Raw genomic sequence first — 72,089 nt, forward strand, 5'->3', positions numbered from 1 at the left:
TCAAACTTTAAAAATTGCTTTTCATTCAGGTCATAAAGGGCAAACAAAGAGCTTGTGAGACTGCCCAAGGAAGCAGAAAGACGCTGGCTGCTAATAGTGCAAGTCTTTTGTAAACAGCTCATTGCAGCCCTGTTTTATAAAGTCCACAGCACACTGCTCTACATTTGTGAGTTTCAAGCCTTGACTGGTGAGCTAGCCAGGGTTAAATTTGCTTCATTCACTTTCATTCCAACACTGCAAAATTTCTATTAATTCTCTGTAGGCAGTTCAAAGTCTGTCATATTTTGGAGTCAAAAAGCAACAGCTCTTTCCCGTGCATCTTCAATGTAGGTATGGTTTACCCTAGGGGTAAAAGTCAATAAATGGATCTATGTGTAAAATCAAAAAAATAAAGCAAGGTAGACTGTTATTTGACATGGTTTGGAGTTAGGTACTTTCATCAGAAGCAAACAAAATAAGCACCTGTGTTTAAGCGACATTTATATATTAGGTTAAACTGTTTGCAAAGGAAATTTATGTGCCAAGGTTATAAAGATTCTAAAAGACACTGTTTAATTATCCCTCAGTTGATCAAAGAAGACCAGAAAGAGCATGATATGGGACTAATGGACTAGGAAAAATGCAAAGTACCATCCAGTAGTAAAGTAATTGGGCAGAACACAGAAAGAGACCAGGATAAATGATTACTTCATTAATTTTAAAATTAAAGGGCAAGATAAGGCGGTCACTGTCTTAGAAAGTTATTAAGGTAAAACCAGCTAATCAGCACAATTTAAATGTAAAGAAGTCATCCAATGCCTACCAATTTCAGAAGAGCATGAAATAAAGCAATTTGATGTAGCTCTATCAATCAAACAGTACAGATAAATGTTTTAGTCTAAGAGTTTTCTAATTTATTGTAGCCTTTGTTAATACACTTTGTTAATACACTGACTACTCTAAATTGAAGATCGATATGTTTGAAAAGGTTTAGGCTTTAGGACAGGTCTACTCAACACTTTGGAAATTACAATGCTTTTCAGGAAATTATTATTCCTTGCCTCCATAATGCTGCTATAAAAACATTTTAAATACAAGACATTTCATTTTTGTCCCACATAGGTTTCTCTGTGAATTCCATTTAGAAACTTCTTTAATATTAAATTAAAAAAAATATATAAAAAAAAAAGAAAACACAAAGGTTCAAATAGCCTTGAGCCTTCTTCAAAAATATAGTCTTACTACTGGATGTTTGAGTAAGTAGCTTAAATGGTAACAAGTCCTAGAATACCTCCTGTATCTCTTTCAGTCCATTGACAATATTCATTTACTTACTCCAGAAGTATTTAATGTACCTTAAATCCAATCCAGCATGCCTGACTAACAGACTGTAACTCTTCATTTATTTATATTATATCCTGGTACTGCCATGGAAATTTAATGTCTCCTGAGACTTAAAACCTTAGGGCTTGTGCATTATATGCTTAATCTGTTATCAACACATAATTTTGTTTCCCCTTATAGCTGTAAGTGAATTCTGGGATGATAAAATGTTAATACTTTCTGCTGACAGACAAGATAGTATATAATGAAAACAGAGGTTTTCAATTTATTAAAAAAGATACAATTTGAAAATAATGTTTAAATGGAAAAATGTATAACAAAATTTTAGATGTCTAAACCTGAAAACATTCTGTTTCCAGGCTATCAGCCAAATGAAATTTTACAGGGGAAATTAGATAGGTATAGACATAAAGACAAATAGATGAAATAGGTGTTATGTCAGTATCTCTCTGCTTTTAAAACATTGAATTTTGACAAAAATTTTGTTATGTAGATTGAAGACTGAAAGGCAAAATTAGAAATTCTGGTTCATATTCTCTTGCTCATGTCTCAGAATATTTTTTTTTTTTTAAATCTGTGTTTCACCTATGCCATGTATGCATTGATGTAAAAACAGCTGTTAAAACCTCAAGAATTTTCATAATAGGTTTGAGTAACATTTTGGTTGCAGCTTTCTAATTTTACACCATTACAGAGATCAAGACAAGATGTTTCCAACATTAGAGATGCCATTCAAAAAGAATTCCCTCAAAAGACCTCTGGAGGACTGGCAAACTCTGGGAGTCTCACCTTGGACTATGTTGCCAATCAAAAAGGGAATGTGTATTGTTATCTTCAAATTTTAGAAACACTTTTATGGTTTTAAACTATTTCTGTAAGTACAGAAAACAAGTGGAAAGAAAGTACAACATTCTAAAAGACATTTTACCATTTTCTGTATTCAAAAATAAGTCAAATAAAGATCCCTGAAAAACTCCACGGTTTACTTCACACTGCAATAGGTAAGAAATGTTCTTTTCAGATAGCTCTACCTTGTTTTGGTCTAAGACACAGAGAATACCATCCTGTTCCTTTGATACAACACTCATGGATACTACTGGAGTATGTTAGTTAGTGCTACTCATTAACTTATAATTAGGAAAGGCACTGAAGTGGAAAATCAAATCTGAACATCCTTTTGTTCTGAAAAAGGCTTGGATTCAGACCAAACTCTTAGTCAGAACTCTGCAGTTATCTTTAGATGATTTGAAGTTGACCAGAAGAAATATTTCAGTATTCTGTATTTGAAAAACACTACAGTTTATAACACTGTGCTTTAAGATACTTTTGGCTAGTACAGTTGCATTTTAATGCTATGGTTAACAAAGAAAAATGCAATTGTCATGTACACAGACATTTAAAAGTGGTGTAATCTTGTTATTTTGACCATTTGTCTCACCTGCACTTGTTTTAATGCAGACTTGCACAAAGGTATGTGACCTGCATCTTCACTGTCTTCTGCCATTCTGTCTTCTCAGCTTGCAATGAAGGATAATATTTTCTATGCCTGTAAGATAGTCTTAGAAAGTAAACCTTGTGGCTAATTATATTACTTCCCATATTTTGTGTGGGTGACAGCCAGAAGATAGAAAGTAGATAGTGATGCAATGTTTCCATTGATGTGTATTTTTATAATTTTTTCACTAACATTTTAAATGTTCCAGAATTATAATGGTTCTTTGTTCATGTTCATTTCTTTAGTTTTAAAAGAACTAAGAGTATAGTCCTCATTTCTGTAAGTAATATGGACTTGTTAAAAGGGCTGTAAAGTAAGTCATGATTTAAATAATACATAAGATGACAAATTGGATCTACAAAATTATATACAGTAGAATCTATATCAGGCATGTAGATACATTTTAACGAGCAAAAATAAGTCTGGGAACATGGTTTAAAGGCAGCAATGTCAAATAAGTCTGGAAGTAATGAAAAGAGAACAGTCCATTATTAACAGAAGAACAGCACCATATGAATGTAGCTATCTGGCTTACACACCCAGAATGAATTCTCTCCTTGATTCTGCACTGCACTGTACGGATTTACTAACTTCTGTCCATAGTAGATTGGGGATGGTTTGTGGTAGAGTTCACCACAAAACATAGAAACATCTTTATGTACTTCAGTAACAAGTACCTTTGTTCAGAAGTTACATTACCAGAAAGCTTTTTCTCCTTTCCAGATCGGACAGCACCTACACACCCTCAAGTAAACAGAGGTGTAGTTTCTGCTGCCAGTTCAAGGTTATCTAACTGGAAGTGTAACTGCCAGGAGCTACATACATTTGCTGAGTAACTTACTTGAAAAACTAAGTGTCAATGGCATTTTGAAACCAAGTACTGCCCTAAGTATCATTACAGCAGGGCCTGAGCTAGGAGGTATTTTCAGAACATCCTTTCAGGAGGACAATATGGTGTGTAAGTAACTGATAACCCAACATGTAGGGAAGCTTACAGAGAGTTAGAAGCTCCCCATTCAAATAATTGAATTTCTCCAAATCTATATATCCATTCTGCAGCAGACACAGAAGAGTCCAGCCCTGTTTCTCCCATTGTATGTGACAACAATGTTCATTGAATTAGCTGGCACGTGAGGATGCGCTCCAGATTCTGGAGCTCACCTAACATACCCATCTAATTGAAGACAAGTTATATGACAGGAGAGGTTTTCATTTGCCATTCTAACAAGCCTGTTTTAAGTAGCTCCCTTATCATATTGGGAGTGAATCTGATTCCTATAATTTTCACATTCCCGTGTCTTCGAACAGTCAGTGTCACTACACGATGTAATTCCTAAACAATAAGCATAAGTCTCTCTTCTTTCAGAACAAGTCCCCTGACCTGAGCAGAAACTGAGGAAGAATTTTAGTGTTTAACCCTGTGAGACCTGTAAGAACACCTTCCGGAGCCACCTTGTAGTATTTCTTTAGGGTTTTTTGCATTCTTCTAAACTAATTCCACAGTAGCAGCTGGTTACATCGCTAATTACCCACAAAGCATCACTGTCAAACAGCAATGTGTGTATCAAATAGACATTAGAAAAATAATGATTTTATTGCTGACCTTTTCTATCCATGCCAGGAATGTGTATTAATAAACACTGATGGACTTGACATGAAACACAACATTTTATCTTATACTTAACAGCCTACTCTTAAAGCCCGTATTAGTGCTGGTTTAAATCTAAATAGAATCTACTCACATCTATGCAAAACCGCTTTTTGTTTTTTTAAGTCCCAGCTCTCACTGGGGTAGTCCTTCCAGTAATTATGTTCCATGATCCTGGTCCTGGACTCCCCAGCTTTGAGCCTGGGCCTGAAAGTGTCAACACCTCAACTTGTTACCTGTGGCCCTTTTATAGAGACCCAAATCATTTCTGAAAGAGTCATTTTAACTCTTTACAGAAGATAGGCAGCAAAAAAACAGTTATAGTTAAACAAGACAGATTTTATAAAGAGAACTTGAGTCTGTTGCTCACCTACATATTAATATTAAATTCTCAAGTCCGGCTGTCAATTTAGCAAATCTCTGTCAGATAACGGAGCACATGACTATCTTTCATTCTGAAACCAAAAAAGCCTCTCCCCTTGTGCCTCTTATTCGAAACATTTCTCTCTCCTGCTTACTTTTCAAATTGTATTTGTTCTAATCTTTTCTTTGATGCCCTTGACAAGGAAAGTTAATTTCTACAAGTTAATGTCTGATGGATGCAGTACTGGTGTTATATTTAGGTAGAAATGGTACATTTCAAAATTGAAAACCATTCAAGTCTAGGTTAGATGCATATCTGCACATATCCGTTAATCCCCTTACATTCCAGCCCAAGTAAGGATCTAATTCATTGTCCCCTATTATAAATGGTTAAAGAAAAATGTGAGAAACTGCAATGATATGAGTGAACATAAAAGTATTTCAGAACATTTTCAGATGTTCCACAAGCTGTTGTGAGGTGAGCTGAGCATGGGGTGGGGGTTCTCTTCTAATTATTGGGTTTGGACACTTAAAATGCGTCAGTGTTACGTATGTGGTTTTGTGGCTTTGGTTCTGTGTTATTTTACTGAGATCCCAAATGAAACTGTAATGCCAGAAAGGGATTCCAATATATTCCTTCCATTCTATCTGTGACCCTCTTAATGAATTTCCCCTTTTCTCTGGTTATATTTTGACATTATAAACTCCAGTGAGGCTATATACAGATTACAGATTAAAAGAGAAATATTGAAATAATTATTTCTGTGAACATGAAAAATATCTAAATAATAGAGAGCAAGTAAATCCAAAGCAGAACATTCATATCGTTTTGTGACACTTCTGAAAAATATTCTAAATATTGAATTTTTCAAACTCATATTAACGGCTATTTTCCATCTTTCAATTAAATTTGAAACACATAAAGGCAGTGCTATCAGAGAACTCTGTGAAAGATTACGGCTTAGGCTTCAAAATGATACTTCACATCCTGTGAGGTGCCATCATAAGATTATGTAGTAGAGTTATGCTGAGATTAATGGGATATTAGAATATGAGAACAGACTGCAGTGCAAAGAAAATATTCAAGTAAAGGTCTTTTTCAGTAAATAAGAACTAGTTCAGATATCAGTTGAGGAGATTATTGGGGTACAACAACATAATAATAATCAGGATCCACAAAGTTCATGCACACACCCACAAGAAACAAAACTAGAGGCCACTCACTCCACCTTACCCACAAGAAATAATCACTCATCTGGGTGAGGCGAGGGCTTACACTTGTCTGGATAGGCAAGGACTCTCATTTGCCTGGGTTAAGCAAGGGCTCATTCAAGGATATATCCAGTAAATAACCACTCACCCAAACAAGGAGGTGAGGCGCTTTCAATCCCAGGAAGTCTCCTTAGATGGTGTCCCAGTCTAAGGGGAGGGCTCCAGTTCACAGAACCACTGCTCTGAGAATACCACTCCAAGGGGGCCTTCGGTGGGGACCCTGTTTTATAGCCTGGCCAGATTTGGCTGTGGGCATTACAACATAGTCCAGAAGCTTTGAAGCCAATCTGGGCATCTCCTCTGTTAATGACCCTGTAAATTGACTGAGGGTCCCGTTAAGGACCCTGTCAATTGACCAAGGGTCCCACCCCTGCTGGCCCACCAACTGGTGGAGATGAAGTCACCCTACCCCGGGGTAGGGAAGGATGTGACTATCAACACCTTGGTACCACCCTATGTATGTATGTGGAGACACGCATAGTGGGGCGCAAAAGGTGCTAAAGAGTCATCAACTGCCCCATTGAAGGCTCCAGATCTCAGGAGGATGTGCAACTGCCACAACCTCCCTCTCATACCCCCATGCCCCCATTGCTTTCCTCATGGAGGTGACCCCTCACAAAAAGGTGATAAAGAGCCATCAACTGCCCCATTGATGCCATACATCCCAACTCCACAGAAAGCCTAGCTAACGGTAAGAAAAAATTAACTCTGCCCCAGGTAAAGGCATGGGAAGTTCAGTGTGTTATGACTTCATTCTCATATTAAATCCAAAACAAAATACTATGCTAGTAAAATAAGAGACTACTAGGAAGTAAATTAACTTGACTGCAGCAAAACCAGCACAACTATCCAAACCAAGTTCTTTAGAGCACAGACATATTAATGCAATCCCCAGTAGAGGCTGGTAGTCCTCCAGGCTCTTCTCTCCTCAAACCTGAACTGCTTGAGAGTTACAGGCATAGCAACAAAAAAAAGTTTTAAACAGATATTAGGGACAAAAGTATTCCTATCATGTAATAGTAAAGTGTGAAATCCTGGCGCTCTAAATTGCCTTCTAGACTTCCTCTCCCTCCAACTGTAAAGGAAATTTTGTAGGAAATTAAGAGGGAAATTTGTAGCCCAAACTCTAGATCCTCAGACATATATCTAGTTTAAGTGCTTAGATGATACCAAGTGAAGGATATAAGTGTTTTCTTACACATCTTACAAAGTCCAGGCTAAAATCTACAAGTATTTTAAAAGTAATGACAAAATTTCATTGATTTTTTCCCTCTTTATATCTGTAGGAGTAATCCACTGTATCATTAATTTCTCTAACTCTGCCACATTTTCATCAGTGTTCATCTTCTCAGCACTGTGATTTGCATGTGGAAGTGAAGGTCAGAGTTGAAATGCAATTTCCTTAATCTCTATTTTGTTCTCACACACCTTATTTCCTACATTTTTTTAATTAATTATAATGGTCATGTGCATGTTAGGGGAAAATCTGGGATCCATTTATCAAAACTAGGCCAAAGTTACATATTTGTTTAAATTTTACTGTTCATTTGACAGCATTCTGTGAATTTTTCCAAATCATTATTTTCATTTTGTTATTGTTGCTGCTGTGGAAACAAATGAAGGTGGAGAAGTGTTTCACAGAGAAGGGGTAGAAGTGTTGACAGATTATTTTCAAAATGGAGAAAGTAGCAAATGGAGAGAGATCTAGACAAGACATAAAAAAAGGGGGGGAGAGGGGATTCTGAGCTAAAGCGTGCTGACAGCCAGGGGAAGATCGAGATGTGAGGGCAGGAATGAAAGAAACAGAGAAGCCTACTGAGTCTTTTAAATAAAGACATTTGGCTGCAGGTAAAATTGTTAAGTAATACTACTAAATTCCCTCCTGAAAGGATGTAGACCTAAAGAGACACCCCAGTGAGAGGTGTCATAGACACATCCAAATTATTGTCCTGATTGAAACAAGGGTGTTGTTAATCAAGTAACTTCTCCTCAGCAGGACCCAGCTGTTCAGGGAAGATCTGAAAGACTGAAGGTTTTGGAATATCAGCCCCCAGAGTAACCTCCTACTAAATCCCTGTTAGTGAGGAATTGGCTACTGCTTGTATTTTGGGTTGCTTTTTTAGGTTTAGCTGATGGAACTGAGAATTCTGGCAATTCACATGAATGGACAAATCTTTCCTAATTCCTTGAAGTTCTTTGGTTGTGAATCTGTCTTGAGGTCAATTAAAGTTCTTTGTTCACAGCAATATGCTGGCATAACCAACTTTAGAAGAGTAAAAGTGTGTAGTGTAAGTGGCCTTTTGCCGTATCCAGACTGGGAGTTGTATGTCTTTGGTTTGTTTGTTCTTGCTGGGAGGGTTGTATAGAATTATTCTACATCTTTTATGCAAATGTGAGCAAATTATGATTATACTCTTTGTATACTATTCTCATTATCCTCAATGTGGGATCTCATTTGGATTTTTTTTACTAGGAATTTCAAAGCACTATCAGGTAAAGGGACAAACTTTACACCTTGTATTACATGGCATATTCTATATGCTTTTAACATTTTTTTAAAAAAAATACATTTACATTTATAGGAGAGGATTTAGTTTTAACTCCTCACTTTAGTAATTTTATCTTCTCTTTGGTGACTAAAGTAATCCTTTTCCCCTTAAAATGTTTGGTTTAGAATTTTCCATTTCCATTTAGATGTGAATTACGGTGTTAGAAAAACAGTCAATCCTGCTTTTATCTTGTCCAATTTCTATCCTCTTCTCTTTCCTCCATACACTTTTGGAGATATCTATGTCCCTTTTTCCTCCACTAAGACAGCTTTGTCTCATGAAAGAAAGTACACAGGTGTAAATGTGCATGCACAAGATTACCAAGTACTGAAGTTCTTGTTCATGCATGCACAAATGCACATGGACTCCTTTCCAGGTGCCATGGTTCGTATTCAAGAGTGAATATCTTCACACTTGTGTAATCATCTTTTTCATTTCCCTGTTTTCTCCCCCAGCACATAACTCAGTGCACAGGGCATGCTGGGTTTGGTTTTTTTTCTTTGCCTCTCAGTTTCCAAGCTTTTTTTTTTTTTCATGATCTGTTTCATAGAAGTCTATGTCCTGTTTGCTCACTCTAGCCTCTATCCAATCCATTTAATTTGAGGCATCTAACTGAGCAGTCTAATTCAGATGCATCACTGCCCTGGGCCACCTATACCTCCAGAATGTGATTCAGTTCTTAAGAGGGTTGAATTACATTTTGGAAGTTTCTGCACCTTCCTCTGACAGAAAAGGTGCCTTGGGTAACACTGTCCCTAATTTAAGTAGTGTCTGAAATTAGGTGGAACTGAAACAAGTCCCACAGCTTACAAATAGGATGCTGGAAGACAGACATCTTTCCAGCAGAACAGGCAGTTTCAATTGCAATTCAAATAGATGGGAAAGGGAGAAAAATTCCATTTACATGCAGCTCTGTTCATAACATATGGCACAGTACAGGCTGATGTTCTTGTTCTGATGATTGTGCTGTGAGCGTATAATGCATCATAGTTTAAAAGAAATACCTCTTTTGTACCAGCGAACTGAAATAATTATTTGTCAGTGAAAAGCACAATACTCAGAATGAAAGGACCCTGATCATTTATCTGTACTAAGAGGCAGATATGTCACAAGAAATGTCTGTGATTAATACTCAAAGTGTAAAAGAATAAACCATTCAAGCAACTGAGATTAGAATAAGAAAGATCATCTTAGATTACCAATGTAGAAAGTCAAGGCTGTGTTATCATGTATCCTGATTAGAAATTCAACTATATTATTCCTTTCTTCTTTGATGCTTCTAATAATATTCCTTGCACTGATTACTGAGCTGTCTTCAATATTTCCAGTTCTTCAGAAGCGTGTAGCTTGGATTTTTCCCATCTAAGTAACTGAGTGCATTAAACCTCATCAGATGTCATATTGACTTTGAGTCCAAATTAGTAGCAATAAACTGGTGCTGTATCACAGCTGATTTTTCATACCCAACCCAACCAAACAGAGAAATAACGAGAAATAAGTATAAAGACTTTGTTATACACCCATTGCAAAGGCACTGCATATTAGAACTTGCACAGTCAACAACATGACAACATGCTTCATGTCAATGTTTATAATGCCTTTGGTTTGCACATAATATAGAAAGCAATAAAAATATGTTGGGTTTTTTAATGATTAGTTGTTTTTTTCACACTCACAAAGAAGTACAGTTTCTGGTTTTCATGGAAGTTCCAATCAATATGCATATCCTGGCATTCTAGCTTTTTTACTTTTTTGTTAGTGTCATATTTTACACAGCATCCACAACTTTTTCCTGCTGCATGTTTGCATGCATCAGCTGGTTCATGTTGTTTTCTACTATGGCTGTCCTCAGGCTTTGTATCCTCATCCTTTAACACTATCCTTAAGTACAGCGGCTGATGCAAGTGCTCAGAGACCTGATTCCAAATGTACTTATGCAGGTAATATGGATAACCCTTTCCTTTGCCCTGATTTCTGTAATACTGGGGTGATAAGGCTTATAAAATATAGCAACTCTTTGCTTTTCTGATGAAGAATGAGTGAATCAGCCAAGTAAGTTAAACGGAAAATCCTAGCGACTAACTGAATATCACACAACTGAGTCTCATACAACACAAGCTAGAGCTACACATGCTGCTGAGTTGAACAGTTAGATGTCATGTGGCTCACTGTGTGCAAAATGCCTGTCATGATATTCATTTCAACCTTAGCAATGTATAGCCTTTATGCTTCTGTCATGACTTCCATATGGAAGCAGAGTATATGAGACTTCCATTTGTTATTGGATGCCCACATTGAAAGATAGGCTGGCAAAGGTATGCCTGGGCTATAAAAAGCAAGGCATTAGGAGCAGACACAGGGAAGCTGTATAGTTGGTGAGGACCTGGCTGGAGGACAGTGGGCACTTCTAATCATGTAAAAAATAATTTGAATGAGAATAGATACAGAAAAAGCTACTATGGAAATGGAGACCCTATCTTTTGAGAGGAAATTAGAGAGCTTGACTTATTTAGTTTAACAAAATGAAAAGTAAACATGGATGTGGTAGTGAAACAACTACAGAATGGGTGCTGGGATGACATCCAAACTATTTAAAGCAAATTTGTTGCCCCATCATATGCAATTGCTTCCCCTGATTGACGTGGGACACTTCCACATTGCCTTGCTCAGAGTGCTCTAGCTCCCTTAGCTAGGACCTTCAGAAGTTAACCATTTCCATTACCACCTACTTGAACCTTACTTTTTAAAGCCACTGACTTACACTCAAAGATGTTCAAGGACTCAAAAAAGCCTGTATTATTTCAGCAGTCTTAATTTTTGCAGGGCTGAAGACCATTTCTTATGGGAATTGTAGTAAAACCTGGTTTGGATTTGGTAAGAGAAACCCAGCTTACCTCTGTATCTTCTGGTTTGTTTCTTGCACAACAGAACTGATGCCAACCCTCCTAATCCTGTATCTTCTCTCCCTTGTATGCAATTTTAATTAAGAAGTTTTTACTTTAAGAAGCTGTCCTGACTTGCTCTTCTGTCTGTCCAAGTCTCCTCTCTCATGCAAAGCTTTTGTCTTCAGCTCTTACAGAATCAGAAATCAGTCCCAGCTGTTCCCTTTGTTATAATTTAGCATCTGGAAAAGGATTTGGTTTATATATACATATATGACAAGGATGTATCAGACAAAATTACCCTTAACGTACACTAAATTCCCTTGAAAGATTTCTCAGTGCTTTAAAGTATTACAGAATATGTAACAAACTGGATTCCAGGTTCCTAAGCAAATTATAGGGTGGAGGAAATGTCTAACAATAGATTTTTTAAAAGACCACTTGCATAAATAATTAAAAACACTGCTTGCCCTTAAGCACATAGAAGGATTTTGAATCCCCAGTGAATTCAGTGGCAGAACTTTGTTGTTTCAGCATCAAATATATTAGGATCAAAGCTTCCTTTTTTTTTTTTTTTGGTATGAGATGATGATTTGAAAATACATTTGGTAAAAAATTTGTTAGACATGTCAGATATGTCTTCCCCAGTACACATGATATTTAATTAAACTAAAAAACATTTACACTTTTGCTGACTCTGCAGAACTAACTTCTCTGGTAAATGTTACCGTGTTTGATACCCAAAGGCTCTTGATTCCCATAAGAGCATTAAAAGACATCTCAAAGAATTTATAGGTACATCAGTAGGTGTTTGCTACATGTCAGATGATCAAAATTGTATTCCATTTCAAACCCAAGTGTCATGTTCCTCATTTTGTTCTCTTTTTTGTCATTATTTATTTTGTTCTGCAGGGAGGAGTTGTATCTCTTGTTGGTAGAAACCAGAAAAATCTCTTTGTGATCACAAATCTCTCACAAGCTTAGGTTGAAGTGTTGGGACTGCAACATATAAAGAAACATAGAATCATAGAATGGTTTGAGTTAGAAAGCACCTTCAAGGTCATCTCGTCCAACCCCTTATGCATGTACAAGACTGTTGGTGAATTTATTAAGAAGGAATTTAAATAACAGAAAATATATTATAAGCCCTTTCTTGCTTTTTCTTTTTTTTTTTTTTTTCCTTTTGGACAATGATGGAAACCAACACACGATTTTTCTCAAGTTTTGTTGTTCGAAGTAAGTCTACCATATAGAAAACATTTGCTTCAGTGGATGTCTTCTAGGTTAGAGGTTGAAAAGATATATTATGTAGCAATTTCTGGGAGTGCTTTCAAAATTTCTGGAAGACTCTATGAGTCAGCATTGCTACTGGAACCTGAAAAGTGTGTACTGTGAAAGAACAACCTATCAGCTTTTCCAGTGTGAAGTATCTGACTCACATTAGCTCTGTATATGAACCAGCGGAAGTCTAATGGCTAGCAGGTCCCTATCACAAGCTAACCAACCCATAAATCCCTGCTCATAATTTTCCATTAATAATCCCCTTTCCTCTCAGGTTAGCTGGCACTTGAGGACATTAATACAAGGAGTTTACTCCCTTGTTTTTTACTGAGCTTGGGTTCTTTGAATTTTCTTTTGGCCTTTAAAAAGATTTTTCATGCCTCGTACCTGTGGCTGGCAGCTCATGTGACTTGACAAGAATGTTACACAGCAGAGAGGAGTCTAAACCTTTGGAAAGAAATGGATGTACTCAGGAAGTCTCCTTGGTCACTGTCATGGTATACATATCGAAGAAGACAGTTCAAAGGCAGTTTTCCAAGCTTTATTTTTTCTTTTCCCAGACATAAGTTTGACCATATCTGTATGACAATTAAGTTCCCAGGCCTCGTGGAGATCTGAAATCAGTGTTTCTTGCTTGGTATGACACAGTGGTTTCTAACACATCTGAAGATCAGTGGAGTCAGGATCAAGATGCTGTGACTTCTGGTACATTTCCCTGTGAGAGTTTTCCTGTATAGTACATTTAGTATCTGTCCCTTAAGTTGTAGATCTTTTTCAAGAGCAGACAATTATTTCCTAAAGCAGGAAGGACTCATAATTCCTGTGTAAATGAAGCAAATTTTCTGCTCAGTAACAGTCACAAGCTCTTCCCAACTCCACTCCTGTACAGCTGCCTAAAACAGGTTGTTGAGGTTACATTTACCTGACCTGTGGCATCAGATATATTAACCTAAAATCACCATCTGTATGTGTGTTTATGGACCAGGACTCCTCCCTGCTTCCTTCAAAGCTTGCTTGTCCTCTAGCATGGACACTACTTGGATTCTGTCTAGTTACCGGTGCTGACCCTAATCTGTCTCACTCCAGCTTCCATCATCCTTGGCCCTCTCTGACCACTCTGCCAGCATCTCAGAATAATGCCAGCTCTTCCACAAGGTCCCAGAGCTTCACTGAAACTTTCAGTTAAAAAAAAAAATCCACTTTTTTCAGTGAAAATGGTCTGTCTTTTCCCTGAGGCTGCTTTCAGTGCCATGGCCCGTGCACTCAGTGCTCACTTCCAGGAACTAGCATACCCTAATTGGAGATTAAAAAAGCACTTTCAAGGTCAAGAAAATTGTTGTAATCATAATGTATTCATATGCTAGGTACAAAGGTATACAGGACCTGAAAACACACTTATTTTCATATACATAATAGCATGGAAATTGTACATATGTAAGAAAAAAGCAACCTGAGAACTACAGTTCACTGAGGATCTCACAAGAAATATTTAATACAGGAAACTTTTCAAAGTGATAGTAATAATAGTAGTAGTGGAATAATAATAAAAACAATAAACAAATTACTAAATAACCAAATAATTAATTAAATAAAGCAATTAGACCCTCCCTCCCCAAGTATTTAAAGGCCCATTTCGCAGTGTCCACACTTTCCACCAGAGTTATGACAGATATTATAGTGGCTGTGTAAGAAAAAGGTTGAGATTGAAAAAAAAAAATAAAAAATAAAGAAATATAAAAGTAAAATAGCAAAAATGTATAAGGGGGTTACTTGTTATTTTGTTGTATAAGCCATAATCACAGCATTTGGCAAGCAATCATCGTTCATATTTTGCAGAGAAAGCAGATGCCCATGAGTAAGTTCCATTACTCCACAGCTGATGCAGCAGAATCCTGAAGCACAACCATAGCAGAAAACACATACTAACATTTTATTGATTATATGATTAAAATATGTGTTTGTTTTGATGAATCCAGACCATAAACTGGAGATTGGAACTGGGTCCAGGTAAACTCTGAAGGCTGTGATGAGGTTACTTGTCCTACAGGAAAACAAAGCAGGTTGTCATGACTGCCTGAATGATTAATTAGTAGATAGGCAGTAGTGGTAATTTAATATTTTAGACAAAGTACTCTTGCCAATGGATTCTTTTTTTTATGCAATGTCAGAATCAAGGAAATATCAATTAGAATCATAGACACATTTAGGTTAGAAAAGAACCTTTAAGATAATCAAATCCAACCATTAACTATCAAGTCTACCACAAAACCATCTCCCAAAACATCACATCTACGTCTCTTTTAAACACTTTCAGGGATGATGAATCAATCACTTCCCTGGGCAGCCTGTTCCAATGCCTGACAATCCTTTCCGTGAAGAATTTTTTCCTAATATCCAATCTAAACCTCCCCTGGTGCAACTGGAGGCCATTTCCTCTCATCTTATTGCTTGTCATTTGGGAGAAGAGACTGACACCCTTCTAGCTACAACCTCCTTTCAGGTAGTTGTAGTGAGTGATAAGGTCTCCCCTCAATGTCATTTTTCTCCAGGCTAAACAACCTAGTTCCCTCAGCCGCTCCTCATCAGACTTAATGGGATCAAGCTGGAACACAAGAGGTTCCGCTTAAATTTGAGAAAAAACTTCTTCTCAGTGAGGGTGACAGGGCACTGGAACAGGCTGCCCAGGGAGGTTGTGGAGTCTCCTTCTCTGGAGACATTCAAAACCTGCCTGGACATGTTCCTGTGCGACCTCACCTAGGCGTTCCTGCTCCAGCAGGGGGATTGGACTAGATGATCTTTTGAGGTCCCTTCCAATCCCAAACGTACTGTGATACTGTGATACTGTGACTTGTGCTTCAGACCCTTCAACAGCTTCATTGCCTTTCTCTGAACTTGCTCTAGTACCTCAATGTATTTGAGGTGTGGCCTCACCAGTGCTGAATTCAGGGGGAAAATTCCTCCCCTAGTCCTGATGGCCACACTATTTCTGATACAAACCAGGATGCTGTTGGCCTTTTTGGCCACCTGGACAAATTGGCAGCTCATGTTCAGCTGGCTGTCAACCAACAACTGGAGATCCTTTTCCACCAGGCAGCTTTCCAGCCACTCTTCCCCGAGCCTGTAGCACTGCATGGGGTTGTTGTGACCCAAGTGCAGGACCCGGCACTTGGCCTTATTGAACCTCATAAAACTGGCCTGAGCCAATCAATCCAGTCAGTCCACATCCCACTGTAGAGCCTTCCTACCCTCAAGCAGATCAATGCTCCTGACGAACTTGGTGTCATCTGCAAATTTACTGAGGGTGCACTGGAAACCCTCATCCAGATCATTGATAAAGATATTGAACGGATCTGGCCCCAATACTGAGCCTTGAGGAATGCTACTTTTGCCCAAGCACATTTAACTCCATTCACCACCACACTTTGGCCTGGTCATCCAGCAAAGTTTTTACACAACAAAGAGTACACCGATCCAAGCTATGAGCAGCCAGTGTCTCCAGGAGAATGCTGGGAAAACCAAGTCAAAATTTTGCTAAAGTCCAGGTCAATAATATCCTCAGCCTTTCCCTCATCCACTGAGCAGATCACCTTGTCATAGAAGGAGATCAGGTTGGTAAAGCAGGACCTGTCTCTCATTAACCCTTGCCAATTGGGCCAAATCACCTGGTTGTCCTCTACATACCATGTTATAACATTCAAGATGACCTGCTCCATAAACTTCCCCAGCACCAAGGTCAAACTGACAGGCCTGTAATTCCCTGGATCTGCCTTCTGGCCTTTCTTGTAGATTGGTGTCACATTTACTAACCTCCAGTCAACTGGGACCTCCCAGGTTAGCCAGGATTGCTGATAAATGATAGAAAGTGGTTTGGTGAGCACTTCCACCAACTCCCTCAGAACCCTTGGGTGGATCCCATCTGGCCCCATAGATTTGAGTGTGTCCAAGTGGTGTAACAGGTCACTAACTATTTCCCCTTGAATTATGGGGGCTTCATTTTGTTCCCCATCCCTGTCTTCTGGCTCAGGGGGCTGCATACCTGGAGCACAACTGGTCTTACTATTAAAGATTGAGGAAAAGAAGACACAAAGTACCCCAGCCTTTTCCTTATCCTATTTAATTAATAAGCAAAGGGATGGAGATATATTTTTCCTACCTCATATTAAATTAATTATATAACCCTAGGAAGACAATTTCCTTTAAAATTCCTTGGGGTGAAAAGGGCAGATTCACTGAAAATTACTTCCAATATAACTTTCAGTGATTAGTCTTTTTTTGAGCCATTTAACAGTATTGAATGTGGTTTGACACATATTTTGCAGAAATGTACCTCAATAAAAATTTCAGTAGAGTAAAAAAAATAATGTGAACAAAATATTTTTATAATAATAAATCAGCTTTCAAATGCTTGCACTCTATTCCTTAATGTCTTATGGGACTAATAACTTTCTGTAGAAACAGAAACATATAACAAAACCGACATAACTGAAAATACTTGTATTTAATCATAATCTTATCTTGAAACAGAAAAAAAAAATAACATCTATATTTTGAACAAGCTTGTTTTTTACCTGAAATGGGCTAGCTTTGGTAAAAATAGCAAGTTCAAACCAAAACCAGAGTAAACAGAATATTTTTTCTAGTCTTTGCTTCACACATAAACAGAAACACATAAACCACAGATGTTTTCTTGGTTGGCTTCACAGTGATTGTGGTATCTAAAGTTATTTGACTCACATTCATTAAAGATGTGAAACCAAATTGCATTTTTCAATCATTGCCTAGGATAGTAATGAAGGAATTACAGAGGTGCTGAGAAACAATGGTAGTTTTCTGAGTCTTTCAGATTCTTACTTGTTAAAAAAAAATTAAAAAAAAAAAAGAGAGGAAAAAGCTCTTTATTTTAATATTTTTAACAATACACTAAGGCCTCCCACCGTGCAATTTTTGGTCTGCTTGAGACATGAAGAGAGTGGAAAAATCCTGAAACTGAACCCACATGGATACAGCTATTTTTCAGAATTGTGAATGGGGGATAAACTTTGTTAAAGTGGCAAATGCGAGTATGTCTAGGTGGAAAAGAAAAAAAATACACAACTCCATATTTTACTTTTTAAAGAAGTGTATACATCTTGATTAAGGCAAGCAATAGCTTGGTGCTTATAGTCTGTATTCAGTTCTCAGAATTACAGAAACTAACAGTCCTACATGAATTCCCTACATCCACAGAAGTGCCTTACTTACTAGCTGGTGTTAACTGAAATTGATTACATTTGAACTAGATTCTGCATTCCATTTCATTGTCATTCAATCATCCATACATATTAAGGCACTGCAATTAGGGTCTGAGATATTTCCACATAAAAACAAAAGAGCTTATTTAAGCAAGGAATTTGTTGGACATTGTTGTTACAGGAATGTGGTATTTTACTCTATGGATTGGGTCTTCAAATAAAGGAAATACAGCACCTTACGTAGCACATCTTTAACTGAATGAACCTCTCCTACGGAACAGAAAAAGTAAAGCAAAAGGAAGTGAATCTAGGCAGGAAGATTCTCTTTCCTCTTTATTCTGCATCTTCAGACAGCCATTACAGCTTGTTTCTGCAGCGACAATGAATGATGTTTTCTATCTCTCACCCAAGTTGTATGCATAATTGTTTTTACCAAGGATGCAAAATCTGAGGGGATCTTTTCTTGCCTGAGCTCCCACCTACTTTGGCTAACACTACTTGTATTTGTTTCTAGAATGTCCAGAAGAATCTTTTGTTTGTCCTAATTTATCTGAAAATGTTGCTGATATTTTCATTGGTCATTTCAACTGTCTACTCTCCCAGTTGAAAGTCTCCTTTTCAAGTACCCTGCCACTTTTAGACCAGAGTTGCAAAGAAAAAAATGTATCCGATCCACTGAGACGAGATTACTAAGGCTTGTATCCCAGGAGAGAAAGCTAAAAAAAAAAAAAAAAAAAAAGCTATTGATTTTTTGGTCCTCAGAGTAAAAGTTAATGGTAGCCATCTTCAATTGATTTCCTCAAGAAAGAAGGAAGGAAGGAAGGAATGAAGGAGCCAACAAAGTAAAAAGAATATTCACTTATTTGTTTATTCCAGAGGAAACAAGCTATGTTTATAATAACACTGGAAATTTTGATGCTGTTTCAATATCGAATTTAAGTCGTAAACAATGATGACTTCTCTCAGTGAACTGTTACTCTTTTTTGCCATGGATGATCATATTTCTCAGGCTTTTATTTACTATGTGGTTTTTAGAAATCTGGGTACTTTTGACTGGAACAATTAAAAATGTAAGACCAGGTACCAACTGTTCTCACACCTTAGAAGAAATGAATGAAAAATGTTGAACGTTTGTTAAAACAGTGTAGTGTGGATGGGAACTTTAACCTTTTTCCCATCTAATCAATGAGGAGGGTTTATGACTCACTAGCAGAAGCAGCCCAACCAGTGTATCTTCATGCAAGCACACTTTCTCAGACCTGCCAGCAAGGTATTCCTCAGTTGCAACAGTTTATCAACAAGTCTCAATTCATTTCCACTCTGAAAGAGACATTCCTGTGTGATTCTAGCTTGTATTATGTTCAAATTTGCCAGTTAGATGAGGCTGACATAACAGAGAGATTACAAAAGAGACTGTACTTTACCATTTTTAATTTAAAATATTTTGGCTTGAAATTCTGTCTTAATATCAATATCTCCAGTATTTTTATTACAGAAAATGTTAAAAGGATAGAATTAGCTTAAACATTTCAATGTTCTAGTAAAATGTTTTAGTCAAATTGTTCTTTTTATTTTGTTTTTCTATTGATTTCTATACAACTAATGCAGAGGGAGACAGATATTTCTACATGGTGATTCTTCCTCCAGTTAGCATGGCTAATCTAGGATTCACTACTCTAATCTAGGACTTATTTTAGGTTTAGTGGGACACAGAAGTTGCACAATTCCCCTGACACTATGAACTGTTCTATCTTTAACACATAAATTTTAGTGTCAACAGGCCATGGAACTGAAAGCCAAGCTGAAAGCCCAGTACAACTTTGCACTTCCTAATCTATGCTTTGACAGTAATTGCAGCAGTTGCTGGATTGCATTTAAGATTTTCTAGACATTCATTATCCTCCTAGCTCCTGTGATGGAGTAATGGAAAAATAATCTTTAACAGAGCTAGAAGAGATATGTTTCAACAAAACATTCTTGGTAATGAAGAATTAGAAAATGTGAATTCAGCTGAACTAACACTTAAGAAAAAGGGCTGGGACATCAGAGTTGTTTCTACTACTCTGCATATTATTTTTTTTTTTTTTTAAAATCATGAAGGCAATGTACAGTTTGGTTCACTTTGCATTCAAAAAGCTTTTGAATTTCAAATTCTAAAGTATAGACTGTAAAAACATTAAACATTAACATCTTTTTAAAAGGCTAAAAAGTTTCAGTGGACTCAGAATGCTTTTTTCCATTCCTTTACACTGGAAAGCGCCCAGTGTGAGGGACTATCACTAAAGATTACTAACAGGGACGTTTCCTCTACTCTCAAAAAAGACAGAGATTTCTCCACTGAGAAGGGCATAGCCGTGCTGAACTCAGCACATATGAAGACAGTTTGAAATTTACTCTTAAACTTTGATCCTACCCTGGTCCTACATCTCTATTTTCTTCTTCCTAGAGCTAATCCATGGGCCCAGAGAAGAGTTTACTTTTCTTTCCTTGTTTTTGTTTTTGGTCTTTTGGTTGGTTGGTTGGTTTTTTGCTTGTGGTTTTCTAGCTTTTACTGGACAAGGACTTGAGAAAATGTCTACTGTCAAACTTTATCATGGAGCAACTATAAACCATGGGAGATGCTCTCAGTTAACCCCTCACCCTCCCCACTAAGGAAAGGTAAATAGGAGGAAAAGGGAGAGAGACAAGTTGGAAAGTTAAAAATTCTTTACTAATAATACCAATAATGGGAGAAAAATAATGCCAAATATACAAAATAAATATTGAATTTCCCAGTGCAGCACAGCAGTAGCCAGCAGAGGAGCTGGCAGGTCTCCAGCAGCTGCAGGGCAGGCACCCGGAAGTCCTGGGCTGGAGTTGGCAGTAACTTGGAACTGGATTCAGGGATGCACAGCCTGGAACCAAGCCTAGGATTGCAGGCAGAACTTGTATGGTCCTCTTCAGATGCCAGCCATAGTCAAAGAGCCCAAGACCCTCATGATCTCCTACTTTTATAGGGTGTTTGACCTGTATGGAATGGAATACTTAGTTGGTCAATTTTTGTCACCTGTTCTGTCTTTCCCTTCTTGGAAGTATGTGCCTCTCATGTGCCATACAAGATTTATCAGTGACCTTGGCTGCCGTAGCAATAAGTATAAACCTGGGCCTCTTCTGCATACCAGCTCTACCATTATCAGCTCCAGAATTAACACTGTCTGAAAAACATGCAGCCAGCTTCAGAAAACTGCAGTTACTTAGAAGAATTTAGCTGAAAGGAAAAATCAATAAAAAAAGAACAGGTCTTGTTTTAAACAAAATCAGGACATTTATTCATGGTGCTCTAGAGACTATAGCGAACCAAAGAAAGTTCTGGAAACATTACCCTTATGTTGACTGCATCTCTTCAAAGGAAAAATAGTGCTTTGGTTTTATAGATAAAATATCAGTAACAAAGCAAATCCAGGTTCAGTGGTTTTAAATACCAAACCCTGAGGAAAGGCCAAAGACTTTACTGTGAAAAAACTCCACCTGTAAATTCTACAACTTGCAAGACTCAAAAGCAGGACAGCAGGACTGCTTTACATGTCTTTTTTTTTTATTATTATTTTTTTTTATTATTATTATTTTTATTTCTGAGCAACCAAAGTTCAGATTTTTTATTTTAATTTGTTCCTTTCTCATATCTTGCCAGTATCTCTGAGTGTCATATTTTGGGCTTATTGTGCCTACTTTCATGAAGAAGCAGCAGTTTTCTGGCCTGAAACAGTTTGCTATGCAAACAGACAGATTTTGTGACAAGAACAGCTCATGTCCTAAAGGCACTTTCTGCCAACAGGAGGTACCTCACAATAACATATTTAGTCTTTTTAGCTTGAGCACAAAAAGATTCTTTGCTGTCAAAACATTAATGTTTTCTGCAAATACCAGTACTTTAAAAAAAAACATTGAGCACCTAATTTCATAACATTCTGGGGTCACTTGGGTCAACATAACTGCTTAGATCAAAGTCAGTCTGGACAGTTGCAACAGTTCATTAATGAAGGTAGTAGGAATTAATTTTATTGAAACTCCAAAATGTGCTGTTTGAGATTGCTCTTGTATGCAGCTAGTCATCTCTTTAAAAACTAAAAGTCTTGATGGCTTTTAAAATTTTTAATAGAAACTTGAGAAATTAGATGAGCCAATCATAGTTGAAGTCTGATATTCAATAGTCTTAGTTTCCTTTTGAAAAACACTAGTGATGTCATAAATTAAATTATTTAGAATTATTTGTTATTATCAATATTTTAATAATTTCCTTTCATAACTTATTATTAGCTTTGTGAAATATACATGCATATGCAAAAGAATACTGAATAATATGCTAATGATATCATGAACTTTTAAACTAAAGATATCAAATGTGAATGCTAACTCCATCCAAGTAAATGTTGTTTGGCTTTTAAAAGTATAGATATTTTTAAAATCCTATTCAGCTGTACAAGAAGAAAAACAAAACAAAATAAATTTTATGTTGCTTAGTAACAATAGACATAAAAACTACATTTTAGATGTTTTAGATGTTTGCCTGTACAAGCAGGCATTTCTGCACTTTTACCATGACTCTGTTCTCAGATGAAGTCAAGAAATGTTCAATCCACCAGACCAGTAAGAGGTGAACAAAAACTTCACCAAAATAACAGTGACTGAAATATAGCTTAGCCTGGAAAATGAAGCTCCATAGGTCATGCTAGGTTTGTTGTGTTACACTTTTAGAAACAGTCTCGAAAAAGATATAATTTGGATTCATATCAAACCATGAAATGGGAAAGTTCTTTAGCAATAGTTAAATTAGTTGTGTAAAATTGTCAGACCTTGATCAATAGATGCATCTTGATTACCTAAGTTACTTAGTTCATGAAAAACATATGCCAATTTTGATTCCTCAAAAGGTCCTTCATACTTTCTTTTCTCTTCTCTTTCCTTCCTTGATTACTTTCTTTCAGTAAAGAGAAAGCAACCTATTTTTGTTGTTTTGCAGTGGGCTGGGCAAATTGAAAAAAAATAGAAAAAGCTGATAATACTCAGACTATGTCTGTATCATCTTTATTTGAATTAAGATTATTACTCATATAGATGCTACTCAGGAAGAGCCTGGTCTAAAGTACTGTTCTCTTCTTGTTGCCCAAACTCTTTCCAATCTATCTTGGTTATTTCTCGGTTATATTGATTAACATCAATAGTACCAGACATTTAGAAACAACATACGAAGAGTTTAGATGCCAAAATGCAAGAACATCAACAGTATTTATCAAACAAGGAGAGAAAGAAATCTCACATCATATATTTTATATAAATATTTCATAAAACCGATTAAAGTAACCACCCCATGTAATGTGTTCAGAAAATGTACATCAGTGTAGACTTCAAAGGGTCAAAATTCTTTTGAATGAACAATTTGGAAAACTTGTGTTCTGTCTGAATAGTTGGCAAAATTCAGGTAAAGAAAAGCTCTGGATTTTTCAAAGTTCTTCAAAACTTCTAAAAACCTTATCTCTCTGTGTGTGCCCTTACATACAAGCACACATAAAGAAAATGCACTAGATTTTAAAACAGAATGAATCCCAGACTATTTTGGTATAGCTTTCATTACATTATAGGATTTAAAAAAAAAAAAAAAAAAGGGGGCAAAATTTTCAGAGAAATAAAGTATTTTGAGTACTGTTAATGGACATAAAAAATTGAGACATGTAGGTTCATAAGTTTTCAGCTTATTTTAGATCATTCTTGCTTCAGTTTGTACCTTTAATTTAATATCCCAACAGACTTTTTTTGAAAATATCTGGGAATATATGCTACAAACCACTTTTTCCAAAAGAGGAAATAAATAAAGCCTTCCTTAGACAGCTGGAATAATGCTCATGGTCACAGGCTCTAGAATTCATAGGAGGCTTCCACCAATTTAATATCTGCTGGAAAGGCAATAGGACTGGGTACAAGCAATCCAGGATATTATTGGAGTATACTGAAATAATTTTTTTTGATGCAGATAACAGTTAGGGTAACCAGGGCATTTACTTACTATGCTCAAACAAGGACGAGCTGGTTGAGGATGTGAAGGTCAAGGGCAGACTTGCAATCAAGTGATTGAGACAAATAGTGTAATCACAGTCCTGGGCTTTAGGAGAGTAGATTTCAGATTATTCAGAGATCTATTTAGTGGCATCACATGGGACACTTCTCTAAAGAGCAAAAATGCACTGAAAATTGCTTATTGATCTTCAAGGAAAATAAGTTCACAAAGTTGAGCAAATGGGGCAGAAAACTGAATGGATGAACAGGGAGCTCCTGACTGAGCTCAGCTGCAGAAGGGAGGTCCAGAGAGCATGGAGGCAAGGACAGGTGTCTCAGAATTACAGAGACATTGTTCATACCTATAGGATGGAAATGAGAAAGCCAAAGTTGAGGTAGAGCTGGAATGGGGAAGAGATGTGAAGGGTAACAAGATGAGTTTCTGGAAGTTCATCAACAGTGGTAGGAAGGCAGAAGAAAACAGGTACCTACAGCTTAATGGGCAAGGGAACCTCATGATAAGGGACACTGAGGAAGTTGAGGTACTCAGTGCTTTGCTTTGCCTCTGTCATCAAGCCTGTCAAGTCCCTGAACCTACTAGCGGTGCCCATGGGAGTCAAATGATACAAACTGTAGAGGAAGACACACTTAGGGAGCATCTAAGGAAATTGGACATGCACCTACAAGTTCATAGAACCATATGGGAAGCCCTCAAGGGGGCTGAGAGAGCTATGTTATTGTGTTTGTTCTGTATCATCCTTGAAAGGTCATGGCAATTGGGGCATATTCCTGATACTCAAAAAAACAAATAATCTGACCTTCAAGAAAGGCAAAAGGGAAGTTCCAGGGAGATAAATGCCAGTTGGCCTCACCTAGACAACCAGGAACGTTGTGGAACAAATCCTCCTGGATGTCACATCCGGGCACATGGACACAAGAATCACAGAATGTTAGAGATTGGAAGGGATCTCAAAAGATCTAGTCCAATTCCCCCGCCGGAGCAGGAACACCTAGATGAGGTTACACAGGAAGGCATTCAGGCAAGTTTTGAATGTCTCCAGAGAAAGAGACTCCACAACCTCCCTAGGCAGCCTCTTCCAGTGTTCTGTCACCCTCACCATGAAGAAGTTTCTTCTCATATTTAAGTGGAACCTCCTGTGTTCCAGTTTGTACCCATTGCCCCTTGTCCTATCATTGGTTGTCACCAAGAAGAGCCTGGCTCCATCCTCATGACACTCATCCTTTACATATTTATAAACATTAATGAGGTCACCCCTCAGTCTCCTTTTCTCCAATCTAAAGAGCCCCAGCTCCCTCAGCCTTTCCTCATAAGGGAGATGCTCCACTCCCTTAATCAGAAGGTGATTGGGAACAGCCAGCATGGACTTGTCAACAACAAATAGAACTTGACCAATCTGATTGCATTCTACAGTCAGATGTCTGGCTTTGTGGAAAAGTGGGGAAGCACTGAGTGTTCTATACCTTGACTCAAGTAAGGCGTTTGACATAGTCTCTCCTGGTATCCTCAGGGTCAGATTGGTAATATACGAATTGGATGAATGGAAGAGGCTGAGAAAACTGGCTGGAGCACTAGGCTCAGCAGGTTGTGATCAATTATATGAAGTCTGGCTGCTTACTAGTGGCATCACTCGGGGATAAATATAGCGGTCAATACTATTTAATATCCTTGAAAACTTTGACTTGAGGGAAGAGGGGTTGGAATTACCATCAGGATGGTCAAATACCGAGAAGCATTACCCAGAGAGTCTATGTAGTCTCCATCCTTGGAGATGTTTAGGACTTTTCAGGACAAATCCTCACTGGGCACTAACCAGGCTTGCTTTGAGCAGGACTGTGGATCAGCCTAGACTGACCTAGATCCTGTCCACCTTACACAATTCAATTATTTTATGATTCTGTAAATAGGTCCTTCTCCATGAAATGATGGAAAAACTAAAACTAAATCAATTTTTCAATTCCAGTTTTATAATTACGCATTTTATAATTCCATTGCTATCTGGAATTTCAGTGATATTTGCCACAGAGAGAAATCCAGAGTCTCAAATGCTGCTAACTTTCTTATGTTACTTTATTACACTGATGATTTGTTACATGCTGCAGGGGTTTGGGGTGGGTGTTTTTTTTTTTTTTGCTTACACATTGTTCTTTCTTTTTTAAAAAAACTTGTGCCAAGATAAGCCATTTTTAATTTGTTGTTGTTCTTCTTTTCACTTTTAAGGGAAATAAAGTATTGTCCGAGAGAACATTACCATTTACTAAATATCCAAAAAAAAAAAAAAAAAGTAGTTTAAATAACTTTACAGATCTGAATAGGAGTAGCAACAAAATTTAGGCATGAAACATCACTGTTAACTCATTCTCTAAGACTCAAAATGAGGAAAATAAGAAGGTAATTATGCTGGGTATTAACTTTTATATATAGCAAGTTCTACAAATTTCTGTGATGAGAAAGACTCTTTCAGCAAAATATTGTAAGATGAATGATGTGAGTACTGCTTTCGAAATTCAGAGGCTAGCTTGTCCACAGGAAATTTAACAAAGAAAATAAAATTAATTTATTGCACAGTAAAGCATAATGTAAGCAACAAGCATGAATCAATAAATTGTAAACTTATAAGGTAGGAATTATGAGATTAACTTTCTTTGATACTTAGAGAAAAAACAAACAGACAAAACTTGTTATTTCACTCATTCCTTCTTTTTGTGTCAAAGTCATAAATTACTTAAAGAGATGCCTTGCAACACTGATAGTAGTAGCAGCCAGCCCCAGCTGGAAATTGTTCTTTCAACACAAAACGTTATATTTTTTTATTCAATTTATCTTCTTCTTGATTCATGTCCTAATCACTATATTTTCCAACATAATTAATAATCTTGTTGTATTCTTTTATTGTCTTAAGAAGGCTGAGATTTACTGATTTTTTTCCTGTCTAGAAAAATATGGGGCTTTTATCAAAGAATAATATATCAAAAATATTATCTACCTCTAAGAAATCTGAATTGTATTTAATACCATTTTACATGCATATCCATGGCCTTTAATAATCTTTCCTTTAAAACTGTACAGAGGTCACACTACTGGCTCTATAACTACTGAGATAAATTTCTTCTATCTCCTTTTTAATTACTGATAGAGCATCAGAGAGTATTACTCCCAACTAAATATATTTGTTGACTAGGCTTGGTACAGGACCATTTTCATGAGTCAATTCTTTTAAAAGTAGGATAGATAATACCTTGTTTTCACCATTGAAGCATACCGATTTGTTAGAGGTTTTGTTTCTTCCTTCTGTGCATGACTTTCTAAATCTTCCTTTCTATCAATCATCCTGCTTTTGTTTATGAGGTTTATTAGGCTTAGATCCTCAGTATGAAACTCTTCATTGTCCCTGAAAAATCAGCTTCCTGCACCTCCTGCAGCCTAAACCGTCAAGTCCTGAAAATATCTTCAGTTATTCTACTTCAAGTACAGTCACAATCAGATTAACAGAAACAGCAGCTACCTTGTTTTCCTATTTTTCAAATAATAGAAATGAATTGGCTTTCTTAGTAATTTATTTACAGGAAAGACAAAAACCGAAAAAAAAAAAATTAAAATTGAAATGCTACTTGGCAAGGAAGCAGTGATGAAAGATCACTAATCAGACCAATTTTTTCTCATATATATTGACTCGCTAGAGAAGACTCATTAGAGTATAGGAAGAAGGCCAGCTGCCAAGTATTTCTAAAAAGGACCACATGCTCTACACACAAAATTTAAACCGAAAACCTCTGAGTTTCTATTGTGAACCGTGGATCTGATACCCAAAAGTTGGAAAAGTAAAATATATGTATAAAAAAAAAATTAGAACAATAGCATTCCTGGAAGTAATGAGCCCTTCTCACAGATTGTTTGCTGAAGTAACTGTGCATGGAATAAAGATAGAAATCACAAATTTGCATTTTAGAGTTTTTAGTCCCAATTAAAAGGACAGGAAGATTTTTATACTGTACCACTATGCTTGTGCTCTCATTATTTCTTTGACCTTGCTCCAGTAGTGTGTTAGTAAATGGAGACAAAAGTGAGTGACAGGTTCTCAGATTAAAAGGTGCAAGGACTGTAAAATATATCATGATTAAATTTTGCTCAGTCTCTGAAATTATTCATAGCAACTAAAAGGAGATGGAAAACCTGCATTAAAAAAAAAAAAAAAGAAAGAAAGAAAAAAAAAAGTGGTAGAATAATATTTCATATATATCCGTTTAAAGTGTACCCACCAGGTAGCAGCCCTGATAGCCATTCACACCTGGACCAGATATAGATCCAGTTGTGACACACCGGCATGTGTTCAGAACCAGAATGGCTCTGAAGTTAATATGAAATCCATGCAAATCATAACCGAATAGGATAATAACACAGTTTGATGGCTCTAATTAACGTTAGAATACCTTAGGGTGCAGGAAATGTCATGTTCAATTGGTCACATCATGGCTCAACCCTGACTTCAGTACATGGTCCAGTGAAATGTTACCCTAATTAAAAACATTCAGAAAGACAAAAAAAATCCTCAACCCTGAAAAGCATGCACCTACCCAACATTAACAAAATGTCAGAAGCAGAAGTAACTTCCAGTGAGCTTACATCTGACACAGTTCCTGCCATTGATACTAGCTTCTGCATGGTTAATTTCACTGAAAATTCTGCTAAACAGTGAGGAAAAGTTTCTGTTTAATAATATTCTAAAAGTACTCATCTTCTAATGGAAGCTGGGCTTTTTACTTTAATTATATGTTTATTTTCTTACATGGGTTGCTTGCTGCTAGTCTCAGTCTTCCAGAGAGACTGTGAAACAGTCAACTTTAACAGCCTCTTTCGTCCAAGACATTATGATGACCGTCCAGCACATAAGGAAGTCTGCTCCAGAACTTGGAAACTCTGTGCTCCAAGTAGGATAAGTGCAGAGGTTTATGAGGTGTCTTCTGCATCTCCAAAGCCTTTGGATATGCACACATTTCTTTGTGAATTAAGTATTCTGAGTTCTTGGCAGCTCATCTATCTGAACTGCCTGAAAACTAAATTGTCTCCCTTTCCCCTTTCCCCTACTTTGCTTTGGCATATGCACATAACGATTATATTCCCATGCAATTCTTTAACTTGTCTGTAAAACATGATATTTATTGCATTTTAACAGGACATAACAATATTTCCATATTAGACTATCAATACAGATTATTACCATTATGTGCAGTAGATGGCAATAAAACCACCACCTGCTATTGGGCTTTTGCAAACCACTTGGCTTATTTCCCTTGTAAAAAGAAAATAAATATACATCAGGATTCACTGTTAGAGAATGAAAATAAATGAATCTCAGTCATTTTACACTTTGCTTATGCTCATGCAATTGCTGCACAGGTTAAAAATTACTGCGATTAAACCTGTTATCAAAACTGAGGGTTCTCAAAGAGGGTGCAGTCTTTGGGGAAAAGTAAAGAAGGATTTCTATAATTTCTCAAAGTGTTACTTGGTTACTGTTGCTGCTATTGATGGCCACAAACAGCAGAATGGTTTAATCCCTGTCTGAGAAGCTCACTTCAGTACAGTTAGTATATCCACATTTTTTCCTTCCCAGCACTCAGTCTTGCTCAGTCTTGCTTTTCATACTTACTCTTCCCTTCTTGCCAAGTATTCCCCAAAGACTGCAGAAAGCAGAAGCTATTACCCTAAAATAGCTTCCTTCCTTCCTATTTAGTTTATTTTCAAAGTGTTCTCCATGCTCAGACAGTAACCTCCTCTGCAGAACATCTCACAAAATGAAACTTTATCATACAGTAAAATTTGATCTTTTAGGTACACTTATGATCACAAAGACAATGTTTGGTCCTCTGTTAAAGCATTGGCAGTAGCTATTTGTCTGTCAAAACTGTACCAAAATATTTTCATTCCACATTTATAAGAAAATGCTTTTTAAAGTTTTACCTTAACTTTCACTCTTTTTGGAAGATCTCTTTAACTTTCTCTTTGTGCAAGTATTCACGATACCAGAATTTTACTGAAATAACAACGTTTTAGTGAGTATGAACGATAAGAATAAACTCTATGAATTCCATTAGCACTTGAACAAAATTTCTATTTCCTCAGAATTTCCACCTTAATCAGAATGATAAAGTTTCATGGAAAGAGCCTGCTATAAAATTCAAATAAAGGAATCCGGACAGGGGCCTTATGAAACCTGCCTGACAGGTTTTCCTGCTTTCTTGGCAAACCTGCCTGCCAGACTGTCTGTGATTTGAAATACCAGGGTTTCTGTGATCTCTGCTGGGGGCAGCCCACTAGACAGACTGCTTTGGTGTAAGGGTGATTCTCTTTCATCAATGCATCAAAGCTGCTGTTTTGGTTTGGTTTTGGTTTTGTTTTGTTTTGTTTGTTTTTTCCCAAAGAGGAATGCAACCACATTTCAAAATTCTTCCCCAAACCACACTAACTTTCTCTACTCCCTTCTGAAATTATGGTTGGACAAGTATGATGGACATCCAAAAAACATCACAAAAACAAGGAAATGGCAAGTTTGGGGCTATAACCTTAAATGCACATAGAATGTTTTCAGTGCCAGACATTCAGAAATCCTAAAAATTCATTTCTGCTTAAGGAAACATTATAAACGTAAAACAACAGCTTAACTGTTGCCTGAAAAGCAACAGAAAATGACAGTCGCATGCATTAAACAAATAATTGCTCAACATATTCTAAAGAAAAACATGAGGGCATATTTAGTTGTAGATAGTTCAGAAAGGAAATACTGTGTGGTGTTAAAAATATCAGAGAAGTTTATCTTTTTTTGGTCCACTTTGGTTACCAGAATCTCTACTTTTTCCCATATTATTTTTGTATGCAAACACAAAGTCTATTCTTCCATCACCGTTAGTGCTATAATACCTTTATATTGTAACACCTGGATGCCTCAGAGTCAGGAATGCTCTAGCATCACAAACACCTTACCAACTAGGTGCTCTGAAAATTCAGCTGTTTTTCTCTCAAACAGCTTGCTCGGATGATTGGACATGAATTGTAGACCAAATAAATCTCAGATGCAACTAATTATTGCCTGGGAGATTAATTTCTCCCAATACAAAGGAGATGGAGAATATTCATGCGACCTTTGCAGTTTAACAAGAGAAAAATACCATGTTTTTCAAAGAGTCTTAAATTCACTAATCTGACAGAGTTTGCTTGTTTTAACAAATAATTTAGTAGAACAGTGTTTCACATACTATTTCACAGATCAGTCTTTACTATAAACATATAAACAAACTAATTTGTATAGTACACTTCGATACAAGTCATTCTAGCAGAATGAGGTGTGGTAACAAATACACAATAACTATAAAGAAGCAGAAGTAATTCTCATGAAAACACTGCCAGTGCACAGTAAGTGGATACAAAGACAGAAATATATGGTAGGAATTTTCTAACATTATTCTTTACTGGCCTTATTCAGGAAGGATTAGCTCATGTTTCCATTAGTTTCATTTATAAGGAGTCATGTCCCAAGTCTATCATATTTGTCATATTGATGCTCTTGTACTTCATGTGGCATGGCACGACTGAAGCCAGCTTCCATATGGTGGTAGGATCACTGAAAACAGGAACTAAAAAATACTCTCATTACTGGGGTTTCCAAACGGTAGGTTATTCCATTCCTTTGAAGATGCACATCAATATTACTCCCAATTGAAACACAATTATCACCATTAATTCAACTATCTGAAAGGGGAGAATTTGTATTATTTTTATTTTATTAGAGCACAGTACAATTTATCTTCCAACTCACGGTTTTCAGATGCAGTGATTTTTTTTTCTTTGACTTTTTATTTCAGACACAGGCAAAATATTTACACTGTCATCATGTTTTCAAAACGCTCCAGGTAATCAAGTTATATGCAGTCTGTATTTGGAGAGTTCCACACTCTGCTTATAAATCCATCTCTTTTATGTTTTTTCTAATTATATTCCTTTTATATTTTAAAGTTTAAATTTTTGTGTAAAATACAGTAGGTCATATGTTTGCTCTCACCTAGTTGTTGTACAAAATTTAAATGCTGCATAATAGCACTGTACATCCACATTCAGAACACCCATCATATGGTGAGGGGTTGTTCTTCTTCAGCACCTTGAGTAATTAAGTACCTAGAGTGGAGCTGGAAACCTTCTCATTTTCCAGTTCTGCACCAATCTGTCACTAAGAGACCACCTTGGAAAGCAGATTATAAGGAGATTTCTGTTAAGAATACACTAAACAAGTCCATAGGCTCGCAAGAATATTGGCAGAGGAGAGACTTGGCCATGAAGCCAAACTTTAGAAGAGTTTGATCAAAAGTGCTGAAATAATCTGCCAGCTACACTGAGAATGAAGATGGCCACTGATTGTTTACCTTAGAGACAGAGTCTGCAACATAATTTCAATAAGGCAAAAGATATACTGGAAAACTATAGGATGGAACTGGGAAAAATGGACACAATCATGTATCTTCTTCTATTTGATGTGAGAAGAAATAGAAACAACTGGGATAAAAAATATATTTTAAAATAGGATAGATTAAAAACCACATTGATACCAATTTTGCCCTTTTACTGTCTGCTGTTAATTTCAGTTTTGTGCTTTCTTCCTGGTGCCCCATGTGTATAAGAAAAGCTTTTAATAAATTTCAGCAAAGCTACATCACCATGTCCATTGACCCATCTGTTCCCAGCCACCGGGCTTGCTCTCCTTTATTTTTGGATGGTGAGCTGCTTTGAAGCAGCAGCTGTTTTGTTCTTATACGTATACCACCTAAGCCAATTCAAACCAAATTCTTCCTGACTTCATTAAGTTTTGAACCTGCTCTCCTGTCAGTAAAGGCTGTACTTTCAAACTCATCTCACTATTTAGGTATATGTGCAATTCCTATAGACTTTAAGAGGACTGGAAGAATGTGTATAAGAACTCTTGTAAGTAAGGTATGGAAACAGACATGTGTGTAAGTGCTTTCAGGTGGGTCCTTAGCAACCTTAGTATGCAACAACACAAAATCACACAAGAGAAGAAATTCAGACATTTTGAATTTGGAGACATTGAATGGTGCAAACCATTAGCAACTCATACGCAGGCATTAGTTTCTGTTACTAGCATAGGACACAGTTCATCCAAAGTAATTATGAGAAAAGCTGGACTCTCTGAAGCGTATAGCATTGTTATGCACCTTATTATTCTGCCTATGAAGAAATTATAGCCAGCATTTTACATATTTACCAGCATGACACCTGATTTTTCCAGTCACAATAGTCTTGGTTTTCTTAGAAATAAACAGAATACTGACATCCTTTATAAGCCGACAGGGCATGACCTTTTTGAGAGGGAACTGTTGTATTTAGCATTTCTGAGAACTTTCCTGAGGTGAAGTATTATATATTTAGGCAACTCATTGCAAGCAGGTTGACTTCAAATTTCTGAATTAAATAGTAACTTATACAAAATAAACCACTAGGCTAGTACTTTAACATGCTTTTGTCTTACTAATAAGTTTAAATATCACATTTTGATGAGAAATAAAACTAGCATATTTATGTAAACAGGAAAAAGAAAAACAATTCAGTGAAAAATGCTGCTTATTCTTCTTTCTATTATAAAATTAGCTCTGTCATAATTATTCTGAATATACTAGGATCACATAGCCCCAAGTTACTATTAAAATGGCAAAACTTTCACATGCAAAAATGTAAAAAAAGTTTACCCTAAAAATAAAATTTAATGTAAAAGTTTACATTAGTCTCTTCTGAATATAATGTAAGCAGTAAAACTTCAGTGTATTTTCTTAAAGGAAAATAAATAACATTAGCCCACTAAGAGGAACTGCTCTACAGATCAGGAATAATTTAATCACTTTTCTTTATTAGCTCTAGTGTAAAGTTGTTACAAGCAAGAGATGAATCAGGTTCCACATGTTTTTCCCTTATGCCATAACACAGTGTACCAGAGGTATATAAAAGACTCATGAAACCAGGAAGCAACCCAAAGCTATTTCTATGGAAACAAGCTCTGGCTGCAGGGAGAGCAGTAAATCAACCTCTTTTGTGTTGTGTTTGAGACATGTTTGGATGTTTCCAACACTTGGCTGCCAGGTTACCTAACCAGCTAGTGTCTCAGGGTTCAGCACTAATGACTGAGTCTGATCCTGAATTCCTTGCACACCTAACAGACAACTGCAGCTTTGCCTGAGAAAAGCAGTCAAGCATAAGTATTTTATTTTTTTTCCCTTTCTTTTTTTTTTTTTTTTTAATACCGAAAAACTAGTGTCTATTGACTTTTGATGCAGTTTTATGTATTGGGTACCATTTTCTTAAAAAACAAAACAAAACAAAAAACCCTCAAATAAAAAAAAACAACCAACCAATGAAAAAACAACAACAACAACAACAACAATTCACAACAGAAACAACAAAAATCTCCACTTTAGATTAAATAGAGCTAATGTAATCAAAATAGAGCTAAGCTTTCCTGGTATGACAGGCCCCAGAGTGAAGCCAACACGGAATTGCTGTTTGTGAGCACAGGCTGTAGAGGGCAATGTCTCGCAGCAAAGCACTGTACTTCTCAAAGAACAGCAAAGGAGACCTTTTGGGCTATTGGGAGAAGGTGTATATTACTTTTTTGCTAGGTTGTAAGCATTTGGTTGTGTGAAGAATCAGAGGTCTGGACCCTTAATGCCAATAGTTAATAACAACTTCCAGAGATTTAAGGAATACTGGAAAAGTTTTATACATGTTTGGTAAAACAAACAAACAAACAACAACAACAACAACAAAAACTGAAACTATCCACAACCTTTCAAACAAATTAAAAAGTTTATTTGTTATTCTATCATTTAACCAACAAAATAAGGCTGTTTGCATTGGTTTTGACTGAAGAGCAGGAAAGTCAGGGTATCTTTCCTCTTTGTCCTTAACTTGCAAAAGCAGAATGCAAAAATGAGTAGAGATAGAGATTCACTTCTTTGGTGAAAAAAATGAAAATGTTAACCAAACTCAGTTTTTCCACAAAAAATATCAGCCAGCTCTATTTAAGAGCAGTGTCCAAGATCAGAGGAATACAAAGACTGTTTTTGTCATCAGTCTCTCTACAGATGCCCAATGTTGGAGAAGCTCCATGCAATATTGCCAACCACAAGCCTTCAGAAAATATGAACCCAGTCTCTCCAAATTATAAGACCAGCTTTTAAACCGAACAGTCTTCAAATAGTAATAAATAATATACTTTCATTTGGAGTTATTTGGCCCTGATCCACCATCTTAAGAACAAGAAGTTCCGTGTTAAAAAATTAAAGCCAAGATTCTCACATACCCACTGGACTGCAGACTGAGAAGAAGAGTTAAGTGAGAATTTATAAAATAAAAGCACAGGAAATGGAGGTGCAGATGGATAACAAAGTTCTAGTAAGAGAGAAAAGGGAAAGGTAAGATGTAAAAGAGACCGCAGTTTGTATTCTGTGTAACATTCTGCTTTGCCTATATTGCTTTAGGTCACAGAGATGATAAAAATCTCTTAGAAGTCATTCTAGTCCACTGTAATAGCCAAATCATTATTAAAATAAGAAAAAAATGTTGGACATTGAGTGTTGAATTCAAATATGTACACACAGTACAACTTCATGATGTTATTATCTGACTCAAGAAGACACATGAGCATAGATTGCCTAATTTGTGCATTAACATCAGAGTTTATTGGACAAGATACTGTCTAGCTCCATCTGGAGCTCACAACAGTTTCAGATAAGTACATGATGTTATGACTAACAAGATAGCGTTCTATAAATATCAAATATCTGCTGCAAAGATATGTGTGATTAGTCTAAGAAAAGCACATGGAATTAAAGGAAAAACATCGTAGGTTTATCATGACCTTTGGTTAATGGCAATAAGAAAATTCTCAAATGGAGAAAAAAATAATAAGAAACATCTTCAAGCTATTTTGTGTATAATCAAGTATTCAGATATTATAAAAAATTGCCTAACTCTATTCTTAGATACTAATGCAGTATTTATATCCAAAATAACTAGGTTTTTTGGTATTTAGGATAACATAAATACACTGACTTAAAATTTCCCTTCTCTTCCACTTACTCCTCCTCCCTCAATGTTTTTAACACACACTGAATATTATTTTTTCCATTGAGTTCTCTTCTCAACACTGTTTCCCTCTCTTCTCAGACATAAATGAGGTGCTGGGCAATGTTCTGACGTCAATGTGGTGATTGCCCCAGGGGGGAAAACAGCAGTTTAAAATAGAAACGGAGACACAGACAGACACATTCACATGGACACCTGTGGGTGCCAATAACACTGATAGACCCAGACTTCTGGGAACCTCTGGTATACATCAGATGCCAGGCTGCTCTTTGAGTGCTGTACAACATTATTCTCCCTGCGTCTTGGCAAGGAATAAGCCACAAAATTCAGGACTGGCATCGGACTTGGAACTTCTCCAAAGATTACCAAGATGCAGCGGGTATGGCTGAAGTCTGTCTCTAACTCTCTAACTACAACTTGTTTTTGTTTGAGGGTTATATCTTGCATATTGTTCACATACTCTTTCTTTCATTTATTGTAAGACCAGAGCTGTTTATAGATCTCCGGATAAATGACAATCTAGTGTTGAATTTCTTCACCATCTCTAACGGAAAATCTTAAAAAAGGGTGGTACCACCATGAGCTACACAGAGCATGCTAGCATATCACAGCTAAAAGAAACACAAAGGAATAACATTGACAAAAGAATCTGCAGAGGTAGGAGGCAATAGTCTGGATTTATTTCTCTTCCATGTCTGTTTTAATCCCCAACCAACATTCATTAAGACCAGAAAAGGTGTGGGGCAGATAAAAAAATAAAAAAAATGTTTTGTGAGCAGATGCTAGAAAGTTTAGCGTGTTTAGTCTAGAAAAATGACGTCTAAGAAGGGACATAGCAAGTTTTTTTCTGCAAGAATCAACATATTAAGTATCAGATAATTCGCACAAAACAAATGGGAATGAATTGGCCATGAATGCATTTAGAACAGAAATTGGAAGATGTTTTAATCATCTTTCAGGAGAAGTTCTGGCACAGCCTTCTAATAGAGAAATTTTTTTTTTAGTTTGATAATTTTATGCATGAACTTCAAAACGAAGAAAAGGAGGTCATTCTTTGGGCAACAAAGGAGAAAATAGTCAGAGCTTTTCACCAAAGCATGTTAAAGAAAAACCAGAAATGAGTTCAAGAGAAACTAGTAAAATGCTTCAAAGATAAACCCACAGAAGTTATCTGAACAGATAAAAACCATGAAGTTGGAGAAGAGGAAGCACACCAGGGAAACATCATGTATGTTTGCTGTGGTTTTAGTTTTCTCTCATGGCCTGAAAATTATTTACAACACAGATATATGTTTCTGAGAGAACTCTGCACCTAGGAGACTTTCCACAAAAACCACACCTCTAATTTTAAAGCAATCCTAGTGTAGTTCAAGATCAAACTATATGCAAGTTATTCTGTATTCTAAGAAAAAAGCAGAGGAAAGGCCAAGAGACCTCTAGTAAAGTTATCTGCACGCAAGTCCACAATGTATTGGAACTTGTGTCCCTAATTTCTTTATCATCAGGTCAGTGTGTTCTGATCATCTTCAGCTGTCTCCAAGTTAATTTTCCTCAAGTTAAGTCTGCTTTGACAGTACAATAATTGGTAAGTAATCTCCTTCTCTTTAACTTCACCCACAAGATTTTTCATATTCTTCTCCTGATCAGTTGAAGAGGCCAAAGGAGAGAGCAACTGGGTTGAGGTCTGGCAGACAGACAAGGTCAATCAACCTTGCCATCCCAAACAGTTGTTGTTAAATATACTGGAAAAAATACTTCAAAATAACTTGAGATTAAAATTTGGGTGAGCAGGACTGATTTATAAATTGTAATATTTGTAGAAAGTGGGTTTAATATTTAATTTTAATACTTTTAATATTTTAAGAATTTTTAGCTATGATGAATTAAAATCAAAATAAATTTTAAAAAACCCATACATTTTTCATGTAAAAAGCCTGTTTTTTGAGACCATCCAGTTCTTGGAATTTTATTAACAATTTAATGCTTGAGTTGTTTTGTTTTTTTTTTTTCAGGCATTTAGGAAGCATTCATTTTCCATGTAGGATCCACAAAATAAATTCTTGGAGGCAGTCTGGACATCTCATTATTATTAGTTAACACAATGTCACCATTATAGGCAGGAATCTTCGGAGTACAGCTTTTGACTTTTAAACCTCCCATTGACCACCAGCTGCTGCCATTTCTGATAGAACATGCACTGCAGCAATTCATGTATCTGTCAAAACAACAAACACAAGAAGAACTCTGACACAGAGTCAGAAGACTGTGAAGTAACAGTCTAAAGTAACAGGGAAGATGAAGGGATAGTAGTTAGCTTCCCTTGCAATTTTCCTCTTTGTCCTTGTAGTTTAGGTATTAAAAACCACCAGAATAATCTTTCTTCCTCAATTCAAGCTAAAGAAAGATGAATCTTTCTGTCTGCTATAGGACCTTGAATTAGCCACATTTTTGTGCCACGGAAATAACAGAAGACCTTTGGATGCATAAAGCTATTGCTTCTTAGAGTAGAATCTGTGTAACTTTTAACACAGTGAAGACTCAGATTTGCTGGGTGGATGGATTAATATAAAAGGTTTTCTTATCAAGTGTTTCTCCTGAGTCCTTGCAAAGCCAGTCATTTTCTCTCAATTACATTCCAGCACCTTTCAGTAGTTTCCAAAGCTCAAGCAAACCACACTCAGCCCCCTTTTTCTGCCCTCTCAGATGTCGCGCTGTGTTTTGTTGTTAGGAGGCTCCCATCTGCCCTCGAGCTGCCAGCTTGCCATCTTCCTCACCCCCTGCGTGCCTTGTCCCAAACTCCAGACACTGCCTTGACCCTGCTCTCTTTGCCCTGTGGCTGGGCATGCAGCAATCACTAAGTAAAAAGTATATCTAATACAAATTTATTCTGTATAAACATCTGCATTTGGGTGACTCTTGCTGCTGAAGTTAGGCGTCAGTACCTAGAACCATCTGTGTCTGAAAGGGGTGGCACAGGGCATGATGTGTTGCCACAGGGGAGTGATTGAGGGTTCTGCTTACTGCAGAACAATGTTTAGATTTCTCAAAGAAAAATGTGACTTAAAAGACTTCAGTGGCAGGTTCACTCTGTCATTTACTGCATGGAGGAAATATGCCAAGCCGAACACTGCTTGCCTTCTTTCCAAGAGCCTAATATCCATTAGCAGAGCAAACTTTTAGGACGTTGCCTGCCTGATAACCGTTCGCTCCGGAGTCTGTATTTTAGAACTATGGAAGCAAACTGTCAGGTGAGGCCTGATAACTGTATGCAGAGCAGACTTTCACAAAACAAAATTCTAAGAAATAATAATAATTAAAAAAAAGTAATGGAGTAGAATAGCAGGAGTGCTGGCTCAATCTGGGTACTTGTGCAGGGTTCCAACATGAGTATAGAAAACCATAGACTTTTATATCTCTACAGACCATTCATACTATAATTCAGTCCAATAGCAATATTCCACTTTCGGGTCTTCTTGCTTCTCATTGGATCTTTTTCATTGATCTTGTATGTGCCTTTGTTTGGTTTAGCTGTAGGTATTGTTTATAGTCCATAGCCTTGCAGGTGCTGCTCTCTCTGAATAAATTCTTTTCTTCTCAATGAAGTGCAAAACGGGCCCCGGGTTGCAGATATCTGTAATGTCTCCGCATTAGCCTTGAAATCATTATTTTTTCCCCAGTCAATTCCATTCTTTCTAGCAAAGTGCAAACTAGACCTTAACTCGCAAGTATTCAGTGTAGTTTGTAGTTGCTTTTGGTAAATATGAGCAGAACTTCACAGCTTAGGATTTCAGCAAATCCAGTTTACTATGTACCATGAAGCAGGGACTATGTTAAAAATCATACAACCTTATACTTCTAGATGATTCATTGTATTTAGTATGCATTTACTCAAGGTGAATGATCGATATGAAACTTAAATTGGGCTCATCCACTGACCTGTGAGTAGTAAAACCATCACCATTCAGCCAACTTGTTTAGCAGAGAGAGCTCACAGTAGGCTTACCCAGGCTTGTCATATTTATAGAATAAAGTGGTTGATGTAGTCAAATTGCTCACAGTGGGAAAGGTCTGCGTGAGACTCCTTGTGCCCACAACTTACTGGTGTTCCGCTGCTGTTCTGCTTCCTTGTGGGTTTCCTAAAAGGAGTTCTTGGCCCCGCTACAGCTCAGGCCTTTCCCTTCTGTGTAACTTGAGCCAAACAGCTGCTGGTTTGGCTGGCGGAGGGGTCGAGTGCATCTGCCACATGTGTATGCAGTTGTTCTTATCTTAACTGGTGCCATTTTGGTGCAGGGTAAAAAGCAGGAATTGGCATGAATGTGTAAGCATGGCATTGATCCCACAGTTGCAGCTCAGGTTCCCTTTTCTCAACACAGCTGTCTAGTGACACTTTACTTCACAGTACTTGATAAACTGAATTCCATTTTGTAGTACCAGGACTCCTATAGATGCTGTCCTGCCCAGTTCTACTTCCTCGTATCTCTGATAACAAAGATTTTTTTCCTTTTACTTTGTATGTCATGTTTCTTTGCTTCATTGCAAAGTGTGTGTAGGAGGCCTGTGGACTCTTGGGAAAACAGACAGTATGTATGGCACAGTAAAATCATAGTTTGCTGTGACCATAGAGAAGTATGAAAAAAACATGCTTTCCAGAATTAAGCCGACTACTGTATTTGTATTTGCAGTTATTATATGGAGTGCTATGGGTTAATACCAAAGAAACAGTAATCAGCAATTTATGATAAAAGGAAATCAGAGTTTGGATGATTAGATGCACAGCTTCAAATTCCTTGGACATTTTATCCTTCTTCAATTAGATTTCTGTTTCAGAAGACTAGAAATTGTATTTAAGATTAAGTAATTCAAGCAAACACAATTCACTGTTGTTTTATCTCAACTACCAGAGGAAATAATAATGCAATCCCTCATTACTTTTAATATGTAATTTCCAAATGGATGAAATCCAGGACAATGCTATTACACTGAAATGAAGGAATGCACTTATCATTGTGGAGAAGCATTTGAATACACCAGGCAATAAACACACACACACACACACAGGATTATGCTGCAATTTAAATGTTACAACTTTAAAACATTGATATTTCAAGCCAATATACAATAGATGGACACGTTCAGTAATGAGACATTGTTGGTCAATCTGCTAGAAAACCATCTTTGCAGCAGCTTTAGTATCAGTAAGGATTTTTAGGTAGACATCACTGAAAAATAAATTTTTAAGGATAATTTTAAATGGTACTGTCAGATTTAAAGGGCCCTATAAGAAAGATGGGGGCAGACTTTTTAGCAGTGCCTGTTGCCATAGAACCAGAGGTAACAGTTTTAAACCAAAGGAGGGGATATTCAGGCTAGACATGAAGAAGAAATCTTTTAAAATGAGGGTGGTGAAACACTGGCTCAGGCTGCCCAGAGAGGTGGTAAATGCCCTATGCCTGGAGACATTCAAGGCCAGGCTGGACGGGGCTCTGAACAACCTGATCTGCTTGAAGATGTCCCTGCTCATTGCAGGGGGTTGGACAAGATGACCTTTGAAGGTTCCTTCCAACTCCAACTATTCTATGATTCTATGAAATCTACTAGACCTTATATAAATGCCTGAAGAAATAATTTACTAATCCTATGAGGAAATGAGAGACGAATTAATGTGTTCAAAGGTGTTCTTATTACCAAGAGGAAACATATCCTGGCACACAGAGCACCACGAATGTTGTTCCAGTGTGCCATTTGCTGGTATTCCAATGGATTATGGATTGATGCTTTGCCCAAATAAATAAATAAATAAATAAATATGAAAGTTAATGAATACAACAAATGCAATGTTAAATCTGCTGACATTGTTACTGAAGAGAATGTTTGGGACAATGAAGAGTTCTTTCTTGACATTTCAGTCTGTAATTGTGTATAAATATAATTTTATTTGGGCTAAGCATTAAAATAACATATCCCAAGTTGTTTAGTAACTATAAATATTGGTAAGAAGGATGATGATTTTTTCATGGTGAACTGATTTTTTTTAATTAAAAATGAAGCAGTAAGGGGTCATCTAAGAGGATGATGCTTATTATAATATATTTATGAATTACAGGAAAAATCAATGAGGTACCTTTGTGTTTCTATTTTATCTTGGTCCAAAGGTGTGCTCCTTGACTACCTTCTCAAATGTTTCCCATACCACTATGCTTGTGTTGACTTTGGGAGATATTTTAATACACTTCACTTTTAATTTTTCCATTTATAAGTTTAGTGACACACCTCTAAGTGTAGAATTCAAGCTAGCTTCTTTTTTTCTCAGTAACATATATGTTAATAGGACATCAGTAGCATGGGTGAAGCTGATTTTTTTCATACTGTATTATATGTTATAGACAAATTGATTTTATGACACAAAAGTACTTTTCAACATGCTTGGGTAAAGCCATAAAAAAGCTATACATTCTTAGTAACATGGCTATAATGTGTTGTGCCTTGTGTGTACTGCATATCTCGCTGCTTTCTTAACATTCCCTCAAAACGCTGCACTTACGTATTTTGTGGAGTTTGTAGTCTCATTTGTCCTTCCCCATGGTTGCTGACAATGGGGTATCTTATACACAACTTATGCTTATTTTAATCCTATTTAAATTGCCTTTTGTTTGTTTTAAAGAGGTAGCACTTTCTATATGCATGCTTGATAGATGACACAACACCAGTTTTATAGACACCAGTCTTATTTGGCTCATCGCAAGTAGATGCCACATCACATGTGTTCTGTCAGTTACAAGCATTAAAACTTCCATTTCATTACACGATCTCATGACAACATTTTCTGTTTTCAAAACTGTTGATGAAAGACCTTCCCATGGTGGCCTTTTGTACCAATTGGTCTCAATCAAAACACATGTACTATTTTTAGGAGAAGACGACATATTTCAATCTACCACATAGCAAGTTAGCTATTTCCTTGCCATGAAAAATCATCATCTGCTATGTATGAAATAACAGATATTAGATTACAGGCTAATAAATCTCACTTCCGGGATAATAAATATTCACTTTCTTCCTGTCCTAACTTCTTGGAGATCTTTGCCAAAGTAATTTGGACAATAGATATAATAAGTCTGTTAAGACAGGCTGTCAAGTGGTAAATACCACAAAGTTACCTACATTCCAACCAGCACTCTCAGAATTAAAACTATACATATGCACTTACACCTCAATATTCTAGGGCATGAGGTGATATCTTTTTATATATATAATATAAAGACTAAAGAATACGCAAATAATTCCAGAGACAAACACAGTACTAAGAATGTGTTTTGGCAAAACTGTGTGTTTTCTTTCACCTCGGTTGGCCCTGAGACCAGTGTGAGAATCCCAGTGTTCCCAAGAGTTTAATCTACCCATGGAGTCATGAAAATTGTGCCAGCAAAAAAGATCACCTGCGTTTCCGCTGACTTCTATTTTCTCTGGATAATAAATGTCAATATAGAACATCTAGTACCCATACTAAAACATTTAATACACTTCTTTTTGCTTCTTACATTCATGAGTATATTACCTTTCCTGAGGCAAATAATAATTTGACCAAGACAAGTTTAGTGTCAGATCTAAGCTGGAGCACTCTTTGACACTAATGTCTCTTTTCAGAGATCTTCATCTTATCTGTGTCCATGGATCAAGACATTTCATGGAAACTATTTTTCCTGAGGAAAAATAAAGGGATGACTGATGCATGAGACACTCAGCAAAGATGAGGCCTAGATAACGAGACCCACTCATACAAAAGATACATACTTCAGAAGGAATTACAAAATTTCTTTCTCTATTTCAGACTTCATAAATAACCTTTTTCATCTTTATGACAGCAGCTTTTACGGACTCTTTTGGAACTATCTTCCTAGACAGAACAAAAAACAAATATATTTAATCTATTTAGATTGTGTCACTAAATTGGAGGCATTCAAATTCTGTACTGTTAGGGGCAGATCAATTTGTTAAACAACTGCAGCAGATGGATTGACCAATAGGAAAATGCTTGACTGTTTCCATGCTGCCACTAATTGGATGTCATCCCAGGAAACGTTTGTGCCAGCCTCTGACAGAGACTTTCAAACTATATTCTGCTCTGGAGTTTTGGGGTTTTAAGAAAATGCTGTCTAAACTTCAAATCCAAAAATGTACAACTTATTTCTCAAACTATTTAATTTTCATTGATTAATTGTTGGAGCAAATCACATAAGCACATTGTAAAGAAGCATATTCACACATGCCTTATTTTGTATACAGTTTGAACCAGGTGGTATATTTTTTTTTTCCATTAAATGGCAGTGGTTTTAAAATCTGCTCCCCTTTCCATAATTCAAAAAAAAGTCTTTGAAAGCTAAAAAAACATTATGCCCAATCCCAAAGGAACACGTGTCAGATCAGTGAAACTATAAAGTAAGGTTTATGTAATAGGAATTTTGAACAGCAAAATCAGTAAAAAGTGAAGAGGATTTTTATAACTTTTTGAAAATGTATGGAATTAATGTGTCAGACTGCACCTTGCCTTCTGTCTGAGAAATTCAAGCTGCAGTCTGAGTGTTAATTTGCCTTTCCATTTAGATATGATACATTGCCCTGAAGTAAAAAAATCTGAAACAAGACTATACTACCTTTATCATTGTAACAATCTGTGTCCACCTCTGAACAGCAAGATTGTCAGGCAACCTTATACATTCAGCATTGTAAATAGAGTTGATGACCTCCAGCCTCAAGAGCCCAGACCTCTACCTGTGTTGATTGCAGGGTGACAATAAAACCGTGGCAGATGTATTGTTAATCTTCTCTCCCCCCAGCTTCCCCCTTCAGCCCCTCCCTCTCCCCCCTTCCCACTAAGGACAGGCAATTGGGAGGGAAAGAAGGACAGAGGGAAGAGAGTTGGAAAAATTAAAAATGTTTTCCTAATGCTACTAATAAGAATAGAGAAAATAATACAAAATATACAAAAACAACCTTGAAAGTCTCGGCAACTGCAGAGCCGGCACCCGAAGTCCTGGATAGGACTCTGCAGCCAACCGGAGCTGGATTCAGTCTGTCACTAGGCCTCAGTTCGCAGGGACGACTAGCAAGGTCCTCTCCTAATGTCGACCATAAGCAAAAGGGATGAGATCCTCGTGATCTCACACTTTTATATGAAGTATTCGCGTGAATGCAATGTTATACTCCGTTGGTCAGTTTCTTGGTCACCTGTTTCTCGTTGCCCCTCTTACGAGATGTGAATCTGTCCTTATCAATAACCTCGCATTACATTGCTATGTTTACCACAACATGTATCTGGTTCTCCAGGAAAATGCAGCTAATATGAAGGCTTTAGCTGACAGGCAAATTCACTAAAAGAGCTAAAGAAGTGACTTAGGAAATAAAAAATGAATTTCAGTGACTTACCTACGTACACACAGCTTTATTCAAAACCGAACAGCATAGAGATAGACAGATAGAGAAAAGAGAATGCCTAGCTCAAGGTAACTACATTAAAAATACCAGGTCTCCCATGGTCCTCATCCAAAACCCAGTGGAAGCTATTAAACCCTACTGATACCCTTTTTGCAGTGATGGTCCTCGGACTGTGATCTTGCACAGTCAGAAGGCAATGTAGTGATGTACTTTGTCAGTATTCAAACGAGTAACTTCTGTGGAAAACAAGGATATGAGAGAAAGTGTTTGTGACAAAAGCTAAACTGAGTTGTTCTTTGGTCAGAAAAAACGGCATGTAATTATTCATTTCTCTGTGGCTCACTTACCTGGGAAATGGAAACGACCTGTGAAGAATGCCGAAAATGTTTGTTTATTTTTAAGAATGGCCTGTGATAGTCCCTACATGGACTGTGTACAAGACTCAAAAGCAACAGAAGGGACAAAAAAAGGCTGTACGGTCTTCTGGTACTTTCTCTCCTCTTCTAGTGGTTAGAGGAAGTGCTTACAGCCAAACATATCTTGGTCCCAAGAGAATATCTGTTCAATATTCAGTTTTTCAGGGAATATCTGTTCAGTATTCTGTCTTTATTCCAGGGTTAACTGGAAGAAAAGATTTCTTTTTCTTTGTTCCCTTCCTTGGCCTTCAGTTCTTAGTCACACATGCACTTTTTTGTTTTCTCTGACAAGCTGCTCTTCAAAATCTACAGAGATCCTATACTTCAAGGCAGCTGGGATTTTCAGCTGATGCATGGTAGAGTCATCTATTCATACAGACTACATAGTGACTCACAGATGAACTCAGGAAACCTGGTTTTAATCCCCAGCTTTCTAGAGAATTTAGGCAACAGATTTCTGTGTACCTCGGTTTCTACAACTATCAAATGAAAATAATAAATACTTACTGTATAGTGCATAATACAAATGAATTAAAATGTGAAAGCCATGATACTGCCAAGTATCTAAGCTGAAGCTTTGTACAGTTGAGCACAGAATTCCTGTATTGTACACTGTAATGTCCAATACTAGGTCAGGCTGGTCCTGAGAAAATTCTTTCTGTGTTCTTGGACATGAAAGTATAATTAAGGACAGAAGCAACAAAGATACACAAAAGTGGAACACAAACCTCTGTTAAAAATCAAGCCAAACATTTCTACTTATAACCAAAGCATCTTAAAAAATGTCAAATAGAAAGCCAAGTCTTATGATTTTACATAAAAATCATGGTAATCACTAGCAACCTGGAAAGGAAGTTCGGGAATAAATCAGTTTGTCAGCCAGGCAGCCCTCAGTGAATTTTCCTGAGGCCAAGGATGCACATGGCTTAGAGAAACCCATTTTGTTCATAACCAGGTCTGCTGAAGCGGAGCTGCAGTCCAAGTAGCAACAAGGTCACCAAAGGTTATTTGTCACTCTTTCCCAACAAGCTGTTCAGACTTTTCAACATTAATATGCCAGTAATATGTCAGTACTGATGTATCTCTCTCACATCATGGTTTGGTATAAATGATAATGTCACCTGAGTTGAAATACCTTGGCCATCTGTACACCTTTCTCACATTCATTCTGTCTTCTCTGGAATGGATACATCTGGCAAATACTTACGCATCCTTTCACTAGCTACATATTTTCAGGGGAGAAATAATGTTACTCCACATCTCATGACTGTACATGGAAGTCCTTTTCAATTCTCCTTTCAACCTGAAAGCCATTCTCTAAAATAAGCAAATTACAGCTACGATGAAAGTATCTTTTAAAATCTCAATGTTTTGTCTTAAACAGTTAAGAAAACTAATTAGTGTCATAAACTTCAAAATGATGATTGTATATACACAGATAAGCAGATTCCTGATAACTAGTTTAGCTATGTTTACCTGCGCTTTAGATTGGAAAGCTGCCACTTAAATGTTAAGAAATGCCAAAATTAAAGTTGCCCAGACAACATCAGTTCTCCTCCTTGTATATTTGCATATAATAAAGCAGTTAACTACATAATTTTGTGTGTGTTTGTTTGCTTGCTTGTTTTTCCACATTGGCCCTCTATCTCATCCCAGAAACAGCTGAACATATTCTTTTATCTTCTTCAGTCTATATGTGACTCCACACGTTATTTTTTATTTACTGTCCACTGAAAGTACGAGAGTATATTGAGATTAAACTAAAAGTGATAACTTTTTTATTGCCAAGGTGCTGTCAAGGTAAGTACTCTGTTTTTTCAGAATAATGCAAATTCTCTGTAACTTTTTTTTTTTTTTTAATAGGTTCTCTATTAACCTTAGCTACAGCCCTGAATATTCAGTACGTCTGCAAATACTAACCCAGGTGTTTTGAGTTGAAATAACTAATGATGAAGAGCTAGAGTCACAAAGCTAACTCAAAGAGCTAGATTTACAAAAGGATTAAGATGCCCAGTTCTCATTCCAGGCACTTACATTTACCATTTGAAAATAACCAGCAACAATCCCTGCTTAGTTCATTGCTTAGTTTGAACCATGTACCTTTGCAGTGAAATTCCTCAAAGCTTCTTTTAGGCTTACAGACCGGCATGGAGACGGTAGGCTTTTTGGATGGAAGTGGGAACTTCCTTAAATTTTCATTATTATTCAGAAAGATCCTCTACAAGAGAAGAACAGTCAACTCGTGGCACAACTTGAAAACAGGGTTCTCAATTGCTTCCAAGAATTTCTAACAGAACATTAAAAACATATAGCTCTCAAGGAAAACAAGCAGAGAAGGAAAAAAAATACAAAAAGTAATTAAAAATTGTGAGGTATGGATTCTTTTCTTTATTGAATGTTTTTATGTAAAAAGAGTTGCACTAACAATGAACTGGAGTTAATGACTTGTTCAATAACTTGTGTCATTTAAATATCTTTTTCTCCTACTGTATGTTGCTTTCTTCACTTTTTTCCTTCTCCTGACCACCCCAATTCTTTGTTTTGACAAATTCAAACAATTGGAAACAAATGTAAAAAATAGGAAACAATTGTATGTACTCTTAAGTTTGCAGGATATGAAGATACAATTTAAAAAGTATACAAAATTATTTCTAAATCAAAATTTAGTGCAAAAATTGGAGTAGTCCTGCACTTGGGGGAAAAAAATAAATAAAAAAACACACCACAACCTTGAGATAACCCATGAAGTATACAAATTGGCTTCCACATTCAAAGCATCACAAACACAGTCTGTGTTAGGCATCTGGCTTAAGAGGCCCAGCACCTTTAGCTTTGTGCACAGTTGATGGAGAATGTGACAAGCAGACTCTTCCAGAAAACACATCTCAGTGCCTTAGGCTCCTGCTCTGCATCATCTAACTGATAATCTTTTTTTGTTTGAGGATAAAAGAAGCCTAAGAATATGAATCTCTTAACATAAACAAACCCTTAACTTCATGCACAAAATTAGGGACTCACATTGTCCTTCCCTCACCTACACCCGATGAAGCAGAGAGAAGTATTAATGGAACTTCACATTAGGCAAGTGGTGTGAAGTGAGCAAAACAGAGTTTTGTTGTACTAATGACCATTTCCTGATTTACCATTGGATGGGTTTTCCCATGATGTATATAGCAGGAGCTTTTCTTTTTTTTCCTCAGCAAAGAAAAAACCTCCTTCTGTGAATGCAGTTTTCTCTTCAATAAAAGTATATTTTCCATTCCGCTTCAAACCTTTAATCAGTTCCCAGTCTTCAGCAGACTGAATCTGTCTGGGAGAATTATTTCTAAAACTAAGCAAACAGATTTAGTGCCATTTACTTAGGATCAAACAAAGTGATGCAAAGCCTAAGTACAGCTGAAAATCCTCAGAAAGCAGTAGGAACAGGAGGATGGTTGAGCTAGGACAACATGTAATCATAGAAAAATTGGTCTGTGTGTTGTTTTTTTATATACCATAGGAGGATATTTAAGGTTGTTATCTGGGCAAGCAACACATTAATATTTCTTGATCATTCTTCCACCTTTAGTACTAGATTTATGCAAATGATCGTACATATTCACCCACTTGCCACAGTAACCATGATCCAAATGTCAGTGACAACCTGGAAAAAAACTTCTTGATAACCAGGTTAGTGAAGAAAACACACTGATGTCAATGAAAGCAAATTATTATTTATATTTAGTACATTTTTTTTTCTGTTGAAGATAGAAAGTTAATTAAATTATATTTTTATGAAAATTAAAATTGGCAACTGAATATTTTAGAGGACTAGAGGAGTCTGATTCCGCAGTATAATTCTTTACAGTTGATCGGTGAGTAACTGTTACTAATGTGTATAGCATGAAACCATGTTATATTGGTTTTAGTTAGGTCAGCTGAGGCCAAATATCTCTCTCTTGAGTTAAATAATGTAACTAAACCTAATAGCTAGCCGTACAAAACCGAGCACCTCAAAGACCTGAGTTAGGCCCCTATCTGCTTCCAGGGGTAGAGTTTGCTGCACAAAACAGTTCCATAGAACTGCTGAATCGGACATTTTGAAGCAGAGCTTTAAGAACCGCCATTTAAAGTGAATTAGGCAGTGATCCCTGGCTGAAGAAGGCAACTCCTCCTGCTTTAAATTCACAGCTATGAAAACTCTCACTAAGCCATACACTCATGTCTTGTAAAATATACCAACTGCTGTTGATGGTATTTTTTTATGCAGCAACATTTAGTTGGCATATGGGATGAAATCTTTCTTCTGTTCCCTGAGAATTTAGCCTGTACCTCCCAGCCTTCTGACAAGCACTCCAGTGGCTGTTTGTTGAGTATTTCTTGATATATCTCTGTTACTTTTGTAGTTTCTGTTCAGTCTTCCCACTTTGCACATGTAGTTGAAGACTCAATATGCTGAGGAAGGAGAATAGAGTGTTCAGGAGCTAAGGCACTCACTATCCACCAACACCGTGTTTTCATGAACTAATCAGTGTGCTCACAGCACATTTTCCTAAGCAGATCCCACAATGAACCAGTCAGCAAAATGTCAAAATCTAAAGCCTATACATCTCAAGTATGATCCAGGCATCTATTGAACAGCACATCGTGGCTGACAGCAATTCTCAAAGTGTCCACAAGCAGACATTTAAGTATCTAGATGAGTATCAGGAGGCTTTTATTCCTAAAAAATGGAGGGAGCTGCAAGGTTAGGCAGCAATAAACTGAACTGGATCTTGGACTTTGATACAGCTTGAAGTGCCAAAGTATTTTAGTGGGGCCAAGTCTGAGCATTCAGCTGTGCTGAGTTTACACTTGTCACAGCTGAGAGAAAAAGGTAGCTTCCAAACCAACTTTATACTTCCCTTGTTCCTGGGAGCAGTAAGGTGCCAAACCACCCACTGACACAAATAAATCAAAAAATCAAAAGCTGGCAGGTGGAATTATGGGTAAATTACATGCAAATAAGGCTGGTCAGAACTGGCTTTTCTTCTTCCTTCCAGTAAGAAAAGTAGAGTACTCTATCCTCAAGGCTTTCTGGCCAAGAATCATACAAAAGATAGGCAAGTAAATGTCTATAATAGTTTACTATTAACTGGACTAGACTGTGCAAATCTTGCTTTTGTGGATGAATACTTATTCACAGTAGTCACTGGGTTTTTTGTTGGGTTGTTTTCTGTTGGTGGTTTTTGTTGGTTTTGTTTTTTTCTTTCCTATTGAAACTGGTAAGCCTGTTTTCCTTTATAATTCTTTATTAATATGAATAAAGACTGTGCAATCAAGCCAAAACCCATATTTCAGCTACTCAGAAATACAAGCTTGTATTTTTTCCTTGTTCATGTCTTTTATGTTGAGAATGAGCTTAATCTTATTCCAGCCCCCAGCCATAGGCTAAGAGTTCACAGAAGAAAACAGCCTCAAAAATGTCAAACACAATGAAACATAAGGAAGAACATTCTTGTAAAAGCCATTTCTGCAGGTCCAGATCTCACGCACTCTGCATATTCTAGTTCAAGAGTCTGACCCAGAAGGGACAACTGAGTATCCTAGAACAGTTTCTTCTGGATGTTAGCCATCTGTGCTGGGAAGCTGGTAATACAGAAAATATTTTTTAGCATGCCCAGGTTTGTAAGGTGTTTGACTCTTTAGGATGCATGGTGGATACAGTATTAACATTTATCTCAAAAGTGGTTTTAATGATTTTCCAGGTTAACTCTCACATAGTGGTGAGTAAATAAATAAAAAACACATGTAACAAACAACTACGACAGTTTAAGTAGGAGACTTTAGTTTTAATGGAGACATGGTGTCAGGCTGTGATTTTTTCTGCTTTGATTAAAGAAATCCAACCTTGCTTACAGAGTTTCGTGTCTACTCCAACAGCATTTTGAAATACAGGAGTTACACAGCAAGGAAATCAAAGATTTTTTCACCTTTCCTTGCCCAAGAGATCGTATTGAATCCTCTTAGAAAAATAAAACACTTCCTGGGGAAATATCTCAAACTGCCTACATGGCACAATATTTAATTTCTCCAGCTAACTAGTTTTAGTTAACTATCTAGTAAATAGCTCAAATGATCTTTATATTAATCTGTTTATATTTGGTCTGGACTCTTAAATGTAAACTACTCCTCTCCATCATACAGAAACACTTTATCAAAGCATTTTATGGCAAAACCTTCTCCATGTGATACAAGACACTATCATGACACAAGGCAGAGGGAGGATAAGTTATTTGCAAAAAAATCAAAATTATATTTTTTCACCTTCCACATGATAAACAAAGACTTTTCTCTACTCTCCCTTCCTGTAGCACCACTGATGGCTGATAGGTGGGTTGGAAACCACAGCAGTGGTAAGAGCTACCTGGTTTTGCTGTCTGGATTCAAATACACTGGTATTTGCATTACCTGAATGCAGTCAACTTAGTTTTCAGTATATCCTTCTATTTGTGACATATTAGTAATGAATTTAAGCTATGCAGTCTTGTAACAGAGGCACAGACACTTTTGGTTTCTTGCTCTGCTCTTTTTCTTTAGAAAGAGAATTTGAGATCATGATGGCATACCTGAATATAACAATAAAATACTGGAAACTATCCAATTTATGCAATAACTGTACCTAAGTAAAAGAAATACATTTTCTGGAGCAAGGAGTGAGCTTCTCCAGCCAGAATTCAGCACTTCATTCCTTGCTTGGCTAGAACTGTCATTCTCTGGTCACACTAGTATTTTTAAAATTCTCAGAGCTGGCATATACCATTATAAAGAAAAATCAGAAGAGATAAAAACTGTCAAAAATCCAGGGTTTGGGTAAGATTTAGAAACAGAAGTTTATTTTTCTAATTCCTTTTAAAGAAGACCAGTCATATGGAAGACTATTTTTCTCTCTGCTTTTTATGTATGAGCAAATCATGTTATTTTATTACCAGGTCAAAACTGATATCTTTTTGAAATGGTGCATTTTCTTTAAGGGAGCCTTGCATTAGAATAGCGGATTGATTTAAGTCATAGTATAGTGTCATTATTGGTTGATTTCCTTCAACAGCTTTCAAGACTATGGGAATCTAAAATAACACCAGAAAATTAAACCCATACATCCTAAAATGCAATGCATTTCTCCACTCACAAAATTTTTCTGTGTTCTTTAATGCATTCTATACACCAATTAACTTCTTGCTTTGAAATTTATGTGCTATTTTTGATAAATACCAGAATTTTGTAGTAGCTTGTCAACAGTAATTGCCAAAAATTGGAAGACAATACTAATGTGCCTCCCATTCCCTTTTAGCACCAAAATAAACAAAAAATAGCAAGACCAACACAGTAGACGAAAAACTAGGAAACCTTTTGAAAGCAATGAGAGGCAAGATTCCAGAATGCAGTTGGTTTCAGTCAAGAATATTGTTCCTTTTTTGTGAGAAGGAATCTCGTAACAACTCAGAGTACAATGAAACTAACCAGGAAATTGTGCAACAGACCTCCCATGTGGATATGGGTGTGTGGCCTAAATGGAAAATGACAATGGTGACAATAATCTGGACAACCAACATGAAAGGGCAAGAGCTGCATGCACCAGATGACATCCTCTTCATTATAAGTTTGGCCACCTCTAAAATGTGTAATTATCCTTGTTAATTTGCAAAATAGAGCAGAAATTTAAACACAGGAGCATTTAACTTGGAAACATGACCAGCAGTTTCTAGATTTTTTTCATGACACATATTTAACAAGTTTGATCATATTCCCTGAATACACGTCCTACAATAAAGCTATAGGAGCCACTTTGTTTAATGAAGTTTTAACACATACACCAGTGACAGGCTACTATGGGCCATCAGACATAAGAGTGTTTGAATTTAGTTAAAAAAATATGTCCTACCACTGTACGTGAGAAGGACAACCTGACACAGTGAATAAAACACTTGCATCTCACTACTGAGATCAGGGTTCATGGGTGCAGATGACCTTCATAAAATGGATTTAATTCAGCCTCTTCATCTGCCATGAAGAGGAATATATCACTATATGGAACCAAAGTGACAACGTAAATTGAAAGAAGATGTGAGCCTATGAAGAAATGAATAATGAACTAGTTCTCAACAACTTCAGAGGCTGTTGCTTTCAGGTAGAAGATGAGGTCAATGTTAGGTCAGTGTTCTTCTGAACTTCATCTGTGACAGCTTTGGAGGTATTTAACTAGTATTAATTTAGCAATCTTTAAAAGTACGAATATTCACAATACACAATTAAAAATAATGAGATCCACCTAAACACATATTTACTATGTGCAAAAGGCCAGAACAGCTCTGACAGGGCATTTATCAGGTAAATAATGCATGTTTTATTTATAAATATATATCTATTATAGAGGAAGACTTATTAATAGCCTTTCCAGGCCCCTGTGCGCAGGATATGCTTTTAAAAATAGGAACTGATAATATATTTACCTGGGGACCAGACTACGTTAAGCAGGTAAGTAATTTTGTATCTCCTTATAATGTTTTCTAACAGGAGAATAATTATTAAAATGACAAGTAAATATTATTAAAATGATGGAAATCTAAAGGAGATAGAATGAGCCAAGGCTACACTGCTATGCTAGATCTCACCCAATTTCCATTATATGCACCATACAAGCTCTTATGGGACTTCAGAACACCCCAGAGATTTTTGTACAGAGCAGGATGGGAATTGTTTGGGCACACTACCAAACTCACAAGTAGTAGCAACTGTGTGGCAGGAGCTTTCCAATACTCCCCTTGAACCATATGTATATACCACATGACACTGTCCCTCCTGTCAGTATTGAAATATGCCACATAAATGAAGGAAACTGTTTCCCTATGACTTATGGGACAAGATAAGGACACTTTGGGTCCTGAGTCAAATGTTAAATATTGGGTTCTAGACTTCCTCAAACTGCTCCCACAGGGCTCAGGGGCTATGTGGGGCAGAATATCATGCTGATGGATTTGGACAATGTTAAAACTTTTTTTTTCCTCTGGAGGGGCTAGGGTACTTTGCTGAGTTCCTAGAGGTTCTTTAGTTATCTGTCTTACTGTGCATTAAAGAATAAACGTTTTTCCATGGATGCTACAGATGTGTTTGGGAATCCAGGCATGTGCTAGTACAAAGAGATACGGCACAGCACAGCACAGGGTGGGAGATTCAAAGCAGATCCCTTCAAGGACAGGAGGAATGGAACGTAAGACCCTTTTGCATGTCACTGGATGAAAAAACACAATACACTCTATTCACTTTACTCCTGTTTACTCTTAACTTTGTGACAGTTTATGACAGAAGAGTTTGTTGTCCTCTGTCCTACAGTCTCCAAACAAGTCCTCAGATAATAGGAATCCCTATACTTCAGTGCTCTGTTGTTGGGCAGATGCCATAAAAATTTCCCCACAATATCTCTGAAAGTCACGGGAGAACGAAGCGTAACCTAGCTTATCTGTGAAAGAAAAGTTTCACAAGAGGTAGGCAATATCAGAGAAGTTGCTTTCAGGAATTCAAGCAGTTTGTGTAGATAGAAAAGTATAGTCTATGCTATACAAAGCAATTCAAAATGCAAGAAACACATGTAAGCACTCCTTAGGTTTGTGTTTGTCTTTCCCCAACATATTACGCTCATAGTCTTTGCATTAGACTTTTCCAGATATCTCAGGTGCAGACCTTTTCTGTACTTTGCTCTGAATATGATACAGGAAAAATTTTGTATTATACCAGATAGCCTTCTTCAGATCAATCATTAACATGCCAATTTTGAAAAAGAATGAGGCTAAATGAGGTGGTGAATCTTCCCAGAGGATCATCTTTGTATTGTTAGTTCATCTTCATCTGTAACAGCTTTGGATTTAAAAAGATGCATAGATTTCCAAAGACAGCCATTTGAGAGTTGAAATAACCCTGTGAAGAAGTGGGAGAGCTATTTGTAGGAATGGAAGCTCTTAGATGCCAAGAAAACTCAGGGCTGACACAACCCCTGCCTTGTAATAGCAATATTGGAGAAATGTTTTCTCAGTGTGCAGCCAGTGGAACAAGAAATTAATGAAGATCTTTTGGAAGAACTGTGTTATACTAGGTCTGCTAAGACTGTCTGTTTTACTGTGGACTCATTCACCAGCAGCTTAGGGCTGTGATCCATCTTACCCTAAGCTGCCACCTAGGCATGAGTAAGAGCTGATCTCTGCACTTGACAAACAAAACCCAATCACGTTGTGTTTTTCTCTATACCTGCAGAGGAAACCTAGTACCTCTGGAAAAGTGATGCCACTTGTTTGGGTGCTGCCGTCTGTCAGCGTGTGGGATTGCCTAGTCCTGCACTGGTGGTAACAATTTACAGCAAGAGGCCAGTGTCCTCTTCCTGGTGCCACAGGTACAAGCAGAAATGAGGTGGATATGCTGACCTTGACATTGTTTGTAGGGGACTTCATGAAGAGTATGAAGCCTTGTCATTTCTCTTCTGTTACCCATCCAATTGAAACGCATGGTTCCCTCTGAAACATAAACCTCGGTGCAGTTCTCAGGCTATTTTTCATCTGGGAAATCTCCAAACATGCAGTACAGCCCTGTACTGCCTGTAAAATCTTGGATTTTACTCCTTTTGCCCCATATATCCTTTGAGCAGCATCCTTGCAGGAGTCACCCAGCATTCAGGAGGTCACAATGCCAACAGAAAAAGAAATGAAAAGATAAACGGGAGAAAAGGAGAAAAGAAGGAAATAAGGAAGGAATCAAGGAAGAATGAACTCCAACCTATGCCAAATGGACATATCTGTCTGCTCTCAAGGAGCTGATCCTGAGAAACATCATGGGCACAACCACCGTGGAGCACTGGTGTGATGGTTAAAGCCGCACTCTTGGCATCATCTGCTGTAAATCTGTCAGTGAAAGCAGATTCACTCCTGTGAATGGAAAACAGGCCAGAGGAATTGGTACAGCTGCCAGAGGCCCATGGCCAATGATACTACCTAGGTGGGCTCCAGAGCATCCCACAATGGTCAACATGCATGCCAGTGGTTAGAACATTCTGATTTCTTTAAGCTCTCACTTCCAAACCACAGAGCTTAAGAGGGCATTTTTTTCCTAGCTACCTAGCTATTAAGGAAAAAAATGCTTATAGTGATGTTGAAGGGTTATATTTATTCTGCCCTCTAAAGCACCTGGAGTTACATGCATCAGAAGTTTCATACCTCAAAAGGCAAACAAAACCAAACATTTAGGCAAAACCAAACTTGGAAAATTTTGCCCCCAAAGAAGGATTGTTCTGAAATTCACCTGCAAATAAAATGAGGAGATTGTAATGAAAGTGTCAAAATAACCTATAATTATATTTTGCAGTATCTCACAAGAAATAATATTCCTTATTACTAATGAAACAGCAAGTAATGTGGCATCCAGTAGAAGAAGAAAACCTTTTGTAGTTATGTTTAATTACATATAATTCTTGGCCATGACTTCACAGTAATTCTAAAACTGAGTGGAATTTTTGGTCCAGCTATTTGTCCTTGCATGCTTTTAAATTGCAGTACTCCGTTTAAGGAGTCAAAGAATCTACTGTGTTGTGCAGTTTAAATTAAAATATGATATATGTATTAAAATTATAAAAATAATTTTGCTAGTGCTATTTGCATGACTTTTTTGTGCAAAGCAGAAAGATTAGAGCTGTTGCTCGCAACAAATATGTTGTAACATATATCTAGCTGTAGTTCATTATCAGTGTGCACTTCTGGAAACTTCAAATAAAAACAAGTATCATTCTTTACATTCTTTTGAAGGCAATTGAATAATTTTATTAAATATAATATTATACTTGAAGTTAGTGCTGGATGAAAAGGAAGATTTCTGCTTTGTTTTTCTTTTGTATTGCTGCTATTTTTCATTTGGTGTCAACTCATGCACATACCAAGTGTTTGCTTTGCCCTTTTTTGAATACTGAAGGATGACAGAGGATAACATGGACTCATCAAAACAGAAAAAATTTCCAAGCAAGAGGATAAACACCATTCCTGCCTGTCTCTGGTCCTTTCCTTCTTCCCACTGGAAGGAGTAGACAGTTTCTTCCCTCTTGGGTTGTCCTGGGGCTCGCAAATCAATGCAAGTATGATGATAACTTTTAGAGCCTATTTATTGTATGGGTAGAAGTGTGGCTGGAACACAAAGAAACTACACACTTGCCTATGTGTTCCCTGATGTCTTGCAGAGTTTGATGAAAACCTACTGTCCCCTCTCCACTGAAGTGTCTCTCAGCCTCCCTCTCTTTGTACTCAGATCTTTCACTGAACACTTTCCTTTCTTGTATCTCAAGAACATCCTTGACAACAAAATTGTATTTTAATTGCATTGCAAGAAGCCTAGAACTTACTCTGTTCCTGTCAGTCCCATTTACAGACTGCTGAAAACTTCTCTGTATTATGAACAAAACTAAATTTTGCCATTCTCCAAACAGGGACAAATAGTTTTCATAAAGTCTAATTCCTGTCAATAGTAAAGTTTGTGGTGGTAGCAAAAGGTGAGGTTACATAGGAATATGGCCAAGTCCTGTGTATGTATTACTGGGAAGTCTGCTTGGTCTCTATAACACAGAGTTATAGAATTGTTTTGGTTGAAAAAGACCTTTCAGATCATTGAGTCCAACTTGCTGTGTGTTATCTCATTATAGAGAGAATGATGGACTTCCAGCAAGTGATTTGTCTGATTTTAAAGTAAATGTCTGACATACATGAGATAGAAATCTCCCTGAGCATGCCTTAAACATTTTTGTCTCCCAGAAGACTGCCTCTGGGTTGCCTAACTCATATACAGACAACTGTCCTTTCTATCACTCAAAATGCCCGAGTAGACACAGAGAAATGCTTTCAAAACCTATAGATAACACTGACACTTTTTTGAGGCAGTATCATAAATTCTGTGGTAACAAGGAGGAAGAGAATTTACTTTGACATTTCTGTTCTGAAGATACTGAATTTTTGGTTTTTATGGCTATTCTATCCCAACATTCTTTTCCTGAATTTTAAGTTTTTCAACAGAAGTTGTAAAGGAGTGAAAGAAAAGTATCACCTAGAAAGAAGCAAGAACATTTTAAAAATGAAAATATAATTGTAGCAGTACCAGCTGAATTTATAACCATGCATGTAATTACAATAATAAATAACTGAAAGCATAATAATTTAAAGCATCCAAATTTTCTTCTCTACTGAGAAGTTTATGTCAAAATCAGTTTTGTTATAAAAGTAGGAAATAAGGATTATTACTTCATGAAGAGATAGTTACCTCTATAACTAGGAGTTTTAGAAAGCAGCAACAGTTAGGAGAAGCTTTGCAAATAAATTGTTTCCATGTAGTGAAAACACTTTCAAAAGAACTTGGTTTCTAAGAGTTCTGGAAATCTGATCTGAGGCATCATAATGGGTAATGACGTGTCGTGAGACGATGTGGAGAATGCAAAATGCCGGCAGGACCTCTTTGAGCACGATGGGCGGGCCGGCGAGCGTAATGAGTCTAATTCAATATGAATTTAACATCAATACCCTTTAATGAATTCTCAACAACACTGAATATCAATGTCCACGAGACCACGTTTCAAACCCACGTTTCCAACCCTTATATACTCTATACCGAAAGGCCATGTGGCAAGCACGGGCTACGATTGGTTACACTTGCAGTCACTCTTCCCCCTCCACGATGGTGATTACCTGCAGGGCACTGTACACATGCTATTCATGCGCAGTGAGGATGGCAGTGCCCCTCCTGCAGCCTGGGTCGAGGGCAGACCAGCTTCTGTTTACTTCTGTGCGGTCCTAGTGCACCACAGCCACCCCAAGGCCTGGCTTGTTCACAGCATACGGCCCAAAAACTCTCCACAAATTCCTCCTTTTCTTTTTTTTTTTTTTTTTAGGACAAGCCAGGCTTGATTAGCTGTGCATTCTAATTGCTCTTTGACATGTGATAGGAGACAACTTATACATAGCATATCAATTACAACAACAATCAACAGAAATAATGTACTTTGCAATAAACTCTTAATCCACCCCCCTAGGCCAAGCCAATTTGTTAAACTTTCTAAACTAAAAAATCCTACGTCTTTCTTTTTTCTTTTTATAAAAATACAATAAGAGGTGTTCAAAGAATGAATCAGTATGATTTCCTGTGGCTCTGGCCCTATGGGAAGGCGATCATAGCAATTGTCATGGTTGTCAAACCATGTGCTAATATTTTTCTTCTTCGTAAACTTGAGGTATTCCACTGCCGTTTAAATATTGCAATTGAATGATTAAACAAATTCCAAGAACTTTGGTTTAATGGTACTTCTACTTAACACGTAACAAACGATGTGCTGGGTGTTGATAAACTTACTCAGAAGGTAGTGGTGTTTAAAGGCCTACTTACATAACTATATTACACATACATGTCACAGCTAAATTAATGCAAAGGTTACGCCTCACTCTGTGTCCTCCGAAGGTTCTGTTGCAGGGAGTTGATTCAGTTGAATTTGTTTCAACTCCGGCTTTACTGCTCGGCTTGGAACCCACAATGGACCTTGATCTGTGGAGAGACACATATACCCTCTACCATTAAAAATAACAGGTACTGGTCCCTTCCACATTCCCGTGGTGGGATCACGATATCTCACCATGAATTCTGGTACAGTGTTCTTCCTTCCTAGTGTGATCTGATAATGATGAATGATCACAGGAGGCTCCTCATGATCTCCAGTTAAACATAAATAATTCAAGGTAAACAACACCTTTGCTAAACGCTGTTGACAATCTAACTCTTCCTGCTTCTGTTTGTTCAAATACCCTTTAATCATTTGATGTGCCCTCTCGATGATTCCTTGGCCTGTTGGGGAATGAGGTATACCTGTAAATTGTTTCACTCCCCATTTCATTAGAAAAGTTCTAACTTTCTGGCTAACATAGGCAGGGCCATTGTCTGTCTTAATCTTTTCTGGGACACCCATTACAGCAAAGCAAGCTGTGAGATGTTTACATACATGTTGTGCTTTTCCCCCTGGTAAAGCAGTAGCCCATATCATTTTTGAAAAAGTATCGATTGTGACATGCACATATTTAAGTCTTCCAAATTCTGGCACATGTGTCACATCCATTTGCCATACTTCTAAGGCTTTTAAACCTTGAGGATTGACACCGATTCCTATACCTAACATCTGGCCTCCCCACTGAGGACATGCCTGTACAATACTTCTTGCTTCATTTAAAATTAAATCGAATTGTCTTTGCAGACCTCTGGCATTTTGATGAAAGCTCTCATGACTTTGTCTCGCTTGTTGGAATTTATCTGTTGGAGGCATGTGCTGTACTGAACTTACTAAACTATCTGCAATTTGATTTCCTTCAGCTAGACCAAGATTCCATTGATGACTACGAATGTGAATCACACAGCAGGGTTCTTTTCTTTGATTTAAAATAGCTCTCAACTGTACAAACAATTTTCCTAATCGAGGATTATTCAATTGTCTTAGCAGAGCATTTTCCATTCTGGGTATTACACCTGCTACACACAAAGAATCTGTGACAACATTTAAAGCAGATTTCAGCCAATTATTTAAGGCCCATATTACTGCCGTGAGCTCTAATGTCTGCAATGAATCCTCTTTTGAATCTTCAATTAAATGCTGTTTCCACTGACTATTCTCTTGCCAGACACATGCTGCCTGGTGTCTCCGTTTACCTGCATCTGTATATACTGTAAGCCCTTCAACAGGTTTTGCTTTTACTTTGCTTCTCTCTAACCACTGATTTGTTCTAAGGAATTGCCATATCTTCCCTTTTGGTTGTCATGAATGTACCTTGCCTATAAATCCTAACAATGCATTCTGAATAGGCACCAAATTTCTCAGCCACCATTCTAAATCGGCTCCATTTATCGGAATACTGATGTCATCTGGTTCCTGACCGCTAATTTCTAATATTCGAGATCTTCCTTTTCTAATCAATTCTCCAACTGCTTCTGGTCTTGTTTGAATGCTGAATTTTGGTTGGACACTAAGAAAAAGCCATTCTAATAATCGTAAATCATTTTCTGTTTTCAATCTGACAGTGGCACAAAAGGAAGAATCTGTAGCAAGATCTATGGGGAATTCCCCGTCTTTCTTTTGCCACTGGCAGATGATTGCACATGGATGTTCTAGATTGCTAATAAGAAGGGAAACTGGTCAATCAGAAAGTCTTCGGCTAGACCAATTTGTCTGTACCTTTTGTATAATATCAGAAAGACATTTGAGATGCACAGACTGTAAGCTTATTTTCTTAGCTGGATCACCTCCTTTTAGAAGTGAAGTAAGAGGTGCTATATCATTGTTAGTAATGCCTACGCAATTTCTAATCCATTGTATGTCCCCTAACAATTTTTGGACATCATTTAATGTCTGTAAATCAGTATGTAATTCGATTTTTTGTGGACGAATCTGTGCATCACAAATGGACCAACCAAGGTATTTCCAAGGTGCAGACCTTTGAACTTTCTCTGGAGCTATGACCAATCCCTTTTCTTTGAGTTTGATCGTAATTTGGACTATGGAACTTTCTGTGAACTCAGCTTGTTGACAGAACAGAATATCATCCATATAATGATATATAATTGTTGGTTTCCATGACGCACGAACAGGTTGAAGTGCCTATGCAACATACACTTGGCACAGTATAGGAGAATTTTTCATACCTTGTGGTAGAACTACCCACTCATACCTTTTAGCTGGTTCTGCTTTGTTTACAGAAGGCAGTGTAAATGCAAAACGCCGTGTATCTTGTTCATGTAAAGGAATGGTAAAGAAACAATCCTTTAAATCTACAATTAGAATATGCCAATTTTCTGGTAACATTACGGGTGATGGTAATCCAGGCTGTAATGCACCCATGGCTTGCATTTGATCATTTACCTTTCGCAAGTCATGTAATAATCACCACTTTCCACTCTTTTTTGGTATTACAAAAATCGGGGTATTCCATGGACTAGTAGAAGGCTTGATATGGCCTGCAACTAATTTCTCTTCTACTAATTAATGTGCCTTTTGCAGTCGCTCTTGCGTTAATGGCTACTGGTCAACCCAGACTGGGCTATCTGTTAACCAGGTCAATGGAGGGTTGGGCGACTGCTTTCCAGTGACCACTAAGGAAAAGGTGAAGTAGTTAACACAGCACCAAGTTGCCTCAAGACGTCATGTCCAATTAGCGCCTCAAGGCTGCTTGGAAATTCCACTACATACAGCCTAAGGGTTACACATTGACCTTCAGGGAAACTAATGGAAATGGGATCAACACTTATATTTGGAATAGTTTGACCCCCTACTCCAGCTACAGTGGAAGAGATTGATTTTTGAAGTTTCCATTTTCGTGGCCATTTGAATTGACTAATGATGGAGACATCAGCTCCAGTATCTAGCATTGCATTTACATCTACAACAACAGTAGAATCATATCGAAATAGTTGTACACGTAACATGGGATGCTGAGTCGTTGATGAGGTGAAGCAAACTGCAGGACCTGTCGATCCAAATCCTTTATCACGCCTTTCTGTTGAGGATGCTAGAGGAACTCCTGGAAGCATTGGTAGGCAATTTTCCAATGCTACTACCTGAGCTATTTTACTCCCAGAAGGAATAAAAATTGGTGGATGCAGAGTGTAGGCCAGGATTTGAACAGTTCCTGTGAAATCTGCATCAATTATCCCTGGTATTACTATAAGACCCTTGATACTAGCGGAAGAACGGCCAATCAATAGGCCTCCAATGAGACTATCTTGTCAAAATAAAGGTCCTTTAGCATTTGTTGGTATTCTATGAACTGCAGTATTGGTCAATGTTGTATCTACTGCTGTCTCCACATCAACTCCGAGGCTTCCTGCGGTGCTTGGCTTGTTGAGGTGAAAGAAACCTGGTTCACAGTTGGTCGCTGATTGTAATACAGATTCGGAGATGTTCTTTGTGTCCTCGTGCACACTCTGTTCACACTTACTTTGTCGTTTCCCGATTTCCGGCAAGTCTTTGTAGCGTGATTGTTAAACTGGGATTTGTCACACCAAACTGCTGCAGTACAATTCATTCGGACGTGTTCTTTACTTCCACAGCAATAACAGGAATTGTATGATGGTTTATATAATTTATTTGTAGATCGCTGAACTGCTGCTACAACTGGTTGTATTGTAGATGAGACTTGCTGGCTAACTTGTCCTGACATTCGCAAGTCAAGTTGTTCAAGCTTGCTGGTAATCTCTTGCAGTAACTGCTCTACTACTTGGGGTGAGCCCAATGATGTAGGAGAAGGCTCACAAGAAACTTCCACAGGTGTTTGTGGAGGCACGTCGTGGGGCGGCCCCGGCGTGCGTGGCCTGCCTGGCCCGGCTGACGCGATGGTCTTAGAGGAGGGCGTGTGTGGCTCGAGGTAGGGCAGAGGTGGGGCTGTAGGTAGAGGACGGTACTCAGGGCCTCCCGCATCGGGACAGTCCCCTCGTTGCATTTCCGGTTTCTTGTCACATCGCCCCAGCGACTCAGAAAAGGAAACTTCTGGTTCTTTGTTTACAGACGGCAAAGTTTCCAACTCCCGCCGCAGATCAGATTGCGAGAGTATTGGCTGAGCCAGGACCCCCCGGCCACCCCAAACAGCAGGCAGACCCCACAGAGTAGCCCACAGGCCCCTCTTTTCTTTTGGCCGACAAGTTTTATCAGTCCAGGTTTGTTCTGGGACAAGCGCCCTCGCGGCTCTCAGGGCAGCGCTTTGTTCGGACTTCATTAATTCTAATGATTCTAACACGTTTCTCCACAATTCTCTCAGAGCTTTACTTTCTTTTTCTTCTTCCCCTCTGATCGTCTTATCCCACATTGTGTCCCCCACTGATCTCCATTCCATTGGGGAAAACAAAAGTGGAATTTCTCCGAAGTGTCCCCAGAGATAAAAAAATCAATGTGACTAGGTTTTCCTGTGACGATTTAATACCTCTCTTAGAGAGTATACTCGTCAACAGTGCTGTTATTGCCTCGAGCTCCAAATTTTTGTGCTTTTAGGCAAACGGTCTTAAAGTAGAAGGCGAGTGGCCAGCTCGTCTGGTGCGTGTCTTTTGATACCGGACAAAGCACACTCTCCTACAACCCGGCTTGGCTCCGTCTTTAGGAATGCTGCTTACTGCAGTAATTGTGCTCCGGAGATCCTGCTTTGCGAACCATCCTCTGCTACCATTTGTCGTGAGACGATGTGGAGAATGCAAAATGCCAGCAGGACCTCTTTGAGCACGACAGGCGGGCCGGCCAGAGTAATGAGTCTAATTCAATATGAATTTAACATCAATACCCTTCAATGAACTCTTAACAACACTGAATATCAATGTCCACGAGACCACGTTTTTCCAACCCTTATATACTCTATACCGAAAGGCCATGTGGCAAGCACAGGCTATGATTGGTTACACTTGCAGTCACTCTTCCCCCTCTACGATGGTGATTACCTGCAGGGCACTGTCCACATGCTATTCATGCTCAGTGAGGATGGCAGTGCCCCTCCTGCAGCCTGGGTCGAGGGCAGACCAGCTTCTGTTTACTTCCGTGCAGTCCTAGTGCACCACAGCCACCCCAAGCCCTGGCTTGTTCACAGCATACGGCCCAAAAACTCTCTACAATGACGAGTGTAAAGAAGCTTTGAAAAACTGAGCTTTATTTAGGTATTTTTAAACAAGAAGAAAACCCATCATACCTGAAATATTGGTTTAATGATTTAACAGTTCCTGTGCTCATGCAGACCCAGGTAAAAAAGATTCTTTTTCTCCTCTGGGAAAAAGTGAGAGATAAATCTGATAGTTGCACTTCCAGTAAACTACTTACAGTATTCTGATTAATGCAATAGTCATTGCTGTTCCTTCAATGATTCACACAAAATATAATGATTTATAGCATCCAAATTATCTTCTCTACAGCACGATCATGTTTAGGTCATACCTATAGCAGTAAGAAATTAAGATTATTTTGTTATTTGTTTTCCCTAGGCAAAGCATTTACATTGGGCATTTTTATACATATTTCTTTATTTTATCCCTTACAACGACAGCAGTAATAAGTTTACACTTCTATCGGGGTGCTATGTTCCCTCTTTCTGGAGGGATGACACTTCCCTGAGGAAGAAAATCCTACTTCTGGCTAGCTCAGCAATAAATTCCTGTAATCCAGATTGCACAAATGTATGTGTGTGAGCCTTAGAACATGCTACAGACCAGTTCCTTTCCCTAAAAGAAGTTTCTTACGTTGATTCAAAAGGATTATTCTTTTTTTTTTTCTTTCCTCCCTTCATCATTATTTTCTCTCCTCCCTTTGCTGGATACTCTTGATGCATTTCTTCCCATTTAAATGTATATTCTGTCTCCAGTTACACTGCTGTCCTGAAGATTCTGTTTTAGAAGATTCTTTTTCAGCAGATGGGAATCCCACTGCTTTGCTCTAAAATGAAAAACTGGGACCCATTCCTTTTTGAAAAATCCCACTAAGAACCTTTTTATTTTTGAGCCTTCATCAATACTTCATTAAAAGAAAAAAAAATTCCTAGTGCTCTTCCCAGCTGATTACTGCTATCTTTGCTGACTTTAGTTGATACAATATGAGACCAATGACTAATCCTGAAATCACAGTGCTCAAATCAGCATCATTCTTCATTTTTTGTTTTCTTTCCTTCACACCTGGCTGGTGTATAAACTGTCAAAAGCAAAGGCTAATTATTGTGTAACAGTAAGTTTTACAAACACAGGAAAGATTTGATTGCCTATCTATAAAAGCTATTTTCTGCAACATTATTAGTCAGCTATAATATGGATCATTTTAATAACTAATTAAGGAGATGTCCTATTTCTTCAGTGATAGCTACTAGCACAGAATAATATGGTTTTAATCAAAAGCAGAGGCTTCATTTGAAATGGTAACAGTCGACCTCCACACACAGATTTTCGATAGTGAGCAATTTCCCAGCTCTATATGGTGATGGTTTACATAATTTCCAAACCAATACTAAAGCTGATTTTTTTTTAATTACTTCAAAGCTATTTTATTATTATGTGATAAGCAGAATTCTCAATGGCACTTGAAAACAAAATAAAACATCCAAGGCACAGGTCAAATACATATACACTGCAAACTCTCCATACTCTGTGCACAGTGTTGGTGTATCTGATAGTGTAATTGCAAACCACTCGTGAGGCAAGACCCTGCCTTCCCCAAAGTAATTTTGCCAAGTCTATGCAGATCATGTAAAACAGCTTCGTAACAGCTCCTGACAAAGATAAGACCTTCCCAAATGCCTGGTCTCTGAGCAGAGCCCATGCATAGTCTTCCCTAATCTACAGGAAAATCTCATGTCAAGTCTCCACACACTTGTTGATTTACCAAACTTGGCAGTGGGTGAAGACTAGGTGAACTAGAAGATCTCTTCTGTCTTTCATCTCCGTTATTCTTGGATTTGCACTTCAGAGGGGATGTTAAAGTTGGCAGAGACAAAGCACAGTCTGCATCTAATCACTCCAGCTGATGATTGCAGCAGTAACCAAGTCAGGACAGAGTCACTGATCCATGTAGTATAGCTTTATCAGAAAGTCTATAAAGTTACATAAACAGATGTATATAATTCTAAACTTAATATTACCAACAGACCTAAAGATTTATACTTTAAACAACCATCTTTCACTGCCTCATATATTGTGGGGCTGCTGAAGATGGATTTTAAATGTTTTTTATGGGAGCAGAATGATTAATATTTCAAATTTGGATATCTTCCCAAACTGCAGATACTCTGGCCAATTGTGCGCTTGTGTTTAAAATCTCAGAAAAGTGGAAACATCCTCCTTGGTTATTAATGACTAATTTGTTATCCCTTGAGATGTCAGATTGTTTTACATTTACTACTGACTCTTTTTAATACTTCAGGTCAGCTGTGGTATCTTACGTGTAGCTATGAAACACCAATTACTATATAAAAGTCTATTTGCAACACTGCAAATGTATTTCATGTCATTTGTGGTTTTGTTGTTGTTGCTGTTTTGTTGTCATTTGGTTTTTGTCGTTGTTTTCATTTTCAGGCAGTTTGCTTGGTTCCTTCTGTTACTGATACTGGGTGAACCCTCATCACTGAGCCATTAAATAAAATCTTCCCCTCTCCACTGAAAGTTCTCAACCCAGCCACTCCCCCTTAAACTGTCATTGGATCAGCCTAATGCAAGTGCAAGAGTTCTTCATGTCTAGTCTCTCAAGATGAAAATCTCTATCTTGATTTTTGAAAATTTACTCTCTTTGCATGGTACATAATGACTCTAACAGGCTTAAAAACTGGTCTCCAGACTAAGGTTCTTTCCAGTATCCTAGTACCAGTGGGCCAACATTTACGTTTACCATATAGCTTTTCTATCAGTTGTGAGGCTTGCAGTGTAAGAAGATATTCAAACTTTTTGAGGATGACCTAAGTGAATACCTCTATTGTTTTAATTTCTTATTTTGTGTTACCATTCCCTATAATCTACAGTATTTGACAGTAAAGAATTAAAGATTACTGGGTGGCAGTTATGTTAATAGCCCACTTCCTATTTCAAATTGAAAATATCTGCCCATTTTACAAGTACACCTGAGAATATCTGAATATGTTAACTATTCCTGTGGTTTTGATATTGTTCTGGGTTTTTTCATGGCATAAAAAGGATTAACATGTTGGGTGAGATCAACTTGAGTGGAGAGACAAATGTTAGTGGGGAACATGCTGTGTTCACGTAGTAACAGAACTTGTTAAGTCCTTACTTTTAAACATCTTCTGACTAGACACGTAAAAATAATTTCAATCACTTTTAAACAAAGGTCTTGTTTGGGAGGATTAGACTGTGTAATTTCTTGTCTTAAAATCAAATAAATAAATAAATAAATAAATAAATAAATAATAGATAGCTAGATAGATAAATAAATAAATAAATAAAACTACCCAAAAGCATTTTGGTGAGCACAATTTGGTTGCAAAATAAGGCACTCTCAGAAATCTTTCACAATGAGTTCAGTCTGCCAAGCAATAAATAACCTTCGCACCTGGTGTGTTTTAAATTAATGAAGTCTACAGTAGCTACCAGTTTGTAGTAAAGTGAAACTGTTTCACCACACAGTCGGGGCATCATAGATTTTAACAAATAGAGACATTCAAATCATTTTCACAGCAGTGAACTGAGTGATTTAATGAGGCTGAAGAAAGGTAAGATTGATTGAAAAACCCTGGAGTATATGGTATCTCTTTCTCAAATGGCAGTATGTATATTGAAGACAGAAAGGTAGGTAAATTAAGAAATAAGGGAACATCAATCAGTCCTTTATCGTAGCCCTGTATTGCTGTTAGGTCTTTTTCTAACATGCCATCATGTTGTGTGTATTAAGAAGGGAAGCAGATTTAAATCTTGCCCATAAATTTGTACAAAGCCAGTGTACTGGTAAGGGGCGAGTCAGGTACAAACTTGGACAGGACTCTGCTTATCTCCATGTGAATGTTTTTTTCAACACAATAAATAAGTTATACCACCACAAGTGATTCCTTTTTGTGTTGTATGTGGCCTGCATCTGTATTGATTATAGTACATATTTTAGTAATGAAACTTATCCTTTTTACTGATGAGAACATACATTGACTTTTAAAAAAGAGTACTCAAAATGCCCCATATAATTACCAAGAGGTTATATAGGCATTAATATCGTCTTATGAAGACAGAAGCTGAAAATATTTTAAGTTACCTTAGATTATGGTGCTGTAGAACATTATCAGAGAAATATTCATAAAAGGATAGTTGAAACAAGTTAAACCACAGTGGCATTAATACAATCATTAATTTTAGGCTAATACGATCTTTAAATTAATTGTCCTACAAATTGGTTCTTAATGACTATGTGATCCCAATGAAGTACACAAGCTATATGTATCTATCTACCTGAAGAATGGTCTCACTAGAAGGAGATCCAAAGTTCATCTGTCCTAGCCTTCTTTCTTCAACAATAAGGAGCAGGTTCTTCAAAAATAAATACGAAATGGGAAATGGGGATCCAGCTTCCAACAGTCTAAAATGTCAAGACTTCTTGAGCCAGAGGCAACTTCTGGACAGTTGTATTGGGTTTGGTTGGGATGGATTTCTGTTTCCTCATAGCAGCCCACATGGTTCTTTGTTTTAGACTGTTGATCAAAACAACATTGAGAACATTCCAATCTTTTAGCTATTGCTGAACAGTGCTTGAACAACATCAAGGACTACTTCCATTTCTCAGTGTATGACCCAGTGAGTAAGCTAGGATGGGCCACAGCCAGGACAGCTGACCCAAAATGGCTAAAGAGATATTTCATGTTATATATATCATGTCAAGCAATGAAACTTGAGTGATAATTTTCCTAAACTTGCCATTGTTTGAGGACTGGCTAGGCATCAGACTGCCAGTGATGAGAGATTGGTTTTCCATCATTTGTCGGTGCTTTTTTTTTGTGGTTTTATTTGTTTGTTTGCTTGCTTGGCTGGTTTTTTTTTGTTTTTTCCTCTCTTCACTTATTAACTTCTCTTTATCTTGACCCAAGAGTTTTTCCCTTCCAATTCTCTCTTCCATCCCACTGAGGGAGAATGAGCAAGTGACTGAGTTGTGCTTAGCTGCCTGATGGGGTTGACACACCACACATATCTTGTAGTCTGACTGCCAATAGCCTATTCTTTATTAATTTGCTCTCAACATTAATGACTCTCAGTATTTTTGCAACACATATAATTAAGTAGATTTATTCAATTTTTAATCTGTGTCTCCGAAAAAGTTCTTATTCTTGAAGTGTGAGAGGCAGATCTACAGTAGTGATCTATGAAATCTAGCAGCCATTTTAAACATTTATGTCCAGTACTGGTAGACTCAACATCAGTTTACTTCAGAAGCATCTGAAAACATAGAAAAAAAAAAAAAGGGGCGGGGGGGGAAACAGTGAAATATTGGAAAATAAAGCGATTAATGAGTCTCAAATCTAGGAGGTGTCACTATCATTACACAGGCTCTCCATGCTCTAGTACCCATCTCATGAATCTTTTCTCTCTTATTGTCCAAATGAATGATTTTTTTATCCATGTAGGAAAGAGCAATTATCCCACATATCTTGTGATTCAAACTAAAAATGTCTTTCATTGTCTTTCAAAATTAACACAACATTAATATTCACTATATTATTCTGATACTTCTTTCTAATTCTTTCTTAACTAATAAGATTCAAAGATAACCTACTAGTCTGTCGAGTAGATGCTGAATTTTAGAAGGTACATTGCTAAACATCGTTGGTGTCAGAAATGTCAGACATCAAGGTTCAGCAAGTGAGATTTATCTCTTTCTTTAGTATGGTTAGCCAGATATGACTATCTTCAGTTGTTCCCTATAAATTCTTCTTCAGGTGCAAATACACCCCTGTGTATCACACTCCTTACTGAAGAAAATAACCAAAACTGTTTTCACATCTACAATTTTGACTTTATTAAAGTTAACTTTCCGAAAGAAAACCTTTTTATTCAAGGTTTTTGAGTCATTTATTTTTGCTGGAATGAGCACTGTTAATTTGCATAGTGATGCAGCAAAATAATATGTGGTATGGTATGCAGTTAGGTCTGATGCCCCAATGTGGACAGAATATTTCCTTAGATGTAGAAGTAGTAAAACAAAGACGGCATAGCAACAAACCTGCTCCTGTCAGAAAATGAATACAATGAGTCAGATTTTTTTTTAACTTGTTTGTAAGAGATTTCAGTTGCAGGACAGCATCAAACAAAAAGCAGCTAGAACAGAATGATGTATTAATTATTTTTAGTAGGTGTATGAATCCTGATAATTACAGGTGCTGTCAGTTCCTTCAGTGTGGGGAAATTGAAATGTGTTGACCTTACCCTGTTTTTTTATGTCAAGTTTGCATTAGTCATATGGATCTCCTCCCAGTTTCTGTTACAGGAGCCTTACAGTACTAT

General features: G+C 37.3%; 1 long non-coding RNA gene across 1 annotated transcript; it reads left to right on the plus strand.

Moving 5' to 3' along the window:
* Positions 1-36,434: 36,434 nt before the first annotated feature.
* On the plus strand, positions 36,435-48,339 carry LOC135578690 (uncharacterized). Its single transcript, XR_010470729.1, has 3 exons — positions 36,435-36,616; positions 37,743-37,822; positions 38,250-48,339. It is a non-coding gene; the product is annotated as an uncharacterized LOC135578690 (long non-coding RNA).
* The last annotated feature ends 23,750 nt before the right edge of the window (positions 48,340-72,089 follow it).

The sequence above is a fragment of the Columba livia genome, chromosome 2, assembly GCF_036013475.1.
Source record: "Columba livia isolate bColLiv1 breed racing homer chromosome 2, bColLiv1.pat.W.v2, whole genome shotgun sequence".
NCBI lineage: Eukaryota > Metazoa > Chordata > Aves > Columbiformes > Columbidae > Columba > Columba livia.